The sequence below is a fragment of the Rhinolophus ferrumequinum genome, chromosome 6 (assembly GCF_004115265.2).
Source record: "Rhinolophus ferrumequinum isolate MPI-CBG mRhiFer1 chromosome 6, mRhiFer1_v1.p, whole genome shotgun sequence".
Classification (NCBI taxonomy): Eukaryota; Metazoa; Chordata; class Mammalia; order Chiroptera; family Rhinolophidae; genus Rhinolophus; species Rhinolophus ferrumequinum.
The window spans coordinates 99,379,501-99,441,216 of NC_046289.1; the positions used below are offsets into that span (position 1 = coordinate 99,379,501).

Sequence of the window (61,716 nt, forward strand, 5' to 3'; positions counted from 1 at the left end):
CCAGCAAGCTCAGCATCGACGAGGAGGTGTACTTCGAGAACCTCATGCAGCTGGTGGAGGTGCGCGGGGCCTGCCGCTCCGGCTGGGAGACGGGGAGCCCTCGTCCTCCAGGGGGGCCTGCTATGTGCCGGGGTGGTCTCTGGCCCCACAGTGCCCTCACAGAGAGGGGGGCACTACCTACTTCAGGAAAGGAAGGATCAGAGCCATTAAGGCACCTCACCTGAGGCCACGCAGCTATAAATTTAGGTGCCAGGACTTGAATTTGAGTCTGTCTTATCTGAGAACTAGCTTCCCTCAAGCCACTCACAGAATTGCATGCCCAAGTGTGTGTATATAAGCATGTCCTCGTGAGCTGCACCTTGATGGCCAGGGTCCCCGGATGCCTGCTCCCGCATGGACATACTTCATGTCCCTGCAGCTCTTGAGGCCAGCTCTGTAGGCCTGGCCAGGCCACACCTGGCATCCAGTAGCCCCAGGCAGCCTCCCACGTGCCTTCCACACCCACTCTCAGCTCCCTCCCCCTGCAGCCCAGCTTGGCCTCTGGCAGGGGGTGGTCCTGGGCACCGCTGGTGTCTGGCCTGAGTCAGGGCTTTCCCTCTGCCTGGGAATGCTGGTAGCAACAATGGCGAGTCTGTCCAGCACCTAGGTGTGGGGTGCCGTGGGCAGTGGGCCAGGTGTGTGAGGCTCTGACCTCCCTAACCCCAGCCCTGCCAGAAATAGGGATCACCCCCACCCAAGGAACTCAGGGCTGGGTGGGAAGAGCCTCTGCCACCCTCTGGTGGTCAGACCTAGGCAGTGCGTGTGAGCAGCTGGTGAGCCTGCCCTGTCCCCTGCAGCACTACACCTCGGATGCAGATGGCCTCTGCACTCGGCTCATCAAGCCGAAGGTCATGGAGGGCACAGTGGCAGCCCAGGATGAGTTCTTCCGCAGTGAGTGGCACCCCATCCCCAGTCTTCACTTGCCTGCCTGCCTCCTGCTACCCAGGCTTCTTGGCATTGCCCCATACCAGAGGCTCTGGAGACCTCCAAGGGTCTGCACACATGACAGGCCAGTCGGCCGAGGTCAGCCCTGCTGTGACTCTGCTCCAGCCTCAGCGCCCCTCACTGCACCCTTCCCGTCCCCCAGGTGGCTGGGCACTGAATATGAAGGACCTGAAGCTGCTGCAGACTATTGGGAAAGGGGAGTTTGGAGGTGAGCAGAGGGGCTGGGAGCCCTTCGAGGGTCCCAGGAACTGTGGGGAGTCCGGGAACAACCCCCAACTCTTCCTTTCCAGATGTGATGCTGGGCGACTACCGAGGGAACAAAGTCGCTGTCAAGTGCATTAAGAACGACGCCACTGCCCAGGCCTTCCTGGCGGAAGCATCGGTCATGACGTGAGTTGGGCAGGGCTGGGTGGGGAGGTCCCCTGGTGCAGGGAGGGGATGAAGAGCCTGGGCAGCCTCTGACCATCCCGTCCTGCCCCAGGCAACTTCGGCATAGCAACCTGGTACAGCTATTGGGCGTGATTGTGGAGGAGAAGGGCGGGCTCTACATCGTAACCGAGTACATGGCCAAGGTGTGTGCCTGCCCCGTGACCCATGCCCTCTGCTGGAGTAAAACACGACTGCCCCAGGCCCCCCACCACGCCCTTGGACCCTGCTCTCAGCCCCCTCCCTCCAACTGATGTTTGAAGTCTCCAGGGCTCAGCTTTTGTCCTCGCTCATCACTTATTCACTATGACCGTGGACAAGTTGTGTCGCCTCTAAGCCTCAGTTTCTTCATCTGTGAAATGGAGATACTAACAAAGTTTACCTTGGAGATTGATGAGAATTAAGAGATAATGGCTGAGCACGGTGTCCAGCATGAGACTCTGATATTCGTGCCAGCTCCTCCCGTGCTCTGCCCCTTTCCTCACACCTCCCAGGGTGTCACCCTTTCCCCAGCCCCAGGCCCGCTGCTCCTGAGGGCTGGAGGGTAAGTCTGACCTGTGGGCCGGTGGGTCTGTCTCCTGCCCCAGGGGAGCCTGGTGGACTATCTGCGGTCACGGGGTCGGTCGGTGCTGGGCGGAGACTGTCTCCTCAAGTTCTCACTGTGAGTGAAGCAGCCCCTGGGGGAGGGGCCCACCCTGCTATGGGAACCCCGTCTGAGGGGATATGTGCCTGGCTCCCCCCCCAGAGACGTCTGCGAGGCGATGGAATATCTGGAGGGCAACAACTTTGTCCACCGGGACCTGGCTGCCCGCAACGTGCTGGTGTCTGAGGACAATGTGGCCAAGGTCAGCGACTTCGGCCTCACCAAGGAGGCTTCCAGCACCCAGGACACGGGCAAGCTGCCTGTCAAGTGGACAGCACCCGAGGCCCTGAGAGAGAAGGTGGGTGGGCCTCCCCCGGCCTGCGCAGTGGTGGACAGGGGTCCCAGGTCACCTCACCCCCAAATGCCCAGGATCTGACACTGCTTTGCCCATCCACCTGGCAGAAATTCTCCACCAAGTCTGACGTGTGGAGTTTCGGAATCCTCCTCTGGGAAATCTACTCCTTTGGGCGAGTGCCTTATCCAAGAATTGTGAGTGTGGCTGCTGGGGCGTGGCTGGGGATGAGGGAGGGGTTGGCAGGGTATGGGGGCCTCCTGGGCCTGGGTCTGAGGCAGAGCTGAAGGGGACCCCGGAAGACGGATGCTGAGTAGGGGTCCGCTCCAGGGATTGGGCCCTGCACAGACTCATACCCCGCCTGCTCGCAGCCCCTGAAGGATGTCGTCCCTCGGGTGGAGAAGGGCTACAAGATGGATGCCCCCGACGGCTGCCCGCCTGCAGTCTACGAGGTCATGAAGAACTGCTGGCAGCTGGACGCCGCCGCGCGGCCCTCCTTCCTGCAGCTCCGCGAGCAGCTTGAGCACATCAAAAGCCATGAGCTGCACCTGTGACGGCAGGCCTTGCCCAGGCCCCGGGCCTGTGGGGACTGAACCTGGACAGACTGGCCCTCATGCCCCACTTGCTGGGCCCAAGCCTGACTGAGCCCAGTGGGCCTCTTTCCTGTGTCCCAGTCTGCTCCCCTCTGGCCCCCAGGGACTCTGCCTAGGCCTGGCACCTTCTCTCATGGACCCCCCTGTGGGGCGTGGGGAGCCCCTCCGCGGAGGGAAGAGGCCGAGGAGCGGGAGGCAGGCGCCCCACCACGGCCAGGTTTCTCCTGGCCTCCCATCTCTCACCTTCCTAGAGTTTTATTCCTTTCCTTTTTTTGAGATTTTTTTCTGTGTGTTTATTTTTTATTGTTTTTCAAGATAAGGAGAAAGAAAGTACCCAGCAAATGGGCATTTTACAAGAAGTACGAATCTTATTTTTCCTGTCCTGCCCTGGAGGGTTGGGGAGACCAGGCCCCTCTCCAGGGACCATGGCCCAGCCTTGTTCCCCATTCCGTGTTCCGTGTCGCCTCGGTCGCCCCGTGTTTGCGCTTGACCATGTTGCACTGTTTGCATGCGCCCGAGGCGGACGTGTCAGGGGCTTGGAGCTCGTGTGCTGCCGCCTGCCTTCCAGATGGAATCGTAATAAACCACTCCATAGGACACCGCTGCCCGGCCTCGGCGCTTACTCCGCCGAGCCTGCCTGTCCCCCGCCCCCATCCCTGTGCCATCCTGTCCATCCCCTGTCTCTGTGAGTGGGCCTGCGCTTGCCCTGTGAGTGGAGTGGGTGGGGAGCACGGCCGGGAGAGGTGGCCGCCGCTTTGTGTCAGCTGCACGAGCGAGTGTCCTGTGTCTGCCGTGGGGGGTTCTCACCACCTGCCGTCCCCCACTGCCCTGCTGCAGCCCAGGCTTGGCCCTGGGACCATGTGGGCTCTGGGGCCCCATCCACAGGGTACTGCCTGGGGGCGCCGCTGCCTCTCCTGCTGTGTTGTTCCAGCCATCCGTACAAGGAGGGGAGGAAACCCGGCCTGACAGGATGGAGATGGGGGTCCCCCTGGTAGTAGGCAACATAAGGATCTCATGCCTCAGAGAGGATGTGGACCCGGGAGGGAGAGGAGGAGGAGGCTCTGAGCTGCTGCTGCTCACGGTTCACGGGCGATGGGCAACGTAGGAACTACCCCAGCCCCACCTCCACCACACGCCCAGCCCTGTGCCTGAGGGCGTAAGCGGAGGAGGCTCTAGGAGGGCACAGATGGGGAATGAGGACCAGCCGTGGCATTGTCTCCCGCTCAGGTTCCCCAGGGCAGTGCTCAGTGCAGCTGGGGGTTCCCTTGTCCAGTTGGGACTCTGTCCCCTCCTGCCCTAGCCCGCAGGGCCTGAACCCCAGGGCTGAAATCCTGGCTTTGCAGTGTGCCTGGAGCGTGCACTGCGGCCCAGCGCCATCTCCCACTCCACCCCACCCCCAGCCCAGTGCGGCAGCCTCCTTACCTCCCCCAATCTGTCCTCTGCACACTGCCAGGTGCGTTTTTCTAAAATTAGGCCATGCGTTCAACAACAAAATATTTGAATACCTGAAGTATGCTAGGAGTGGTGTTCAATAGTGAGCAATGGACCCTGTGGAGATCACAGGAAGACAATCACAGACAGTTAATTACAAACTGATAAGTGCTATGGAAGAAACATGCCATGGGAATCAGATCTTTATAGATCAGGGAGGGCTTCCAGGAAGAGGCAGCATGTAAGCTGAGATTGGCAGGAGAGGGGGTGGGGGGTTAGGTAGCAGCATTCCTGGAACAGATGCTGAGATTGGAGGCAGGCAGCTTGTTCCAGGGTCTCCCAAGAAGACGGGGAGCGAGCAATAGGTTCTGAGCAGGAGGGTGACATGTCAGATAATGTATTTTTGAAATGATCGCCCTAGCTGCTGGTGGAGAAAGTCTGAAGGAAGCACAGTGAGGACTGATCCATGGGACAGGATGATGGGAGTGGACAGACTCCAGAGGGAGGTAAGATTTGGTAATAAGTCAGGACAAGGTGAAGGAGAGAGGAGCCATAGCAACGCCTGACTCCAGCAGGATGGATGTGGGAGAGCAGGGAACCAGGAGACGTGTTGAGGAAACAAGTTCTGTGCAGGGCATGATGAGTTTTGAGTGTGCCTTTGAACCTACCAAGAGGTGTTAAATTGCTGGACCCCAGAGGCTGGAGAGGGAAGTGGGAGTTACCAGCATCTGGCTTGAACCTGAAGCGTGCAAGGAGGAGGTCACTTTGGGAGGACATGCATAAGAGAAGGGGGCCCAAGACCGAGCCTGGGGGCACCCTCAACACTCAAAGGTCAAGAGGAGGCTGACCTGAGGAGGCCAGGTGTGGAAGGCCAGGTGTGGAAGAGACAGGAGAGTCCCTGTCACGGGCCGAGGGAAGAGTCCAAGACGAGCCCGCAGGTCCCCGTGTCCCAGAAGACACGCGAAGGAGGCCGAGTGCCCATCAGTGCTGGCCATGAGGAGGTCACTGGTGACGTCAGCAGGACCTGGGTTTGGTGGGGACAGATTCTAGATGATAATGGAGGGCCATGCAGGAAGTTCCACACTGAGAAATTTAGCTGTAACGGAGAGGACGACAGGGAGAGAATTAAGAGGGCAGAAGCTTGAGCAAATTTGACTGCCTAAGGGAAGGACTGAGAGGGAGGCAGAAAATAGGGGAGCAGAGGGCAGGGGAGTGATAGAAGGTGGAGCCTTCCTTAGAGTAAGGGGGTGAGCTGGAATGGGTCTGCGATGGGAGAGGGACTGTCCTGGAGAGTCAGACAGCGGTGCCTGGTGAATGTCCAGAGTTGGCGGAGGCCGCAGTGGCTGGGAGCTCTGACTTGACTGTCGCTGACCCAGCGGTCTGGTCTTCACTAAAGGCCGCAGCCTGGGCTCTTACTAGCTGGTCCGTGCCGGCTCGGTTCAGAGACAGGCAACGGTCTGGTGGCCATGGGCCATGGAGGGGCCAGGTAGGCACCATAACGGAACTGGAGCAGGTGCGACAATCTGGAACAAGGACCAGGGTCCTGCTGACAGGGCCCTACGGGAATGCAGGCCTGGGGCCTGGACGTGACTGTTCTTCCCATCCGGTGGCATGTTAGCTTCCTTTTCATTACTCCCTTTACTCTCACTTGGATTTATACTTTGTTTGTTTGTCTTCCCCTCTTTCTTTTCTCATCTTTCCCTTCTGTTCTGTGCTCGCCACTGGCTCATCACAGATGAACAAGACATAGGACTCACGGACTCAAGGAGCTCGTGGACTGATGGGATCCCACTCAGAACTCAACTTGGTGCCCAGAATCTGGTGGGCATCTCCCATCGCCCACACAGAACCAGTGAGAGGGCAGGGCAGCTTCTCAGATGCTTGTAGGACGGGCAGTGGCAGAGAGCAAGGTGTTCTGGCAAAGGAAGGGCACTGCCTGGCAAAGGTGGTGAGGTGCATAAGTGGCTAGGGCAGAGGTGCCAGTGGCGTGGTTTGGGAGCAAGTAAGGCTGGAGAGAAAGCAGGGCCCAGACCTACCTGGCTTTGCAGGCCCCAGAAAGAGTTTCACTTTATGCAAAGATGACCAGGAGCGATTGAAGGGTTTAGGACAGAGAAATGACGTGGTCAGATCTGCATTTTAGAAAGATCCTTCTGACTACAATCTGGCCTGGGAGGTGAGGAGGTATCCCAAAGTGGAAACGGGGAGACGGTGGGGAGACTGTAGTGGCCAGGCAGGTGATTGACAGTGGCCTGGGCTGGTGAAGCCAAAGCCGGTAGGAGGTAGAGAGGAAGGTAAACAGCTGATGTCTTACTGAGCTGAGCACTCATTGTCCGCCGGGCCTTGTTCTAAGCACAATAGGTGTGTTACCTCATTAACCCTCCAAACAACTCTTGGGGATATACACTATTATTATCTCCATTTTACAGGTGAGGAAACTGAGGCTTGGAGAGAATGGGTACCACGATATGAGAGGGCAAGAGCAGATTGAAGAGCTTGCTGATGGCCGATGAGAGGATGAGCAGAAGGGACCTGGGGGATTCCAGTCTCTGGCTCAATAAAATGGGGGTAGCATGCATGAGACCCCAACCCTGGAAGAGGATCGGCCAGGCGTTGGAGAAGAGGAGTTTGGTTTGGACATGTCACCTGGGGGCCTGTGTTCCCTGCGGAGTTGGATGTTCATTCGAGCCTGCGGCTCTGGGGAGACGATGGGCTGGAAGCAGAGCTTTGGGGCTCATGGCCACAGCAGAGGTGCTTGAAGCCACAGGCATGGATGAGCTCGGCCAGGGAGTACGTGGTGAGTGGGGGAGATGCAGCGTATGGAGCCCCGTGTAAGGGCTGGGGAGAGAGAGCAATGTCAAAGGAGCAGCAAGCAGTTCAGGGGGCAGGAAGAAGCAGGTGAGCCCTGGGAGGGTGCCTCAGCATGGGGCAGTGGGGGCAGGGGACGTCCATGGCGTTTCACATTGCAGAGACTGGGTTAAGAAGTGTCCACTTGGGTGGCCGGTTAACTCAGCTGGTTAGAGCGCGGTGCTAATAACACCAAGGTTGCTGGTTCGATCCCCGCATGGGCCACTGTGAGCTGCGCCCTCCTTGAAAAAAAAAAAAGAAGAAGAATCCACTCAGCACAGAGAACGGGTCATAGTCAGGCCTTGCACATGCTGGCAGGGCCAGGAGCCGGGAAGGTCAAGGGGCAGGGCTGGGATGGGGCCCCCCTTTCCACAACGCAGCTGGGAAAGTGCCGGGAAAGTGGGTGGAGGTGGCTGAGGGCTCAGTGTGGAGAAATGAGCGTTTTCTTTCAGCATGCCCTAGAAGTTTCCATTTACAGCCTTGATTTAATTAACTTGCAGAGCTTCCGTAACTGAATCCTACTGGGAACTTACAAAGATTAGCAAACTTCATCCATCTAGAATCCTTGGCAGATGAGCCAGCCACTCTGGAAAACCAACATTTGGATGAAAATATTTGAAATATAAGATGACTTATTTATTTATTTTTTTTAAGATTTTATTGGGGAAGGGGAACAGGACTTTATTGGGGAACAGTGTGTACTTCCAGGCCTTTTTTCAAGTCAAGTTGTTGTCCTTTCGATCTTAGTTGTGGAGGGTGCTGTTCAGCTTCAAGTTGTTGTCCTTTCAGTCTTAGTTGTGGAGGACGCAGCTCAGCTCCAGGTCCAGTTGCCGTTGTTAGTTGCAGGGGGCGCTGCCCACCATCCCTTGTGGGACTTGAGGAATTGAACGGACAACTTTGTGGTTGAGAGCCCACTGGCCCATGTGGGAATCAAACCGGCAGCCTTCGGAGTTAGGAGCATGGAGCTCTAACCGCCTGAGCCACCGGGCTGGCCCCCCCCCCTTTTTTTTTTTTTTTAAAGAGTTTATTGGGGAAGGGGTACAGGACTTTATTGGGGAACAGTGTGTACTTCCAGGCCTTTTTTCAAGTCAAGTTGTTGTCCTTTCAGTCTTAGTTGTGGAGGGCGCAGCTCAGCTCCAGGTCCAGTTGCCGTTTCTAGTTGCAGGGGGTGCAGCCCATCATCCCTTGTGGGACTCGAGGAGTTGAACTGGCAACCTTGTGGTTGAGAGCCCACTGGCCCATGTGGGAATCGAACCGGCAGTCTTTGGCGTTAGGAGCACGGAGCTCCAACCACCTGAGCCACCGGGCCGGCCCCAAGATGACTTATTTTTTTTAAATGTGCTTGTTTTGGAAATTATGAAGCATATAAAAGTAGAGAGAAGAATATAATGAACGCCCATGTCCCTACCATCCTACTTGAACAGTTATCAACTCAAGGCCAGGGCTGTGCTGCCAAGTCTGGGGGTTTGGAACAGATGCGAGACATTATAGCAATTACTCCAGAGCTTTAACACGTTTCTCCAAAAGACACAAGACTTGTTAGAAATATAATCACAATACATTATTACACTAAAAATTTTAATAATAATTCCTTAATTTAATGAGACATCCATTGTTTAAATTTCCCCAATTGTTTCACTTTTTCCCACAGTTGGTTAAAATTAAGCTCCAAACAAGGCTCACACACTGCATTTGTTTGCTCTCTTTCCATTTTCCATGTAGTTTATTTGTTGAGGAAACCAGGCTGCTTGCAGGCATGCGCCTTTGGGAACATGGCAGAGAGCTGAGCATTACAGGGGAGAGAGCAGGACCGGGAGGACGGCGCGGGGGTGGCCCTACTGCCAGGACACTGTTCTGCAGGACAAAGGCAGGGTGTGGAGGCCTGTCCCGAGCCCAGAGGAGAGGCCAGGGTGATTGAAGGATAGCCTGTCCCTGTGATCCCTGAGGCTGCTTAGCTGCTGGAGCTGAGGGAAGGTGGAATGGTGGCCTGAACTCAGGAGGAGTGTGGGGAGAGCTCAGGTGGGACAAGTGTCAGGGGTCATGGATTCAGCTGGTCAGGCTAGAGGCAAGGGAGGGGCGTGGCCTGAGGTCAGTCCTGGAAGGAACAGGATGTCTGTGTGAGGAAGGAGGGAGAAGTCAGAGCCAGAAACCAACTCCTAGCCGGTCCCCCGCTCCTCCCCACCTGGCCCTTCCCCGGAGCCCCTCCCTGGCCACCCAGCTAGGATCCACCCTGGGCAGGGACATTAGATCCTTTCACAATGCCTGTGGTTTGTGGCCCTACTCCCTTGCTCTGCCTTCTCCTCCTGCTCCTGGCCCCCGACAGCCCTGACGGGGGCCGTCTTCCTCAGCGAAGATTTGAGTACAAGCTCAGCTTCAAAGGACCAAGGCTGGCATTGCCTGGGGCTGGAATGCCCTTCTGGAGCCATCATGGAGGTGAGGGGTAGGATGGGGACCGCGCATGCCCAGGGTTCCTCAGAGTGCTGGAGCAGCTGACCACTCAGGGTGGCTGTGACTTGGTGGGGGGTGGGCCTTCCAGTTCCAGCCTCTGCCGAAGATGGGTCCAGGCCTGGGGCAGGCAGTGCCGGGGGCCCAGGATCCCTCTGAGGCTCGTCTCCTGTTCCACACACCACACCCAGCCCTATCCACCAGCTGCGGTTTCTCCTCTCTGCCTTAAGGCTTCTCTCTTCTCTTCTGCCTCTCCTCAGAGGATGCTTTCACCCCCCATCCCTGCCTCTTGGACCTGTGAACACACACACACACACGGGCTCACATGCTGAGTGCCAGACACACGCACAGGGCAACCTGGGCCATCATGTCAGGCTGTGGCTATCCACGAGAAGGGGCAGGGGCGAGGGCTGCCTGGAGGGGTACCCTAGCCATGCCCTGTATGTGTGCTGGGTAGAAGAGGCACGAGAGCGTCGTAGCCCACACGTCTGTGTTCAGGGCCTTCCAAACCGGGACCTCCAAAGAGTCTGTCTTCTACCTAATCTTTTTCAAAAAGGACAGTTGAGGACTTACGAGGACCTATGCAATAGAGCAGAGCTTAAATGAAGAGTAAGCAAGAAGAATGAGGCTTGGGGTCGGGGCACGAAAGGAGTCCAGGAATGGGGCTTGTTGCCAAAACATACGCTGTGAGGCCTGCCCACCCTTCAGAGTTGGGCCATGGATCGGGTTCAGAGCCTCCTAGCAGCAAAGCCAAGATAGAAAGCAGATCCATCGTGTATTTCTGTGTCCATGAGATGGAAGTTCTGAGAAACGGAACTACTGAGACCAGAACAAATATCCCTTTAAGATGACAGGCTTTATCACGGGTCCTGGCCCAGTCCTCAGAGGCACAGGAAGTAAACAAAGGAGGGGCTGTTTCTCACAGCAGCATGCCAGGCTGCGCGTCAGCACTGGGGTGGCAGGGCCTGTACCATACTCACTGTTCTGGGCCAAATTGGGGGTGTCACAGACCATGTGGGGCAGCAGAGGCAGAGGCTCTGGATCACCCAGTGATATGTTCATTGTTCGTTCATTCTTTCATTCATTCATTCATCCATCCATCCATCCTTTTATTAGACTCCCTTCCCCGTCCCCCTTGTGGCCATCCCAGAGACACAGGGCTTAAGGCACCCACAGTCTGGGGCGAGATCCCATGAACAAGCCACATAAGGCTGAAGGCACCAGTGTAGTAGACAGTGGGTGACCCTTGCCTCCTGCCAGTCACTTCAGAGGCACTGGCGACTTCCAAGGGCCCCCAGGACTTCTGGCCTTCCAGTCTCCTAGCCTGGACCACGCCAGCCCTGACCTTTGCTGAGTAAACAGGCTGGAATAGCAGTACATGGAAAGTCCTGGCAGGGACAAGGGACTAGGCCCTGGGCCAGGTTCCAGGCTGGCAGGTTAAAGGGGTAGGGAGCCAGCTGGGGTGGGGTCTCTGATCTCCCTCCCTCTGGTTCCTGCCAAGCCTGCCTCAGTTTCTCTCCTCTCTCCTCTTCATCCCCCCACCTCCACCAGTGGTAATACACACACACACATGCACACACATGCACACACACACACGCACGCACGCACGCACACGTGCTCCATCCTTCACCCTTTCCTCCCAGTCCTGCAGGCTAGTTCCACCTTCGCTTTCACACTTTCCTCACTTTGGAGTGCCCTCTAGCCCCCGGACCAGGAAGCCTCCAGCCTCATTTTGGAACACTGGAGCCCTCCAGTGGTTATTCTCTCTAATGCGCTCCTGTGTGCTGTGTCTCAGGCATGTCCTTTTCCCTCAGGGCCTCAGTTTCCTTGTCTCAGAAAGAAAGGATTGGTCTCAAGCTCTCTCCTGGTGAAAGAAGCTTGTACTTTGGAGTTAGATAGAGCTGAGTTCCAATCCCCTTAGTTCCTTAACTTTTCTGAGCCTCCGTTTCCTCCTCTGTCAGTGGGGGTCTGGTACAAAGCAGTCTTCACAGACTTGTGAGGCCCCAGTGGGGGTGCGGGCAGGCTGCTCTTGTGTGGGTCTGGCATTTGTTGCCCTCCCCTGGCAAAGGCGCCCAGTTTTGGCGGTTCCAGTGCCCACTTCTTCAGTGGATTCCTGCATCTGACCAGCTGGCCTGGTATTTAATGGCAGGCCTTAATATTACCTGCTTCCTCCTCCCACGGCCAAGCCAGGCCAATGAGGGAGAATGATGGGGCAAAGGGGAAGGTGGGGTGCAGGCCCTGAGCTGCCTGGTCCACAGACGCCATCCTGGGCCTGGAGGAAGTGCGGTTGGCCCCATCCATGCCGAACCGAAGTGGCGCCGTGTGGAGCAGGGCCCCTGTCCTCTTCTCTGGCTGGGAGGTGGAGATGAAGATGAGGGTGACTGGTCTGGGGCGCCGGGGAGCCCAGGGCGTGGTGAGTGGCCTCTGCCAAGGCCTGGCACAGGGGGTGCAGCAGGGTGGTGAGCCCGGGTCCCAGTGTCCTGCAGAGGAGCTGAGTAGCTGAGGCCCCGCAGGCTGTGTGGTACACCCAGGGCAGGGGTGAAGTCGGCTCTGTCCTGGGGGGTCTGGCCTCGGGGGACGGCGTTGGGATCCTCTTTGACTCCTCAGCCCAAGATGCCCAGGTGAGCAGTGGTCTCCTCCCCACACCGTCACCCTCAGCCTCCTTCCCGCCTGCACCCTCACGCCTCTCCCTGCCCACGCTCAGGCTGCCTGTCCCCTCCCATGTAGAGCAGCCCTGCCATCCGTGTGCTGGCCAGTGACGGGCACACCCACTCCGAGCTGCTTCGGTAAGGCCCGTCAGACCGACACCTACCCCCATGCCTGCACTGTACCACACTACCCACTCGCATGCCCGCCCGCGCCGCTGACAGGAAGCCCACCCCTCTTAGGGCTGCGCCCTCCCTGCCGCCCTGGGCTCCCTCCCACTCAGTCCCGGCTGCACCTCCTCTGGGCCCAGGACCAGAGCTTGCTTGCTCTTCCTGGGAACTGCCCCACTGACTCCCCCATTCATTCAGCCCAAGAGCCTCAAATTAGTGGGCGTAATCAAGTGACGCAGGTGGAGCCCATGCTGGGTGTTTGCACACACATCATCTCATCTGTTCCCCAACACTCTTGAGAAATGGGGATTATTAGTCTCCAATGCCAGGGGAAGACATGGAGGCCCAGAGAGGTGAAGTGACTTGCCTGAGGTTACACAGCTGTGTACAGAGCTGAAATCTGAGGCCAGAATTGCCTGTGAAGGGGCCATGTCCTTCCCTGTGCCAGCTGCCTGCCTGCCAGCGCCCTTCGCTTTCTCCCAGATGACGTGGCTTCCCGCCCTCTGCAGCCTGGCTGCCTCCTCAGTAGCTAGCCAGTCCATCAGTGTCTCAGCAAACAACTTAGCTCGTAACAATGAGCATAATTGCTAACAGTACGGGGTGGAGCTTGCCGTGTGCGTGGCAGCACCAAGCGCTTAGATTCATGGTCTCAGTTACTCTCATAACAACGTTATGACGTGCTTTCAATTATTGTCCTCACGTTAAAGATGGGGGTGGAAGTTTGGAAGCTGAGGTAACGCCCAAGGTCACAGCTAGGAGGCACATGCAGGTGGCTGCTGGGAGCTGCCTTCTCCATGCTCGGTGCCATCTCCCTCTGAGTTGAATGGGGCAGTGGCAGGCGCTGTGGCAGGCAGTGTGAGGAGTGTCTGTGTCCATGTGCCCAGAGAAACTAAGGAACTTTCGGCTCAGCACCTTTCTCCTAACACCCCAGAGCCTGCTGCTCTGTCCTGCTAGGACGCATCTCGTGCTGTCGGCCTGAGTCTGTCCTATTGCAGTCCAAGCTTGGCAGCGGGACAGGAAAGAGAGGCCTTACTCAGAGGCGCAGGGGAACTTGGAGTTTAAGGGCACAGGAACGAGGGTGGGGCAGTGGGAGAAGGTGGTAGGCCTGAGGATTGAGGGCTGGAATCCTACCGCAGGTCCAGGCTCTGTCCCCCTAGGGAAGAAGAGGCACGGAGAGGCCCTTGGCTCCTTCTGTAAACCCCAAGTCCCCGACTCCTCCAGGCACGGCCTGTTCTCCTGCCCCTCTCTCTTTTGCTAAGCTAGACACAGGGACATGTCCCACAGCAGTCACCCAGTTGGGGGATATGGCGCTGCAGGTCTGGGCAGAACGGCTTCTGGGACTGCCCCACTGGCCAGGCCTTGGGTCCTGTGTGGCCTGGCTGGATTCCAAGTCCCCACAGGGAGGGAGCCAGTCGGGTGCTGGGCTCTTGCTACCGGGACTTCCGGAACCGGCCCTATCCCTTCAGAGTGCGGATCACCTACTGGGGACAGAGGCTGCACGTGAGTGAGCACTCCTGCTTTTGTGGGTCCTCCTGGGGTGGTGTGCAGATTGCAGGCTCGAGCTGAGAAAAGCTGTGTGATCTGTGGCCCACGACCCCAACAGACTCCGGCCTGTGCCAGCACACAGGGTCCCTGGCACACATGGGGAACATATACACTGGTCCTCCTCCCTACAGACTCTTGACTGGCCCAGAGCACATACGTGTGAGGCGAGCATGACACCAGGTGTGCCATGCTCTCCATGACATTCTGCCACCAAGCCCTGTGACTGCCTGACCCCCTTTAGGGCCAGGGCAGCCAGAGAGTCAAAACCCCTGCTGGGCACAGGGGAGAAGGGGGGCTCCATCTGCAAGGGGCTCGCTCCCCTGTGCCCTTCAGGTGTCCTTGAACAGCGGCCTCACGCCCAACGACCCAGATGAGGTGTGCGTCGAGGTGGGGCCCCTGCTTTTGGCCCCTGGAGGTTTCTTTGGGGTCACAGCAGCCACCAGCACGCTGGCAGGTAAGGGCCTTCGGACAGGTAAGAGCAGAGGAATGGTGCCTAATGAATCATCCTGGGCACACTTTCTAAGGATCACTGGGTTTGGGGACAGCCACTTCCTCACCATGTGACCTGGGCAAGTCACGAGTTTTCTCCTATCTGCCTTGCAGAGTTGTTGAAAGTCTCAACTACGGTAAAACACAAGAAGTTTTGGGCCCATAAGTGCCCCTGGCTGGGAGCTGTGGGACAAGTGGCAGAGGGGCAGCCATGCAGGACATTTAGGGAAACGGGGCAAAGCAGAGTCCATGGAGGGACCCACGGCTGGAAAGTGAGGTGCAATCAGAGAGAAGGCATCCATGAATACCGAGACTTTGGTCTTTAGACTGGGCGCTGGGGAGCCATGGAAGGTTTCTGAGGAGGAGAGTGACATGGTCAGAGCCATGCTGAGGAGATGGCCACCACAGAGTGGCTTTTGCCAGTAGCAGCCATGCTCGGCCGGCCTGAGCCTGGTGGTGACACTCAGTCTGCTTCCATGGCTCTAGCTCAGGACTGTCCAATTTTCATACTCACTGGGGGCGCACCTCTGGCTGGATGGGGGGGTCACAGCCCACCCCTCTGCTTGTCTGGCCCTCACACCTTTCCTATGAAATAAACAAGATAAGCATCAGAGTTGCCCAAGGTCACCCAGCTCTTTCCTGCCTGGAATAGATTGGAGCCTGGGGGTGGGTGAGGGCTGAGTGAGTGAGCCGGCTGCTGGGGTGGCAGGTCCTACCTTCCCTCTCTAACCCCCTTTCCAGATGACCATGATGTCCTGTCCTTCCTGACATACAGTCTGAGGGAGCCGGGTCCAGAGGTGATGTCAGCCCTGGGCCCGCCTTAGGGGGAAGGCTGGGGAGAGGCCCCACTCCCCCAGCCCAGGGACCCCTCCCCCAGATGCTTCTGCTCATGTCATGGTGCCTTCAGACCTGCCATTCCAGCCATTATCTCTACCTTCTCTCTGAGCTCTGCTCAGGCCAGGCCTTGTGCTGGGCCGTGCTGGGGGCAAAGGGGACCCAGAGCCAGGGCTTGTCCTCGAGGACCTCCCGGGCTGGCTGGGGACCGTGGGCATACAGACAAGGGGTCCTAACCAGTCAGGACAGCAGACAAGCTGGAAGGAACAGAGGCGGTTAGCTGAGAGTACGAGGGTGTGGACAAAGGCCTGAGGCCTGAGAGAGCTGCTGGGGTCTAGGCCCCAGTGGGACGGAAGGGTGTGGGGACTGGCAGTGGAGCAAGGCTCAGAGGCCCAGAAACACAGGGTCTGGCGGCTGAGCTGAGGGGGAACCAGGGCTCTTCTTTGGCTGGGGTGAACGTTTGGCCAGGGAGAGGCACTGGGCTTGTGGGGGGGCCCTGTGTGACCCTCTCACCCCTGGATCTCTCACAGGTTTCAGGCCCTAGTTTTTGTCTTCCTCCTCCAGGCTGCCCCACAGCCCTTCCTGGAGAAGGAGCAGCTCCGCCTGGCGAGCCAGCTGGAAGGAATGCGGGCAAAGCTGGGTCTGGGCACCCAGGAGGACATGATTCCAAAGCTGAGCTCCAAAGACCAGGAAGAGGGTAGGGGCCCAGGGAGCAGGCAGGTGGGGCAGGGGCCCACTGGAGTATCACAGGACCCTCTTCCCTTCGATTCAGGCATTCTTTAACCGATGGGGAGGTAGAAGCCATATCTAAGCCCCTGCTCTGTCCTCTCCCCACCCCGCCACCTAAACACGTCTTTCCAGGGGACACTCTTAGAGGCAGAAGCCATGGCTTTCTGGACCCCTCTCCAAGAAGCCCCCAATAGACAGGATCTGTTGCCCCACCTCCGCTGGCTGGTTGGCCCAGCTTTGCCCCAACCCCTAGGGGAAAGGATCCCTGATCTGGAGGAGACACTGGGCAGACACAGCCAGATCCTGCAGGCGCTCCAAGGTCTCTCCGAGCAGCTGGCCCAGGCTGAGAGGCAATGGAAGAAGCAGCTGGGGTCCCCAGGCAAGGCTGGGCCTGAGGGTACCTGGGTGAGTGGCCTCTCAAACATCCATGCAGGCCTGGAGAGGCTGAGCTCCCTAGGCATGGGGTCCCATGGCACCAGTGGGCTCCCTGTGCTCAGAAAGGGGAGCAAGCACTATACTTGGGAACTACTGTCCCCCAAGGTCTGGAGGGAAAGGAAGGCAGGGGTGAAATGCTGCAGGTCACAGGATGTGTTGGACCTGCCGGACAGGAAGGTGTTCAGGAAGCTAGGTCTGCCCAAGGAGCCACCCCGCTGTGCTGGGAGAGGAGACGCCAGGTATTTGGACATGGGTCTGTAGACAAGTGACAAAAATAGACTGGGTGCATGTAGCTCCACATGTGACTTGATTTCCATACGGCTTGTTAATGCTCAGATGCACCAGAATCGTCATTTCCTCTCCACTGCCATCCTGGCTTCTTCCCAGGGAGTCGGGCCCCACAGCACGCCCAGCCTGGGGCCTGAGAGTCGAATTCAGTCACCATGTTAGATGCCGGGCAGAGGAGGCCAGCGGCTCTTGTGCACTTCGCTGGGCTCTGGCAGCTCGACGTTTGAATCTTGTTTCCTAAGGTCAGAGCAGCTGAGGCTGGGCTGCTGCAGTGGGGAGGAGAGCAGGCACGTCACACTCCAAGGCGAGGCCCCTCTGACCCTCCTTCCAGGCCCAGGACTCCTCCTGCCACATTCTATTCACCCCAGAGAGGGACGGCCCCCTCTCCAGGTCTCAGCAAGACTGGGGCCCACTCACTGGGAGATGATGGGCACTGTGCCCTGGGGAAGGGGGGCGGAGGGGACTGGACCGCGTCCGTGCCTCCTTCAGGAGCAGAAACACTTCTAGAAAGTGAGGGCCTCTGAGAAAGCCCAGGAATGGCCACTGTGGTGGGGAAACCTCCCTCAAGGAGAGGGGTTTGAGAGGAGGGGGAATCCAGAAGCTGAGATGGACAGGGGTCAGATAAGCGCCATGTCCATAATGAGGAAGGCCAGGCCATCTGGTAAGTAAGGCTTCTAGAAGGAAGAGGGCTGCAGTTCCCTGGGAAGGAGGTCTCTGAGAAGACAGGCCAAAGCCTAGGCCCTAGAGAAGACGCTGGCTTGGGGGTGGCCAGTTAGCTCAGCTGGTTAGAGCGCGGTGCTGATAACACCAAGGTTGCCGGTTCGATCCCCACATGAGCCACTGTGAGCTGTGCCCTCCTCAAAAAGAAAAAAGAGTCCGGCTTTCTTGCAGGACTCTGCCAAGGTGAGCAGCCTGCTCTGTGCACAGCAGACTCTGCTCCAGGACCTGAAAGAGATGAGGTAGGGCACAGGGTGAGACGGGGTCATGGAAGGGAGGGGAAGAAAAGGCCCTCCTCCACCAACTTGCTTCTCTGCCTGGAGTTCCTCTGTTAGACCTCGATTACTTTCATCCTTTCCTGAGCACCCAGCACAAAGCCTGGCACATGGGGGTGGTTAGGTTTATTGAGTTGACCTGAATTTAATTGTTTAAATTCAATTAAGGTTAACGTTTTGAAAGTCCTAGTTTAAAAGCAACTGTCCCTGGAGGGCCCCCACCCAACATTCCCACCCCAGGGAGGGTTAGTAAATCTGAGCCTTTCTCAGGAACAGCTCCTAGAAGGAGAGGACATTTTGAGGGGGTTCTTGGAGGGAGCACAGCCAAGATCAGGCCTAGCGGTGGTAGGGGGTCCCTGACTTCCTTTTGCCCCCAGCATAGAGCCCTGGGGGCGGGGGGTCATCTCGATGGGGGGAAGTAGGAGGCCTCAGGCTAGATGTTGTGGCTGGGGGTGGGAAGGTGGGATGAGGGGGGAGAGCTAAATCCCCTGAAGGCTGGGGATGGAAGGCAGAGCCCAGGGAGCCTGGGGCTTTAGGGACACCCCTCTCTGAGCTAAAGCTGTCTCAGAGTCAAGAAAGAAGGTCTGGGGTAAGAATAGCCCCCAAGAGGTTCTCCATGGATGGTGACTGTTGTCCACCCAGGTGCTACCGCCGGGGATGGTGAGAAACAGTTAAAGGGTTTGAGAACGATCAGAAGGGCTGATGAGTCCTCTCCCTTGGTTTCCGTTCCCCACTAGGGATACGGCTGCTCACATGGCCTCAAGAGCCCACGTCCTCTACCTGCCTGTGGGCATCGAGCACCATTTCTCAGAGCTGGCCCAGATCCTGAGCCTCCTGCAGAAGGACCTGCGAGGCCTGGGGGTGAGGTGGAAGGACGGCGCACCATGGGGCTCAGCCCCCTTCTCCCAACACTTCTGCAGCCCCAGGCCCTCCCGCCTTGGGACCCCTGACAGGAACACCTGTCTGTACCTGTGTGTATGCACACGTGCATACAGGGACACAGCTCTCATCTTCTCTCTGCTCTCCAGAGAGTCCCGCAGACTCCCAGTGCCAGCAGGGCCCTGGAGACCACTTGGTCACTCCCTGAATGACTAGAAGAGAAACGGGAATGGGCTGTGACCAAGATCTCTCAGGGCAGCCTGCTCTCCCCACACCCCTGCCCCGTCTTGTTCTTCCCTTGCCTTCACCATTTTGTTCTTTCCCTTGCCTTCACTGTTTTTTGTTCTGTTTCTCCTTCTCGCCTCAAGAACCTTCAGCCCCCTGGTGATCCCGGGCCCCAGGCCTTCCCAGCTATTCCCCCAGATGGAGCCGTGGGTGCTGGGAGGGGCTCTCCAAGTCCCCTGGATGAGAACCAGGGTGCCCCAAGCCTGGGAGAGGGAAACAGAGCCCACAGTGGCCCAGATTCCAGGTCCCCTCCCCCCTTCTGGGCAAGAAGCTGATCCAGGAACTTAGAACTTTCCCTTTTAGAAAGTGGCAGCCAAGGACACCCGCCCACCTGGCCAGCCCCCAGGGGCCTTCTCATGTCTGCAGCCCTACATCTTCCTGGTCTTCCTTTTCATCCAGACTGTGGGCTTCTTCTGCTATATGCACTTCAGGTGGGCCTTCCCACAGGCAGGACGTTCTACACCTACCTGGCTCGGTTCTGGGACATAGCCATTTGATTTGAGAGAGAGGGCACTGAGGCCCAGGACCTGCCTGGTCCCCCAGCTGGCAATGAGCAGTGCCCAGAGTAGGACCCATCTTTTTTAATAGGCAACTCAGCCGTTGGTCCTAGCTGAGTCTTGCCTTCACAGAACTCACTCTCGAGTGTGAGAAACTGACAAGTACCTAATAGTCACACCCTATATGGTCAGTGCCAGGGTGGCAGGAAGCTCAGGGTCTATAAGAATACAGGAAAAAGCACTGGCCCCAGCTTGGGCAGGTCATGGAATCGACCTGGAAGGGACATTTGATAGGGGTCATCAAGGCATCTAGTTTTCCAACCTGACAAGATAAGCAAAGGCATAAATGCAGAGGGAAGAGCATGAGAAAAGGCATGGAAGCATGAAAGAAACACAATGTGTTGAAGAAAAAGTGGCAAGTTCAATACTGTCAGAGCAAAGGGTGGGACCACTTTGTGAAAATGGGCAAAGAGAATCACAGAGGTTGGGAAGAGGTCACTTTCTGCTCGGTGGGTGTTTGTTGAATGAGTGACACACTTAGAGATCTAGGGTGTGCTAAAGAGCTCAGAAATGGGGGCTGACAGTTCTTGTGATGGAATTTCAAGACAAGGAGAAGCAATGTGGGCCCGGTGGTCCTGGAGGAGCAGCGAAGTGTGTTGAGCTTTGAAAGCAGAGTAGGAAAGGGACGACCTCCAGTGAGAACAGCAAAGGTACGAGGTGGAATGATGACAGGCGCATGTTTAAACATAGGAGTACAATGGTGGCCGTAAGGCTGGAGCCACCTGGATTAGACCTTGAATGCCAGGGGGAAAGTGTGGTGCTGATGGGGCAGGCCAAGGGAGCCGTAGAAGACCCCAGAGCAAGGGAGGCTGTGCAGTGCGTGGAGGAAGTGTAGGGAGCCTGGTCTCAAAATCCCAGAGAAGCAGAGGCCCACATAACCGTCTTCTCCTCTCCCTGGCAGCAAGCAAGAGCTGGACAAGAGCCTTCAGGACTATTTGCGCACAGGCAGCCTTCCCCTGAGCCCTGCGCCATGCACCCCTAGGGCCCTGCGGGGTCTGAGGAGGCAGCCCCTCTCCCCTAGCATGCATGCATGACCTACCTCGAAGCCCTGAAGGAGTGTCTACTTTTCGTCATTGGGAAGTGGATGGTGTCTGGGGGGTGGAGGGCTAGGCCAGTATCCTCTCCCTCTGGGTGCCCAGCTCCTACCTCAGCTTTGGGGGAGCTCCAACCTTATTAAAGTGATTTCCCTCTCCGCATGCTTTGATATGCTTATTTACCTTCCAAGATTGCCTGGATCTCTTTGCAGGTTTTTACCTCTTCTGGACAGGTTGCTGGGAGTGGGCTTCAAGCATGCAAGGAGGCCAAAGGGTGGCGTGACCGCCAAAAGATGCAATATGTCACAGATCTTGAGCCCTGGACTATGGAGGGAGAAGGAGTCCCACTGTATAATTCTGTTCCAAAATTCACCAGAACAAGGAGGGGTGTCTCCAGGTACCCTGTCCTGCTCAGCCCAGCCAGCATCACCATTAACCACTCTCTCCCCACTCCCTTCAGCTGCAGGGCAGGCAGGATTGAGAACTCGGAGGCAACCCAGGGAGCCATAATTGGGATTCCGCCCCTCCCCCGCTGTGGTCTCCCTCCCTTTTCTAGCATCAAGCTCTTTTCACAGCTGCTGGGACAGCAGGTTGGAGAGAAGGATGGGGTAGGGCCTAGGGCTGGGTCTTTGCCCCTCGCTGCTACTCTCAACTGCTAGCTGAAATCCTGGCTTCCAGGGTGCGTATCAGCGCAGCCCATTCCACTCCGGAGCGACCCCACCCCCTCAGGCCCTAAGCCGCTGTCAGCAGTGCCCGGCAGAGCTTGGCGTTGAAGGAGGCACGTGGGGGAGGCGGGAGTGCGGAGCCGGCACGTGGTACAGCCTCCTCAGCCCCGTGAATGCCCCCCGCCCCCGATGAGGAGGGATTTAGGAGGTGGGGCGGGCCCGGGCAGGGGCGGACAGCGGGCGCCGCAGAGCGTGGGGAGCTGGCCCGCGGCGGGAGCTGTCCGCGACTCCTAGTGCTGAAGTAGGCGCGGACGTGCCTAGTGCCCGGCGCGTAGTAATCGGCTCCCGGTGCCCGGGCCAGTGAAGACCATGGCGTTCATGGTGAAGACCATGGTGGGCAGCCAGCTGAAGAACCTCACTGGGAGCCTGGGGGGCGGCGAGGACAAGGGGAACGGGGACAAGTCGGCGGCTGAAGCGCAGGGCATGAGCCGAGAGGAGTACGAGGAATATCAGAAGCAACTGGTGGAAGAGAAGTGAGTGGGAACCCTTCCCGGCTCCAACGACCCCTTCCCCCACCCCAACCCCCTCTCCCCTCCCCCCCTCCGCCGCCTGGCCCACCCCTCGGGCAGCCTCAGACCTCAAGCCTCTCCCCTACTTTTCTAGACTCTGTAAGAGACTGGAATGTGCCCTCTAGGCTGCCCCCAGTGCCACTCCACCTCAAACCCAGGACGCCCGGCCAGCTTCGCTTTGGGGCCCAGAGGAAGTGGGGGCAGGGGCTATAGGGACGTGGGACGGGGTGGGGGCACATGCATTTCTGACTGAAACAAGTAATCCTTTAATCCGATCTGGTCCCAGCGTCTGGAGCTCCTCTGAGCCTGAGGCTCTGAGAAAAGCTGGTACAGCTGAGGGGGCTCAAAGTCACGGAGACAGACCCTGAGATCAATGCACTGGTAGCTATTGAAGCCACTTGTGTGCTGACAATGCTGGGACAGATGGGCACCTGGAGTGGAGTTAGGAGCTGGACGCCAGAGCTGCTTGGGTCAGATCTTGGCTTTGCTTCTTTTCAACTTGATGAATTAGGCAAGTTTCTTAAGCTTTCCTGTGCCTCGGTTTCCTCATCTGTCCAAATGGGGATGTAATCATAAAACATGCTTTATATGTTTATGTAGATTAAATTAATGCATATAAACTGCTTAGCACAGTGCCTGACACAGAGTAAATCATTAAATGTTAGCTATTATTATTTCACTTTATCCTGATAACAGTTTTGTGAATTGCAAAATCTTATATCCATTTTACAAAAGAGGAAAATGGTATGTGACTTACCCAAAGACATACCAAAAGTGGTAGTCTGTTTCAAATACATCCCCCACTCAACACAACCTGTCAGGAGGGAAAAGACAGACCGAGTTTGAAGCCAAGAGGGACATATATTAGGGTCCGCAGGGGGAGCGACAGTATGACCCACCCCTACCCCCCCCCCCCCCGGCCCCGCCCCCCATAGCTCCACCCAGAGAGGCAGGTGCGGAGATGAGAAAGGGCCCTGTGATGAGGGAGAGGCCACAGGCTAACCCACCAGGTCGGAGCACCCTCCTGACACAGGCTGGCGGGGCGGGAGCAGTGCAGTCACTGTCCTGACAAGGAGACCCTCCTGCCCATCCCTTCAGTCCTGGCAATGACTCTGCACCCGGTGCCCCCGCAGGATGGAGCGGGACGCACAGTTCACACAGAGAAAGGCAGAGCGCGCCACGCTGCGGAGCCACTTCCGAGACAAATACCAGCTGCCCAAGGTAAGCTTAGGAGTCGGGGCTGCAAGGCGCATCTGGGACCCTGAGCTCCCAGCTCTGGACTCCTTTGCGTGACTTTCAGCTCCTAAGATTCTTGGAGAGCTTGGTTAGATCCTTCGTTCTCTCACTCCTTCATTCATTCACGGTTAACTGGAGCCGGCCCAGGACCACCGCTTGGCATTGAGGGGTAGCCCAGTCCTCCGTTTCTGGAGCCAGTCCGGGCCCCTCTGTCCTCCAACCCATACTCCACAACAGGAGTCAGGCCTGGCAGATGAAGAGTTGGAAGGCAGCAGATTTTACCTCGGGGGTGAGTGCGCTTGGGGCTTCTGAACACCCCTGGAGGGTAGGGTGGGGGAGAAGGCAGCACCCTCTGTGTGCCAGGTGCACTTGATCTTCGCACCCTTACCTAACCCCTCAGTAATTCTGCCAGCTAGTTTTCACCCACATCTACAGATAAGGAAGCTGAGGGGCTTGGCTAAGGTCCTCCAGCTGGTGAGTGATAGAGCTCAAGCTGTGACTGCTGAGCCTGTGCTTCTCCAGGACCCTGACCGCCTTCAGGGAGTGGGTCTGTCTGCAGAGAGCCAAGTGCCCCCTCGGTTGTCCAGGCAGCCAGGAAGATGTCTTCTCCCTGCACTGTAGCCCCTGGCGGTCTGGACATGTACTCCGTCTTTTGCCTGAGGAGAGACCTGAGGCCAAGCCACTCCCAGCGCCCAGACTATGCTCACCTCTGAGGAGAAACAGAAATACAACACTATCGCTGTTGCACAGCAGCCTTGATCTTCCACTTGAATTCACAGACCAGACATGTGAACCTCACATTCACTCATTCAACCAACGTTGCTGGGACCTGTGGCTGCCTCTGACTCCCCACAGGGAACCAACCCGTCCTTTGGAAGTCTCTCAAAGGGAGAACTGGTCCAGACAGCCTGCTTTTCTGGGAAGTGGCTGAGTTAAACCCAGCTAGGAATAGAGTCATTCCTCAGATGCTTTCATTAAGCACATAAGAGACTCCTGCCATCGCGGAACTCTGATTCCAGTAGGAGACGGAAGACGTGGCTGTAACTGAGAAGGACAGAAAGTGGAAAGCCCCAGGGCCCCCAAAGGGATACAGAAGTGCGAGGCCCATTAGGAGGTGCCTTGCAGAGAGAGCACAGATATTGGAATCAGTGACAGAGGTTTACATGTAGCTCTCCCACTTCCTAGTTGTATGGCCTCGGGCAAGTTACTTAAATTATCTGAGTCTCAATTTCCTTATTTGTAAAATGGAGAAAACAACCTCCCAGGATCATTATGAGAATTGAAACACCCAGCTCAGTGTCAGCCCTGTAACAGGGCTGTGAGGGACGGTGCCCATCACTATTATTGGCACCGTCCTTCAGCGTGTCAACCATAGTCTTCTTACCAAATAGTTACCTACTTATGTATGTCTCACTGGTGGTAACAGTTTGACACCCACTAAGATCTCACCTTCTGCATCTCAGAGTGAAGTAAGGTGGTATAAAAGTGCAAGGTCTCCACGTCCAAGTGTCAAACGCGTGGTCCTGGGATGAGGGGGTGGGGGCTGAGCTCACTGGAACAAGGCGGGGCCTGGAGCCGGGTGCAGGCCTCCTCCCGGCCCCTTCCGCTCAGAATTCCCACAGCCCTCCAACCCCACCCCACCCCTCCCTTCCTGCCTTCAGAACGAGACTGACGAGAGCCAGATCCAGATGGCAGGTGGAGACATGGAACTGCCCCAGGGGCTGGCGAAGATGATTGAGGAGGACGCAGAGGAGGAGGAACAGGCCTCAGTCCTCGGGCAGCTGGCGAGCCTCCCTGGCTTAGACCTTGGCTCACTGAAGGACAAGGCCCAGGCCACCCTGGGGGAGCTCAAGCAATCCGCTGAGAAGTGCCACATCATGTGACTACTCCCCCTGGGGTTGCCCTTTGGGGTGACCAGAGGGCTGGGCCCACACTAGCGACCCTTACCCCACCAAGGCTTTGTTTCCCCAGCCTGCCTCTGGTCTCTCCCTCTCCACTGGGAGCGATGTCCCCACTCCACCTCTCAGGACTCACCCTCCCTGCTCAGCCTGGGGAAGCCTCCCAAAATTGTAGGAATAGGCCCGACCTTCTCTAGCCACGGCCCCTCATTCCTGCACACAGAGCACCCATAGAGAAACACACAGAGGGACAGAGACCTCGGCATGTGCAGAGGCATACGCCCCAGACGCATCCTGGCACACACAGACACACATGCACAGGCCAGCCCCCCGGTGCCCAGCCCCTCTAGACACCAACACTCAGATATGCTTAGAGGAGGCTTCAGGCAGACACCCCCAGCAGACAGGAGGCCTGACTTTGAGTCTCCATGTTTATTTTCATTGAAACACACTGCTCCTCATCTACAAAATGGGGGTGGATGGGGTGATTTCTGAGACTCATTCTAGCTTAGCCTCCCTGGCCCCCTGGAGTCAATCCCACCCCTTCTCTGGGCAGGGCAGCAGCTGCAGCCATAGCCTCAAGCAGAAGCCACTGTGGGCTCTGGTTCTTGGGAGCTGAGCAATGCTGTGCAAGGGACCAAGTGCCAAAGATGAAGCTGGAACAGTAGCCAGACAGCTCCCGGCGTCCTCTGGGCCCAGGGCCCAGCCAATTTCTGTTTTGTTCCTGTAGAACTCTCTCTGGATTCCATAGCTGGATCTCCTCATTCAGCTCAGTGAAAAATAAAAATTCCAAATGACCTGTCTGTCCCCCGACTTCTTACTGCTCTTCAGGAGTCTTATTCTCAGCTCCCCAACCCTGCCCTTGGGGGGTGTCCTCTACCTCCTCACACGCTGCTTCATAGGAGCACCAGCCCCTAGAAGATGGTCCAGATCTATCCTCTCAGGGCCCTGGACAAGCACCAGGTCCAGCCTGGGGCCGGATGAAACACATCTGGGCTTTGAGGAGGATGGACGGGCAGGGCCTCTGGGGCGTGAGCTGAGACCACAGGCGGGGCTACCACTCAACCACAGCTGTCTCTCGTACCTGTGCCAACGTCCCCTCCTCACCTTGGAGATGGAAGGTGTGACAAAAAGAAGACAGGCAGTTGTGTTCTAGCCCTGGCACTGCTGTGTGACTTTGAGCAGATCCCTTTCTTCCTGTGAGCCTGTTTTCACCCCTGTGAAATAAAGAGGCCCTCCCCGTCAAAACACAGTGATGCATGTTTCAAAGGTGACCATTTACTTGTAAAGCCCTTGGCCCAGGATAGGCCATATCAATAAATGGTAACTCATTCTTTAAAAAAACTGAAGGACCCGAATCTCATCCTGCTCACCTGTGGGCGTCCAGGGAACCACCAGGAGCCTTCACAAGCAGGTTTCCCAGGGTCTGAGCAGGAACCAGGTGCTACAGGCCAGCGCCACACCCCACCCAGCACCGCCTTGTTGGGAAGCCAGCCAAGATTTACAGGTGGAAAGGCCATCTGAGGGTTTGGTTTCAAGGGCAAAGTTTCCATTAGGCTCTTTTATAAAATAAGAACAAATGTGCAATAGGTGATGTGTGAAGGGTCAGGCAGAAGAGAGAAGAGAAAGAGAGGATGAGGAATTAGGAGGGCGAGGGCAGGGCAGGACACAGGCCCAGGATGGGGGCAGTGCTGCCCGCTGTCACACTGGGCCCTTCTTGGGTGTCCCCTCGGCTGTCCCCAGGCGCTCACTGGACAAAAACCCCTCCTGACCTTTGTGGAGCTGAGGAGACCCCAACTGGGGCCCAGGCTGTGGGGAGAGGCGGGGGGGGGGGCATGGGCCTCCTCAGAACCTCAGCAGCAAGGCCCATGTCAGCACTCCACCCTCCAGGGGCCTCCTGCTAATGGGATCGGACAGACCCCCTCACCCTCAGCGGTTTGCAGAAGAGGCAGGGAGATAGGGCTGCAGGGAGTCGGGTGAGCACTCACTGAACCCTCACAAAACAGGAATGGCTGGGCCTGGGCTTAGGGTGGGGAGGGGGCTGAGGCCCACACTAGTTTCCTCCTCACAGCCTGGGAACCCCAAGAAGCCCTGACCTGTCTGCATATCCCTGGAATAGGGGGAGGAGGCTCCGGGGCTCAGGCAGAAATGGGTGAGGAATGCAGGCTGAGGGGTCCCCGGTTCTGCCCGGCTCGCCTGCTTCCCGTCTTCCTTCCCCTGCTCTCTGATTCCTCTGTCAGCCTATGTCCCCCCAGCTGTGTCGCACACCCGCTGCCTCATGCCTGGCTCATACCTGTCCTGCACCCAGGCCCTCAGCTGGGGAGACCTGGCCGAGCTGGAGCCCCCACTCCCACGCCCGCAGGCCTGTCGGGTGATGACTGCTCTCTTCCCGTCCTGTTCCTACTCCCACTCGTTCAGATCATTACTTGCTCCATGACTGGTCCACCCACCTGGTATGATGTGAGGGCCACAAAGAAAGCCACCTGCCACCAGAACTTCCCTTTCCATGGTGATTAAAACCCACCATGAAGGCCCCATAACTTAGAGCAAGGCGCTCGTCTCCCAGGCTCTCTCCTTCTTTTGTCCTTCTCACCCTTGCAGGCAGACTGAGGATACAGGAAATGTTGAAAGGTGGTGAGACAGCCCCTCTGAATCCCCCCCCAACACTACTCTTTCAGGAAGAGAGGGACAGCAAAGCTGACCGCCTGCCCCCCTCACCCCCACCCAGGGCTCTCCCGTAATAATGGGCATTTCAGGGAGATTGGCGGTGGGGCCCTGGCCCCTCCACGGCGCGTCTCCTTCCACCCATCCAGACAGCTCAGCCTGGTTCCCAGAGGGAGAGGGGTGCAGATCTCGTGATTCTCCTGAGCCCCGTTGGTCCTAGGGAGGAGTTGGGGAGGGTGGCGACAGGATTTGGAGTTGGGAACTGCCCCGCCTCCCAGTGGCCAGATGGTCCCTCCTCAGACACTGGAGGCCCCCCAGAGAGCTGGGGCATCTGGGAGAACGTCTGCTGAGCCAGAGGCTGCTGGAAGGTGGGGAGCCATATGTGAGGGGACTGGAAGGGAGCCACAAAGCCTGCTGCCCTGCCTCTAGCCCAGTGCCCACCAGGCATGCCTGTTCCCAGAATCCGGGAGAGGCTCCAGGAGAGCAAGGAGGCCAGGGGGTGCTGGGTCAGGGGAACAGCGACATTGAGGCTGCCTCAGCCTTTATTCAGCAGTGACTGTGCTTGCATGTGTTGAGCATGAATGCAAGTCTGTGAACTTGGACATGGCTTTTGTGTATGTGTGTGAGGCTGAGGTCTGTGGCCTGTGAGTGTCTGTGTGTCTGTCTGTGGCCTGTGAGTGTGTGTGTCTGTCTGAGGTCTGTGGCCTGTGTCTGTGTGTCTGTGGCCTGTGTCTGTGTGTCTGTCTGTGGCCTGTGTGTGTCTGTCTGAGGTCTGTGGCCTGTGTCTCTGTGTCTGTCTGTGGCCTGTGTCTGTGTGTCTGTGGCCTGTGTCTGTCTGTGTCTGAGGTCTGTGGCCTGTCTGTGTGTCTGTCTGAGGTCTGTGGCCTTTGAGTGTCTGTATGTCTGTGTCTGAGGTCTGTGGCCTGTGTCTGTCTGAGGTCCGTGGCCTGTGTCTGTGTGTCTGTCTGAGGTCTGTGGCCTGTGTGTCTGTCTGAGGTCTGTGGCCTGTGTCTGTGTGTCTGTGTTTGAGGTCTGTGGCCTGTGTCTGTGTGTCTGAGGTCTGTGGCCTGTGTCTGTCTGAGGTCTGTGGCCTGTGTCTGTGTGTCTGTCTGAGGGATCTGTGCTCTGTGTCTGTCTGTGTCTGTCTTGTCTGAGGTCTGTGGCCTGTGTCTGTGTCTGTCTGAGGTCTGCAGCCTGTGTCTGTGTGTCTGTCTGAGGTCTGTGGCCTGTGTCTGTCTGTCTGTGTCTGTCTGAGGTCTGTAGCCTGTCTGTGTGTCTGTCTGAGGTCTGCGGCCTGTGTCTGTGTGTCTGTCTGAGGTCTGTGGCCCGTCTGTGTGTCTGTCTGTCTGAGGTCTGTGGCCTGTGTCTGTGTGTTTGTGCATCTGTGGGATTTCGCGTGGATATGTGTAGGTGTTACTCTGAGGAAAGTGGTCACTGGCATGTCTCCCTTGTGCCCCAGCCTCAGGGTTGCACCATCTCCCTTTCAGGGAGGGCTGGGACAGCAGCGACCTCTGGGGACAAGAGCCCTCCTAGATGACCTGCAAGAACTGAGGTTCAATGACCTTTCACATCTCCCCAGTTAGCAAAAGAAGGGGCAGGCTGGACACAGGGACCCCTGGATCTCACAGGCTACTCCAGAAGGCCTACCTACTGCCCCCCAAGGCTGGCCCCTTGGGAGACAGGGGTTCCTAGGCCTGGGTGCTTCCCCAGCTTGGCCCAGGCCAGCTCCGAGCGTGGGGCTGCGTGGAGGTAGGACAGGGTGAGGCATCCAGATGCGGGAGGCTGTCTGCCCACTCTGGGCACTTCCACAGTGTTAAAGGGAAAAAGTACAAACAACTCCCACCGCTAAAAGGAAAACAATTAGTTTTTAAAAAGCAGATTAGCATATTTCCCATAGGTTTCTGCCATTCAAAGGGAGCCCTACAGAGCAAACTCTCCCTCCTCCTGTGGCCCTAGTCCTCCGGCTGGGCTGCCTCCCTCCTTGGCATGCGGCGCAGACACCGGACCAGCCTGGAGACCATCCAGACACTCTGCCCAGGCAGAGCCCAATCCCCCGCACCGTCCCGCTCCTCTCCACATCCACGTGTGTAAGGATTTCAGGCCGTTGTTCCCAGGCAGCCAATGCGGGGTCTGTGAGCCAACCCCTGTACCCCATCACCATAGCCAGTTTCTCACCCCCATCTTTCCCTATTTCCTCTCTCCTTCCTATCCAATCTTCTCCATTCTTCCCCACAACTGGCTCCATTCATGTGCCTCCTTCCTTTCCCTCTACTTGAGGCTTTTTTGTTCAGCCCCTTCCAGAGATAACCTGAGTACGTTTCTCTCCCTACATCTGAAAATAACATTTTATTGAATTCTTACTGTGTGCCAGGTTCATGTACATCCTTAGAGTCCCAAAGGGCACTTCACTTCATTGTCTTACTAAGGAGCGGGCCAGTCAGTGGGTCTCTTGGCAAGTGGCACAGCCAATTTAGCCCCGCCTCCTGCCCTCTGAACCACTGCTCTTCCCTGTTCCTGGATGGCCAGGCCAAGGATTTCAGGGAAGAGCTCCCTCCCTCCCTCCCTGTGCAGGAAGCCCTTTAATATAGGCTGGAGGGCCGCCCTGCTGGTATCTGCTTACCTCTACAGAACTGCTGCCTTGGTGGCTCCCTGGGGGAAGGGACCCCTCCCTTCAAACCCCAAAGATGCTCCCAAGTGCTGTTCAGACCAAGACTCTGGGGAGAGAGGTGAGGGACTGCTGGAAACGACCCCAGGTTTGGGGGCTCCTGGGAGGCTGGATACGAGCACGACACCGTGGAGGACGGATGCCCTTTTCCCTGTCCAGATCCCTGCTCACTCACAGGCCCAAGGGAAGAGGTAAAGGGAGCATGCAGTGCAGAGCACAGGACCTACAGGACCAAACTCCTGCAGTGGAGGCGCCCTTCTCCAGGTGCAGAGAGGAATGGCCTTGCCCACCCCCTCTAGTCCCCTCAGGTGGTGGGAAGGAACGGCAGCAGGTCAGCCTGACTCTCCTGGGTCCCCTGGGGGCTCAGAGCAGGAGGCAGATGTGGCTCCCTCCCCCCAGCCCTCAGGTCACCCAGGGTTTCCTGGGGCCCCTATAGCACTAGCCTGGGAACAGGGGCGGCCCACCTTGACCTGCTCCCTTCTTTTCTTCCAGGGAAGAAAGCAAGCACAAATTCAGAAAATAATTTAATAGGGAAACAATGACGGACACTCCACATGGGCCTCTGGTAGGGCAGACAGATGACTCTCCCAAGGAGGCGCTGAAGGGCGGAGGATTTAGAAATCACCAACACCCTTTGAGTTGTGGAAAGAATGCCCCAAACAACTCCAGATGTGTACAATCTTCTCCAGGTAAAAGTCACTTTATCCTCCTAAAAGCCCACATTGGGGGCTGAAGAGTTATTAGCAACCCCGCTGGACAGATGGGGAAACTCAGGCTCAGAAAGGGGAAGGCGCTTGCCCGGGGCACACACTGGGGGAGCAGCCAGGTCGCAGGTTTCCTGGGCTGCCAGGCCCCTGAAGCCTGAGGGCTTAGCAGCCCCCTTGCTGCTCTCTCCCAGGCCAGGACCAGCTCTTCAGCAAGTAGGGGGTGTTCCCCAAAAAGGGACGGAGCAGGAGGAATGAGCACTGAGCACTTCTCCCCTCCGCTGGTGCCTCCTGGGCCAGAGCAGGAACCAGGCATGGGTTTCTTCAATTTGCCACGCCACAACAAAGTATATTACTTTCATGTTTGAAGGATTATCTCAAAATACTGAGAGGGTGGGCAAGAATCAGCTCCCAGGAAGACTGGGGAGTTCTGAGTGCAGACCGTGGGGTAGGTGTCCCTGAGTAGACTTGGAGTGCTCAGCCCAGCACAAGAATGGATGTGAGTTGCAATCAGGGCTCCCAGCAAGGACAGGGGTAGGCACTGGGCACCGCTGCCCTCGCCCTCTTCTCAGAGCAGAAACAGAAATCTTCATGCTCCCAAACTGACGGGCTCAGGGCCCAGCAAGCACCAACTAACCAAGGTCACATGAAAGAAACACTTCTCCCAGCGCCCGCCCCACCACCACCACCGGCCCCCAGCCAGGCCTAATGCTCCCAGCTCGTGCGCACATACACCCACCACCCACCCCCAGGCTGTCAGACCGTTTGGGGCTGGAGAGTATCCTGAGGGGTCGGGGATCTCCGAACTGCCCACCCAGGAGGGCTGCTCCACCAGGTTGCAGAGGGCACAGGATCCTGGGCAGCAGCATGGGGAGTGCATCCTCCACCTGCGGGTGTCCTGTGGGGTCACTGCAGGGTGCAAGCTGTGGAGGGGTCGTGGGGGAGGGTCAGTGTCAGTCATCTCGCTACAGGGACAGAAACCAGGGCTGCCCCCAGCCCTCACCCCTCCTTGGGTGGAGGGTAGGACACCAGGGTGGAACTCACAGCTCCGAACAGACTCCGACAGCCCCTCCTTATCCAAGGTCTCGGGTTCCCAGGGAGACTCCCTCCGCTATGGAAGATAAAGGAGCACGAGGGGTGAGAGGCAGCCAGGGCAAGTACAGGAGCCGCACCAACCTCCACTGAGCAACCAAGCTTGAGGGACGGACACAGCAGGGGAGGCCTCTGGATGGAGACCAGAGAGGAGACACGCCCGCCCGGGGTGTGGGGTCAGAAGGAGAGGAGCAGAGCCCACAGCCTCGCCCTGACGGGCCCCGGGTCAAGGCCCACCTTGACCTGCTCCTTCAGGTACTCAGCTCGTGCCATGAGGTTCTGAACCTGCCAAGGGAAGACACGCCTGTGGGTGTGGGGAGAGGGGCCCTCAGAGTGAGCTCCTTGCTCCTATGCTCTCCAGAACCCTCTGCCCTGTCAGAACAACGCCCGAGTCCTTTATCTGCTTCTTCCTCCAGGAAGCCTTCCTGACCACACAACCCCGCCAGCTTCCTGCTGCTGGATGCCCAGGTCTGCCTGTCCCCCTGCCCTGACCTGAGCACCTGAGCCCCAGTGGAGTGCATGCCACCGACTTCTCCAGTCCGGGAGGTTGGACTCCCTGAGAGAACTGGAGGAGGTTCCTTCCCCCACATGGAAGCAGGCTCAAAGGGGAAGACGAAGCATCCCAACCCTCCCAACCCCTGCGGGCACCTCACTGTGAAGCAGCTCCCGCCTCCGGCCTGGGGCCTCCGCTGCAAAGAGAGGGAGGGCATGTGTGAGGGCAGGGCAGCAGGGGCTGGGAGAGTGTGGCAGCAGGGGCCTCACCTGCTAGCAGCAGCAGCAGCTCCCCCAGGCTCTGCTGGTACAGGTCCAGGGCGTCCTGCTCCCCACCAGCTTCCTCCTCCTGCACCAGGGGGACCAGGTCACTGAGGGTCATGACCTAGAGCCTCCCTGCCCCACCTGGACCCCTCCCACTGGGGACAAACCTTGGCCATGGCAGCCGAAGCCACTTCCAGGGCAGCTAGGAGGCGCGGTTTGTCCCGGGCCATCTCTGGGTTGAGGGGCAAAGGCTCAGTGTGAGGGGAACAGCCAGTTTTTCCGCCCCAGGGAGCCGACCCCAATGTGCCTCCCCCCACAGGCTGGACGGAAGCTGCTGGGGGCCTGGTGGTCAGTCAGGAGCTGGGCCTACCTCTGAGAAGGTCTCGCGCAGAGGCCCCTTGCCTCAGCAGGGCCCGATTAGAGGAGGACACGATGGCCTTGAGCTCCTCAGCCCGGGACACATACTGCCCCACCTGCAGGAGCACGAGGGGCTGAGGGGGGCAGTTCCGCCCTGCCCCCAAGCCAGCACCCACCACCAGGTTCTCCCCCCAGGTCCTCAGGGACTGTCCCAAGCTGTACCGCCAGGGGTCACCTGAGGCCGGCCCAACCCCTTCCCAGGAGTCTCTGTCCTAAGAAAGCCAGTCCCTGCAGCCCCCGAGCCCCTTGCCCGTTTCCTCCATAGGACTCACCCACCCACCTTTGCCTTAATTGCCTCCTTCCGCTGGGCGTCCACTTCGTCTGCAGAAAGTGGGAGTTCATAGAAGGAGTCTGAGGCAGGGGAACCTGACCCACACTAAACCCTCCAAAATCCCCCAAAGCACTAAGTTCCAGATATACCCTCTACCTCGTCGCCCACAAAATTCTGGATGGGGAGCTGCTTCTGGAATCCATCCAGTGCAGCTACGGCTGAGCCACCCCTGCTGCACGCGGACTCCAGGCACTCACAGTGCAGAGCCGGCACGAAGAAGTCCAGAGCCTTGCAGTAGAGAGATAAAGCGGCCACGGCATCCCCCTCCTGGTCCTTCTTCACAGCCTGCACGACCAGGGCAGTCTGGGGGATGGGCAGGTCAGGAGTCATGCCCACCACGGAGGGCAAAGAGCAGGTCCCCTGAGCCATGCACTGCCCCGTGGGGCAAGCCACCTATTCACCACCAAAAGGGGTAGACGAGACCCCCAATCTGCCCTCACCCCAGCCAGTCCCCATTGGCCTGCTCACTGCTCGTGCCATGCTCTCCCCACTGGGCATGTGCTCCAGGTCCACCCAGGAATGGGTGAAGAAGTCCTGGAAGGAGATGCGACGACTGGGGTCCCGCTCCAGGAGCCGCTGCAGCAGGTCCCGGCAGTCTCGGGAGAGCGGGGGCCGCAGGGGGAGCTGCAGGGAGAGTGTGGGGGGCAGGTCACACTGGGCTCTAACACCTCGGCCCCCACACTATCCGGGGATGCCCCAGAGGTACATGCTTGACGGTGGAGAATCTGAGAGCCAGGAGTAACACTGACAAGTCAAGGTGAAAGGCCAAGCCTCGCCCCAGGTTCCTGCCCGTGCCCTCACTGGAACCCCAAGGTGTCGTAGAACCCTGGTTTGGGTTCTTCGCCCCTCCCTGGATTATGCTCCTGGGATTGCTGGGCCTGGGTCTGCACAACGACCTATGGGCTGATCTGGGTCCCTGGAATTGAATGGAGCTTCAAGCATGCCTGAAGGGGGCAGTGAGGTCTCTAACCCCAGGGCCCCTTACTTCCTCTGTCCCCCAAAGAGTTGCTGAGGCCCTGCAGGACCCACCTCAATAACCCAGTTACTCCGGATCTTTTCTTCCAGCTCCGTAAACGACCTGGAGGCAAAGGGGGGCTGCCCGAAGAGGGCTTCTGTGGAGGGAGGCAGAGCGCAGGCTGGGAGGGGACAGGGTCCAGCCTGGCCTGGCCCACTCCTGGGAGGGCCTAACACCCCTCAGAGCAGGGGCCCCAGGGCAGTAGAGTCAGCCTTCTCGCTAGAGCCCTTCAGGAGTGGCCAGAGAGGCCTTGCCTCAGGACCCCAGTGCAGGACTCAGGGTGGGGGCAGGGGACAGAGCTCTCACCGTACAGGATGACCCCCACAGACCAGAGGTCCACACGGGCGTCGTACTGCCGCTGACACACCATCTCAGGGGCCATGTAAAGAGGGGAGCCACGGAGCACATGCTTCTCGTCCCACGGGGACATGTGCTGTGCGAAGCCGAAGTCTACAGGCAAGAGGCCAGGCAGCAGAGTTCAAATTCCAGCTGCTTCTGCTCTTGGCTTTTGAAGCCTCACACTGAGCCCCAGCACAGGGCTCCTCCCCCGTCCAGACTCGCCAGGATCGACCCTCCTTCCCGGCCTCTTCTCATTATTAACTAGGAACACCTGTACATCTTCCTCCGGGAGCATAAATCCTACCCGTCCTACGCAGCACCCCTGCACGCACCTTTTCCAGGACGCCTGCCCTGCTCACACCAGCTATGAGGACAATGGCCCACCTGGGGTTAGGACCCTCACTGTCCCATCAGCTCAGGCTGGCCTCCAGCCTCAGTCAATTCTCCAAATCCTATCAGGGACCACAACCACCCTTCCCCAGTGCACCCCCTAACACTGCCGCAGATTGAGTCACAGTTTGAGCCCCAATCCTGGTGCAGACCCCGTCTTGACCCTGGTCACACACCGAGTCTTGACCCTGACCCCCAACCACTGCACTGCTGGAGTCCAGGGTGGGTGGCCCAGGACAGGTCCTGCTGATGGTGATGAGGCTGGTCCCTGGATCTCCCAACCTACTGCCGTCTGATGACTCACGAGAGGGTTTCAGGAAACCAGGCCCTCTCTCCAAACCTCACCCCTGCTGTTCCACACTCATACCTGCCAGTTTAAGATGGGGCTTCTCCAAGGAGCTCAGCAAAATGTTCTGTGGCTTTAGATCCAGGTGAGATATGTTCCGTTCATGCAGAAACTGCAGGGCACTAGCTGGGGAGTAGGACACGTGGAGAGAAACAGGTCAGGGGAGCCCATCTCCCACCTACCTTTCGCCTCCCCAAACTCACATCTGCTTCTTCAAGCCTGCACAACCCCAGTCCTGGCCTGGCTAGTCTGCTGACTGTTTTGTGTGTAAGTACCAGGTTCCTTCCATTTCTAAGAATTTGCGCCCCACTCCCGCTTCAAGGGCCCTCGTTCCTCCTTTGCCCCCCCAAATCTCCCCTCCTCCGGGAAGCCTCCCTGGATGCCCCAGCCCTTTAGGCGTCTGCTCTTTCTCTTAGAAAAGCACTTGGGCACTAGCACTGGAATGTTCTACGAGGTCCTTCTATTCTGATCCACATGTGGAAAACCCGGTCTCTTCACTGATGGGGCTCCTTCCTCTGTCTCTTTCAGAGCCCCCTTAAGCCAGGGATGGGCACGTGGCAAACTCCAAACTGGGAAAGGAGGCAACTGCTAAGAGAGCGGGGGCTCTAAGCCTGGGGCAGGGGTGCAGTGGGAGGGCAGAGACCATGGGAAGGATGAGGCTGGGGTCAGAGGCTTTTACCCAATTGCTGCATGAAGACCCGAGCCACCTTCTCTGGCAGAATCCGGCGGGTGTGGATGAAGTGAGACAGGTCACCTCCTGCACAGAACTCCATGATGAGGTAGATGTTGTCACTGTCCCACTGTGGATAGAGGCAGAGGGACAACTTGAAGACAGTGTCCCTTCTCCAGCCCCCTTTGGGGGGTGTCCCCACCCCAGGCCCACACCTGGAAGTCTTTCAGCTGCACGATGTGGGGGTGTCGAATACCCTTGAGGATCTCAATCTCTGTCAGGAGGTTTTCCACAGATGCCTTGTTCAGACTCTTCTTGGCCACACACTTTATAGCTACCACCTCTCGAGTGTCCTTCTGCGGGGACAGGAGATTTGAGGGCTCTGCCTCGAGGGAGCCAGAGCCCCTGCCTGGCCAGAAAGGGGTTCCCTCTGCCCCTTTCCCCTCACCGGGTCTGCTCGGTCACACCAGCATCCAGGCTTCCCCCCTTCCCCTCTCTGGCCAGTGAGGCCCCTGACTCTGGAATCCTGGCCTCCTCACCCAGCCTGGTGTTCTCCAGCCCTCTGCTCCATGAGCCCTTTCATTGCCTTCTGGGTGCCCCCGCTAAGGCATGCCATTCAGTGTTCTAGAACCGCCCCCTCTGCTCCCTAAGTGGTCCAGCCTTCCAGAAGCCTGTCTCAGACTCCTCCGGGCCCACCAAGTCTCCTCCCCGTTTTGAGCCTCGTCTCCAGCCACCGACATGAGGCTCCACCCAGGTGTTCACCTGCCTCTACAGACAAAACTGGGGTGTGTGAACTTGTGTTTGTTTTTAAGACCTAAAGGTGGCAGTCAGCTCCCACCTCGTCCAGCCAAGGTCAGATCGGGGCATGGCAGGCCGCGGGCACCAAACTGCTCTCACGCTGTCTCTCACCTCCCAGTTTCCCGCCCCAGCTCGCTCGGGGTCTGGCGGACACCGGGCCAGGCCCTCCGAAGTTCTCGTGCCCTGCTTCCGGCCTCGTCCCGCACCCACCTTGGCGTAGGCCTTGTACACGGTGGCGTACGTGCCACTGCCTAGGCGCTCGGTGAGGATGTAGCCGTCCAGCCGCGGGGGACCCCAGCCGGGACCTGCCATCCCGGCCGCCCCGCCTCCAGCCACCAGGCGCTTCCTTCTTTTAGGAGCTAGTTCCGGTCAGGAGTCCGACGAAAAGAACGCGCAGCGGCAGGCGGGACTCCACGCTGCCCCCGGAGCTGCTCGGCGGAAGTGCAGCGCGGGGGGCGGAGCCCGGCTCCCCGCGCCCCGCCCCACAGGTGCTGCAAGTGCTGCTCTAGGATCGTCCACCGCCCCCACCCGCACTGGAAATCACAAGGTCTGATCCTCCAGTACCCGCAAGATCCATCTCGGGAAACTGAGGCCGAACATACTAAAAATAGAGGCGAGGTCACCCGCGAATCCCATCCAGGCTCGGATAGCATCCTAGAGATCCCCCACGTGAGAAACAAGAAGGGAGGAGGCCGACCAAACAGGTGTGTGCGGTTGGGGGCGATTCAAAGAGACCCCTCCCCCCAAGGCCAGCAGCTCTTAAAGTGGAAGTACTGGGACAAGAAAGTACTACATAAGCGGCCAATAATCATCTCAGGAACGGGCTCGTCCCTAGGGGTGAGAGGCTTGTCCTGTCACAGACCAGCCAGGGGGCAGGTGGCCAGATGCAGCGTCTTGCCTGTCCTCTCTCACCTATCGCTGGAGCCCTCAGCCATTACCCCTGTGGGCCACCCCATCCTCCCAAGTCCCGCAGACATGAGGACCAGTGTTGTCTGAAAATGTCTTTTTATTTAAGCACAAAATTGAGACATAACATATACATTTGTACATGGAGAAAACATTCCAGAAAGAAGTCTGTAAAACCTTGGTCACTGCCTATCATTCAGTGGTTCTGGGACAGATGGGCTGGCAGCCTGAGGGCGGCCACTGGCTTGGCCGGTTTTTTTGACACGTCCCCTCAGTCCCCACCCCCACTCCTATAGCCTCTGGAAGACAGGGTGCAGGTGTTAGCCATGGACTCCTAGTTGCCCATCACAGTGACGCACCTCTTGGGACATCCCTAGGACCAGTGGCAGGTGGCCTAGACTCCACGAGGGGTATGGGGGCCCCTGGAGGATTAGTCCGGAACCCTCAAAAAGGGGGCTTATGAGTCCAGCTCGGAGGATGCCGTTCCGGCCTGATAGGCCTGCCCTCCGAAGTGTTATACAAAGCAGATATTGCTGAGATGAGGTGCAGAGTGGGTAGAATCTGAGGCCAAGGTAGAGGACAGCCGTCCCCCAGGGGGCGAGGAAACCAAACAGGGCCAAACACCTCACACCAGAACAGTCAGAGCGCCCTCCTAGAAGACTGCTAAAGCCTGGGCACGACAACTCAAGGCTGTCTTCTGTTCTTCCCCACCCCCAAATCCCAACCAACCCCACTGCACATTCAGTAAGTCTAAAGAGGGAAGGGCTCAGGGAGAGCCCCAGAGGGCACAGGGTGCTGCCCACAGCAGGAGGGTGCAAGGGGCTGAAAGGGCTATCATCTGTTTGTGAAAAACACAGGCAGGAAAGAGGCTGGGGAAGCAGGCGAGACGCTCTGGAAGCACAGAGACCTGTCCAGAGTGATCTGGGGAAGAGAGCTGTCTGCCAGCCCGGATGCAGCTCATCGAAAGGGGAGCCATTGGGAGGTTACCCAGGAGGGGCAAGAAGAGAGGACAGGGCTGTGGAAGCCACACGCTGGGTCTGTGGAGCGGGGTTCAGGCCAGGCTGCTGGGGGAGGCGTGAGGCCCAGGACGCCGACAGAAATACAATGCTAGCTGGGGTGGGCACAGGTCGGCCGGTGAGCCAAGTGCGTTCGTGCATGCGTGAGTGTAGGGAAAAGAGAACTTCAGTGCCACTGCTTCCAGAGAGACCAAAGAATCCTACCAAACCACCACCAGAGAAGGAAAGACCTTTTTTCCTTTGTGTAAAAAAGTCCCTGTGCCTGCCCCTCTCCTTCCCTTGGGTGAAAAGGAGAGCTGGTTGCTGAGAGAAGAGGAAGAGCCACAGCACGCCCGTCCTGGTCCGTGCTGGGCACACGTACTGCATAAGGCACCCATGGGAAGTATGGGTCAGAAGGCAGGCTAGAGGCAAGGCCGGAGCAGAGGGAGGACAGTCAGCACTAATTCCCCTGGAAGGCTCCTTGGGCAGCAGACGAGGCAGCGCTGCGGAAGGTCCTGCTGCTGAAGATGCCCTGGGAAAACTCCTGCTGGGCCTGCTGGAAGCTGGCCCCCGTCCGGCGGTACAGGGAGTGCACCTGGGGTGAGACTCTGTGTGAGAGCGGCCCCAGCCCACCGAGCTTCCCACCCAGCGCCGGGGAGAAAGCTGCTGGCCTCTGGGGACCCAAGGGGCCCCACTGTGGAGTGATGAACACCCCCACAGTGAAGGCAGGGGAGAGGAGCCTGCTTCCTCTGTTTGCTGGTGGGCCAGCACTCACCACTCACCCGCTTCAGGAGGAAGAGGGAGAGCGCAGTGCAGAGGGTGAAAAAGCCAGCCGCCACCATCATGATGATCGACACAGCCAAGTTCTGCCCCAGGGTGGACAGGGCTGCAATCCAACCACTGCAAAGGGAGCAGGACAGGGCACGTGGGGGAGGGCCCCAGGGGTTCCCAGGGAGCTTCCTCCAGGTGGCCGCTGTGTGCGACCACCACCCACGCATCCCCCTGCAGCACCCGGCTCTGTGGTCCAGAAGCCTTTGGCCTGTGAGAGGACGAGGGGCCCCCCACTGCCCCTGGGGAATCTGTGGGCCACGTGACATCTGAAGGGAGGATGTGCCCTGCCAGTCAGGAGTAGCACTGGGTACGGCCTTTTCCTGCTGCTGGAAGGCCTGCTGCCCACTCCTTGAGGGCCCCCCAAACCTCTGGAAAGGAGAACTACTGGCCAACCCACTGCATTCATCCTGTCACCTCAGCGCCTCCCACTGGGGCCAGGGACAGCCCCTCAGTCAGTCATGTCTCTTTCCTTTCCTCATTTATACCAGGGAATATCCTCATACTTCAGGAGTTAAACACTTCCTACTGTGTTTCCCCCAAAATAAGACCTAGCTAGACCATCATCTCTAATGCGTCTTTTGGAGCAAAAATTAATATAGACCTGGTATTATATTATAAGACCAGTTCTTATATAAGACCTGGTATTATATTATATTATACCCGATCTTATATTAAAATAAGACCGGGTCTTATATTAATTTTTGCTCCAAAAGACGCAGTAGCGCTGATGGTCCGGCTCGGTCTTATTTTGGGGGAAACACGGCGCAAAGTTACAGATATCAAAACAGTGTGGTCCTGGCGTAGGCCAGCTATATGTAGATCAGTGGCACAGAACTAAGAGTTCAGAAACAAACCCATACATCTGTCGTCAACTGCTGTTCACAAGGGTCAAGACCATTGAATGGGAAAGATGGTCTCCGAAACATGGTGCTGGGACAATGGGATACCCACACGCAGAACAGTTAAGCTGGAGCCTTACTTCAACCATACACAAAAATTAACTCAAAACAGATCAACAACTTAGTAACAACTCACACTATAAAACTTAGGAAAAAAACAGAGCTAACTCTTCATGACCTTGGATTTGGCAATGGTTCTTAAATATGACACCCAAAGCACAAGCAACAAAAAAAAAGATAAATGGGACTTCATCAAAATTAAAAACTTTTGTACATCAAAGGATACTATCAAGATTGAAAGAATAACACACAGAATTTAAAAAAAAAACTGTAAATTACATATCTGATAAAAAGCTAGTATCCGGAATATATAAAGAACTCAACAACAAAAAGAGAATCCAATTACTGAATTAGCAAAGACCTTTAACAGATATTTCTCCAAATAAGATATATAAATGACCAACACACACATAAAAAAGATGAACAATCAGGAAATGCCAGTCAAAACCCATGAGACATAACACCTGTAGGTTGACAATAAGAGAAAAAAGAAGAAAATAACAAATGTTGGCAAGGACGTAGAGAAACTCTCATACATTGCTATTGTGCATGTAAGGTGGCCACTACGGGAAACAACTGGCAGTTCCTCAGTAAATTAGACACAGAACTGCCATGTGACCCAGCAATTCCACTCCTAGATACAAAAACCCAAAAGAACTGAAAACAGTTACTAAAATCTTGTAAACAGATGTTTGTAGCAGCACTATTCACAACAGCAAAAAGGTAAAACAACCCAAATCCCTACGAGCTGCTGGGTGGATGAACAAGACGCAGTTTACCCAAACAATGGAACATTCTGCCGTAAAAAAGAATGAGGTACTGATCCATGCTACAACATGGACCGTGCAAACACCATGCTGTGTGAACGAAGCCAGACACAACAAGCCGCATGCCATATGATTCCATTTATATGAAATGGCCACAACGGGCAAATCTGGAGAGACCGAAAGCAGTTTAATAGTTGCCAAGGGCTCAGAGAAGGAGGGGATGCAGAGGGACTAATGGGTGTGGAGTTTCCCTTTGGGGTGGTGAAAATGTCCTGGAACAAGACAGAGGTGGTGACTGCACAGCACTGTGAAGGTACTAAATGCACTGAACTGTATACTTTAAAATGGTTTTTGGGGTGGCCGCTTAGCTCAGTTGGTTAGAGCATGGTGCTGGTAAGCACCAAGGTTGCCGGTTCGATCCCCGCATGGGCCACGTTGAGCTGTGCCCTCCTTAAAAAAAACAAAAAACACACACACAAAAAAATAAAATAAAATGGTTTAAGTGGTAAATAAAATGATAAATTTTATGTTATGTATATTTTATAATCAATAACAAAAGGGGGGGCGATTATATCCACCCCGCCGTGGGTGTTAGGAAGTGAGATGAGAAAGGCATTGGGAGGCTGGAGGCTGCAAAGGCTGTGAGGGGCGGAGCCAGGACCGGAAAGCAAGCCTCAGGACTCCCTGAGTCCAAGGTGCAAACAGCAGTTATTAATCACAGCTTTTCTACCAGGACCTCACTGAGGGTACAGAGTAATGAAATTGGGTCTTCAGACAAAGAGAAAGGAGGCCAGATTAGAGACAACACAGGAGAAGTAAGACAGGTGGAGGGAGGGCAGCATGCCCTGCTCGGAGTTCCAGGTGAATCAGCCCCCTCCCCACGGCTCAGGACCTGCCAGCTCCACTGGAGAAAGGGGACCAAAACAGTGCACCCCTTCCAGCCTCAGGCTTTTAGCCAAATGTAATGTTTCCTGGGCACTGAGGCAGAAAGGAAAACAGCCATCAGCTTTTCTTTTTGAGACTAATTCTGAGCGGAGGCCTACAACACCTAGGAAACTCAAGCCAACCATATGCTCAGAGAGCAGGCAGAGGAGCCCACCCAGAAGAGGTTACAGAACCTCTGGAAAAAGTCACAGCTCAGGATCTGCAAAGACAAGGCTTCCATCAGCAGTCACTCAAACCCAAGGGCTTGTCTGGGACGTGTGGAAAGGACACCAGCCTCTAGGAGGGCGTGGCAGAAGAAAAGGAAGAGGTTGCAATCCAGCCCAGGCAGCCTGAGGACTCAGGTCAAGTTCACCCACACCACCCCAGAAAGTGGTGGGCAGGCAAGACAGTGAGTGGCTGGCCACCAGTGAAGAACTGGAGAGGGGCCTGCAGGCAGCTCCACGCTGGCCCATCCACCGCTCTCCCCACCGTGGTGCGAGCGGGGTCATCGGTGGGGGCTCCCTGGGGCTGTGAAACAGGGTGAGAGGGGCTGACGCTCGCCTCCAAAGCACAGTTCCCTCCGTACTGCCCCAGGCCTCACCTGTCCCCCAGGTTAGGGATGCCGATCAACTGGATGATATAGATCCCTATTTGACAAAAAAATACAAAGAAGAACACGAAGAAGCTGAAAGAGTTGTCGGACCTGTGGAGAGAGGGGAAATCAGAAGTCACAGGAGGGCTCAGGACTGAGTCCTCAGCATTCCTCACTTGACCTGCCATTTGTCCTCCCTAGGAGCCAGGACAGAGGAGGGAGAGAAGACAGCTCCAGGGGCCCAGCCACACTGTGTCTACAGACACAAACAGCCCTGACTGTAACCGAAAAGGGCCTGCCTTTCGCTGCCTTCCCATCGAGGGGTCAGTGCTCGACCCTTCCTCAAGGAGCTAACAAAGTTGCTTCCCCAAAGGGCCTATATAAAGAGCTTAACAGTCCATCTCCTGGAGTGTTTGCATTTCCTAACAGGGAAATAAATCTAAGCCAAAAGAATAAACCTCTAACAATAAAACTGTACACCTGGGTGGCAGAAAGGGTGTTTGGGGAGAAAACCCTAGACAGCACTAGTGCCTGGAGTACCTCCGTCTCCATGACCTTGAGGGCTGGAGTCAGAGTTCAGGTCCTGCCTGCTCAGTGCATGGGATGGGGGTCAGCCACCGCCCTGCCGCCTATTCCCGGGGCCTGCTGGACTCCTAGCCCGGAAAGCATCAGCTCTGAGGCACAATCCCAAAAGCCCTAGGCGTCTGTGAAGTGGATCCATTAATGTCCACAGTATATTCTAGGGCAATCGGTCAAATGTTGGCACTCAGAGATGCTCCAGAGCAACTAGGGAGGGCGGGGAGGGGTGTAGGTGAGCACAGAGAATGAGTCACTGAGAGGATACCTGAGTCTGGCTCTAGCAGAGACACACCCTAGAGCCTCAGAAGGGAGCTGGCAAGTCCCCTCCCTCTTCCCAGGGGCTGAAATCCTGCACCAGACAGACCGGGCGCAGTGGGAGGACTAGTAAGGCTCCTGCTCTGCTCCCTAGGTCTCCTGGCCTGGTCCAAGGACAGTGCCCAGAGCAGACCTCAGCTACAACAAAGGGGAATGACTCCGATTCCTGCCTGCTCGGGCTGTGGGTGAGGCTGAAGGAAATTTCCCATCATTCTCTTCTGCTCTGGCTGGGATGGGGCCCTGGGGCTCATGGGAGGTCAGCCATACACTACCCCCTCGCCCCAGCCCCACTCACCTGAAGGCCTTATAGATGGGTCGGTACCAACAAAGGAAGGCACAAGGGGTGAAGATCACAAACCACAGGATCGAGAGGCCGAAGTCCACTCCCTTGCTGCTGTCGACCAGGAACCAGGCCAGGCAGGCAAGCAGGTTCAGGAACAGAGTCACTGAGTGCACTGCGGAGGGGCAGAGACATGGGCTGCAGCCAAGGGGGCTCAAGGGCCCCCGACATGGCCACCAGCTGGAGAGGAGGTGAGGTCCATGCGAAGGGCACCTGCAGCAGGAGTGGAGGAGGGGAGGCCTCCCAGGGGTAGCTCCCATTCCTGCTTTTCTGGGACCAAACCAGCTCCTAAGAAGGGGACAGCCCAGGATTCGACGGGTGGCGGTGGAGGGGGTGTGGAACCAAGGGCTGATCTGTGGGGAATGAAGTCTTTTCCTGGGGTGACCCGCAGGGGCGTGACAAGGAGTCTCTGCCTCACTCCTAGGAGCCCAGGGGCCTGAGAGGACGCCTCTGTGCAACAGGCTCGCACCCCCCGGCTAATCCCATCCACTTGATGCGTCGCCTGGACTAGCCCTTGAGGGAAGGTTCCCAGGACAGGGAGCGGATGGGAGGACCACTTCTCCCACAGCCCGGCCAGCCCTGAGGAAGGCTGCAGTCTGCCAGGGAGGAGCAGCCAGAGATTAGATGGGGTTCTCGGCACACACGCCACCTCCTCCGCGAGCTCCGAGGGGCAGGAGCCGACTCACACATCCAAAGATAGTAGAGCATCTTGCATATCCGCTGGTAGTCGGCCGGGATCTCTGTGGAGAAGTCCTGATAGAAGCAGGGCTTGACAGGGCACCAAAAGGGGAGGGGCGGCCAGTTGTTCTCTCTCACTGTGCGGAAAGACAGGACGAGACGAGGCCCACTTCAGCAGCAGCCGGCAGGGGGCACACACCGGCCTGGCGATGGGCTCCCAGGGCTCCTGGAGGGGCACCAGCAAGCAGGGTGCAGGGTCTCCATGGGTACGAGTGGGATGGGACACACGCCCACAAGCTCACTCCAAGATAATGGACCCCAAATGCACTGGGAAACAGAGCTAAACAGCCTAAGTGATTATTTTTATCAACAACAGCCCATAAGCAAGGAACCGAGGGCCAGTTCCCCTGCTGGATCAAAGAGTTTTAGGGCCGGGAAGGAGCGCAGAAATAAGCCACACCTACGAGCATCACAGTGCAGGCCTGCACTCCCACCCTGCCGCACTGGCCAGGCCCAGCACCATTCTGAGATGACCGAGAGCTCCGCAAAGGTGAGGCTGCCCCAGGAATAAGCAGGCGAGGGCACTGTCCACCCAGGCCTGGCGGCCCAGGGCCCGCCGGCCTCCCTTACCATGTAGGCTGGCCACAGTGTTCTGTAGCTCCCGCTCCTTGCGTTCCAGCTCGGCTGCCTTCCTGTCCAGTTCTTCCTGCTGCCGGAGCAGGCTTGCCTGGGCCGCAGAGGCCACAGCCTGGAGCAAGAAGGGGACGTGGGAGCAACCGGACCCGAGAGACAGAGGGCTAGTGAGGGACGTGCCCCACACAGGGAGAGCCAAGCGGGCAGTCCCAGCCCCTGTGTTGTAGGCGCCTGAGACCACCACAGAGAGGCCTGTCCCCTACTGGCCCTCACCACCTCTGGCCCTCGCCATTACCCGGGCTCTCCTCTCCCCTTATACTGGAGTCCAGGCCAAGTTCAGGTATAGTGACTTCGAGGTGATATCAATGAGTAAGAGGTCTCAGAAGAGACTGCCCCGTAGCCAGGGACCCAGGGACCAAAGCCTCATTTGAGAAACATGGCAGAGGTATGTGTAAAGCGGAACAGTGCCAGCGTGCTAGCAGCGAGAGGGGAAAGCGAGGCACTGGGGAATCTCTAGTTAAGCCCCTCCCCCTGCTCTGCTGCCAGGAGATGCCCCAGGGTCCCCCTGCACTGTGACCGGCTGCAGCCCAGGAGGGCCCCTTAGGCTTGGGCCTGCTCTGCCTGGCTTCCATGGCGTGCAGAGTCCAAGCACTATTCCCTCCCCAGGCAGAGCAGGGCCTCCGACTGAGGCAGTCAGGGGCCTGTATGTGAGGCTGAGCAGAGCTGGGCCCGGAGTTCCAGCCCACGGCTCTGCTCCTCCTGGGAAGGGCAGCTGGGGGGCCCAGTTCTAAAGTCCTTTTCAGGGAGCCAGTATCAAACTGGTCATCTCACAGAATGACAAGCCCGGCACATGTGTACATACATATGTGTGTTTCCTCTCTCTCCTCTCTCATTCTCTCTCTCTCCAAAAGGAGTGCTCAAAAAGCTAAGGCGGGGAGGCCGCATGGCTCAGCTGGTTAGAGCGCGAGCTCTTAACAAGGTTCAATTCCCGCATGAGATGGTGGGCTGCGCCCCCTGCAAGTAAGATTGAAAACGGCAACTGGACTTGGAGCTTCACTTCACTCTCCACAACTAGATTGAAGACGAGCTGCCGGAGGGGTGGCCGCATGGCTCAGTTGGTTAGAGTGCGAGCTCTCAACAACAAGGTTGCCGGTTCAATTCCCACATGGGATGGTGGGCTGCGCCCTCCACAACCAAATTGAAGAATGACGACTTGGAGCTGATGGGCCCTGGAGAAACACACTGTTCCCCAATAGTCCCCAATAAAAATAAAAAATAAAAAGTTAAGGCTGCCCTCAAGAGGAAAATTCTGGGCACTGGGGTAGCAGCAGGACCAGAATTGACCACACTGAGGGTGTTCAGTCTCTTCTCCCCAAGTCTGACTTTAGTTGAGCAAGACCCAAGACCCTAGAACCCATCACCACACCACCAGTTGGACAAAAAAGACGCCCCTGGCTCTAGGCCTTGTCTTACAAGATTCTGGGGCCATGGATGGGGCCCAGGTGCCCAGGCAGGGCAGCACTTCCAGATTGAACCAGCCAGACGACGGGAGGAGCCGGGGGCCCCCGGGGCCCAGAGCCCAGCTTGGGCAGGCTCGGGCGCCATGCTCACTGCACTGCCTACCTTTGGAAGCTTTCGCATGTAGCTGTCTCTGAGAATACTATCTCCTCCTAGCAGCATCTGCCTCTCTGAGAGCTCGCTCACTGCCAGGAATCTGGCAGGCAGGAACTTGCTGGCCTGTCTAAGCAGGAGCTGCAACATACAACTCACTGTGGGTCATGCTCACCAGGGCGGCAAGGGGCATAGGGCAGGGCAGTGAGGCAGCAGGTGGAGAGCTGGGCACCAAGCAGACAAGAGTCAGTGTTTGGTGACAGAACAAAGGAAAACAGGAAGGAAGGCAGGAATAAATGAGTTTAAAAAAACCAGAAAGATCCTGGGCCCTGAGTAAGAGAACAAACCAAAAGCCCAGGGAGGATCTGGAATGGCATGGCCAGGGCACGGTTCTGTCTGAAGACACCTGGGAGCCAGCCTGGTGAGTAGGGCTTGTTGTTTTGTGCTGGCAGTGGGGTGCGGGGTGAGGGTATGCGCAAGCAGACCCTCAACGTGCGAGTGACGACCCCAAAGAGATTATCAAGAAGGCCCTTGAAGGGGAGCCAGGGGTGAAGGCCCTTTGCCCACCCTCCATTCTCAGGACTCAGATATTGGTCTGGGTGCTTTCATTTCTGGGAAGCAGAGGCAAAAGGGACCTCTGTCAACAGTACCTGGGGTGTTGGCTGGGTTGGTTCCACTGAGGGCTGGAGAACTGCTGGCTGGGAGGGCCCCGGGAGCTGGGTGACAGGAACCGTTGTGGCTGCATTTGCCTGCGTGGGACGGATCAAAGGAGCGAGGTGAGTGGACTGCACTCATTAGCCACACGGGGGCAAACCCACAGCAGGGTGAGTGACGTGCCTGCCTGTGAGGGGCACTCCCTCTGGGCCTCCCGCTGCAGCTTCGCAGCCGAAAGCCTGTGGCTTGGTGGTGTGAGGCCCGACCCAGCACCCCTGGCCTTACTGGCCCCAGAGCGCCTGGCACTGCCCTACCTGCCCTCTTCAGGGAGGGGCCCAGATCGTGGACCCCAAGGGGAGAATTCCTGACTTCCTCATCTTTCCCCACCCTGCAAGTTCACGTTAAGATTGTCTCCTGGCTACCGTTTGCTGCTGTGGGCTACCGTGGGCTGTCGTGGGCTACCGTGTGCTGCCATGAGTGGCCGGCCATTGATCGATAACCGGCAACCGACTGCCTCAGCTGGGGGAGCGCAAGGCTCATAATACCACATGGGCCAGGGAGCTGTGTCCTACACAACTAGGCTGACACAACAGCTTGAACCCGAGTGGGGGGTGTGGAAATGGGGGGAAAGATTGTCTGCTGGAGGACTAAAGCTTTTCAGAGCACTTTGTTTCTGCCAAGGCTCCTTGTCCCAGAGACCCCAGCGCCACCCAGAGAACCCGGAGAAAGGGGGCATGCTCACGAACCTCTGAGAAGGGGTTGAATTCAGCCAGGCCACCTTGTGGGGCATTGGTCAGCTGGGTCACAGAGGGATCCTGAGAAGGTGAAAAAGAGCCATTAGGCGTAAGGAGAAGAGAGAACGTTGGTGAGAGGGAGAGACGTCACGAGCTCAGGGCCAACAGGCAAACCCAGCGACACGGGGCTGAAGCGAGGCTGCTGAGAGCCCCTCCCAGGGTGCCGAGCGGCCGCTCCTGAAGGCTCCTGCAACCCCTGTCGCCTTTCTCGAAAGGGGCTGGGTTTCAGCCCAGATGACCGCCCATGAGATACAATGCAAGCTTTACACTCTGAGGCCTGGGAAGTGACACCACACGTGCTGCTGTCAGTGCCCTTTATAGGTTCACTCGGTTTATAGCATTTACTTCCAGGTAGTGGGGGTTGGGGCGGGGGCAGGGTGGTGAATGGGGTGGCGACTTTTCCCTTTATAACCTTTCTGTACAGTTTTATTTATTATTTTACAGAAAGCCTTTATTCCTCTTAGTTTTTAAAGGACAGCTCAAGGTTCTGGAACAAAAACATGCTGCCGGCTGCCTGTGCTGATTTGATTAAATCAGGCAGACTTGCTAGAAATAAAGAGATGTGAAGGGTGCAGATAAAAAGCCAGAAAAATGATTTTGGTTGTTTTTATCTGGATTCTTTTGAAAAAATGGAAAAATGTCCTCAGAACACAGCCTCTTCCTAAGTGTTGAATCTCTCCTTTCCCATCCCCAGCCAGGGCCTGCACAGGGCTCCCTGCCACCCCCTTCACCCTGACGGTTCCGGGTGCAGAGCTCTATCACCTCACCTGCCCCATACATAACAGGTATGGGGCTCAGGTCCAGCTCCGGGCCCAGCTCAACAGTGATGCTTGGGCTCGGGGGCAAACAGCTGTTGTGAGGGCGGGCAGACAGCCACTGCACTCCGCCAAGGCCCGCCTCACCCTCCCACCCCCGTGTCTCACTACTCACCCAGGAGCTCCTATCCTTCTGGCCTAGCTCATCTCCACCAGGAAGCCTCCGTAGGCTGCATTCTTAAACACAGCGTTAACATTAGACAGGCCCCCAGAGAACCCCCTCAATTTTTTTACTGAGAGGGTTCTGTGGGGGTATGCAATACTTGTCCTGGGTCTCAAGATAGGAGCTGGCTCCCTATTCTAAACATTTCTAGGGCTCAGGGTCAGGTTGAGTATGTTCTCTAACCTTTTCACACGTAGCAACTCTTCATTTTCCCAGCTGGGCCACCAGTTCCTAGAGGGTAAGACTGTCTGACCGGCCCTAGGGCCTAGCTCAGAGCTGGGCACACCCCACCAACTCACTCCTTGTCTCTGGTTGGGACTCACCCTCTGTATCCCCACCCACTCTCCTCTGCAAAGAAGCAGTGTAGCTATGTCCTTTTTGCTGGACACCATCCCTGCCTGGTGGCTCCTGCAACTTGGACAAAGTGACGAGGTAGGTTTGGGAGAATACTTGGAGATGGCGGAACTGGCCTTGAGGTTATGTTTTGAGGGAACGACTAGCAGATTTCTCCTGGAATGAGTGGGCTAGCTTCCTGCAAGAAAGATTTGGGCTCAGTATCTGTTCCCCTTTTAGACTGAGCAGACACGAAGCCACAGCAGAGTGAGGGAGCTGAAGTCACTGACATGAGACCCACCATCCGAGGAACTGGTTACTCCAGCCGGACTCGCCACAGCACACAGGACGGAAGGCAGCTCTGGTGGCAGTTTCAGGAGCTGGCATACACATGCCTAATAGGCACCTCCAGGCCCATGAAGAGGTGTCACTTCCTTTACCAAGGTCAGCTAGAAGGGGACTCTGCGGGCAGGGGGTCGAATATCCTGTCCACACCAATCCCTCCTCCTTTTTCCAAAATCTTGAAGACACAGGCTCACCATAAACAAATCCCACCTTTACAAACAGGCTGTAAACTCTGCATCCAGGTGCTTCTGTGCCTGGTTCATACTCTGGCTTCCCTGTGCTCAGTGAAGAGCTTGTATAGAGCCGCAGCTCAGGCTATATCCAAGAATAAATGCTGCATGCTGTAGGTCTCCTCTGCTTTCTCTAGAAGGCACTGCCCAAATGCCAGGGTGCAGAGAGTAGGGCACTGGCATCGCAGCGGCAGCCCAAGGGTCCAGAGCACCTTGCTTGGGAAGAGGAGCCTGGAACACTCTGGGAGACACGGGGACTTCCCACCTGAGGAGATCTGGGCTCTTTCCGAAAGATGTGGGTGGTTTCAAGAGAAGCTGAGGCCTGGGAGAGGGAGGGAGGGAGGAAGAGAAGGAAGGAGGAGGAGGACTGAGGAAGGGAGCTGACATTTACTGAGTGTCTGCAGTGTGCCAGGCTCCCCACACCAGGAAGCTACTATGAACTTCTAGTCACCCCAGAACTGGCCACTGTGCCCAGCCATTGGAAAAGAAGGATCTAGCAGCCTTTCTCAAGCTGGTTCCTTGAGAGGATAGAGCCTCACTGCTCTAAGGCATCCTGTCTGCAGTGACCGGACTTCTCGCCGTGCATCTAACACTGTCCTTATGGTCCCTACTTGGGAGAATGGAGAAACAGTCATCAAATCAGTTTGTGTGTCCTGCGGCTCAGCCGGGACCCTCCTCCCATTCCACCACCCTGACAGGGGGAGTATTTGTAGTTTGCAGCTGGAGAAAGCACTGGTCTGGAGAGGAAGCAGCTCATCCAGGATCTCAGGGGTACTGGCTGAGCCCGAGTCTGAATCCAACTCTGTCTCTGAAGACACAAGTGGCAAACCTGAGTGAGAGGGCAAAGCCCAGGTCTGCCTGGGTCAGCAGTGCCCCCCACAGCCAGAGACAGCACCCACAGATGGAAGGTGCTCCATCATGTGTGGCTGAATGGACGAACTCCACTCCGGAAGGACCTGACAAGGGCCCCAGGAGTGGCTGGGACAACTGCTTCTGCTCACTTCTTTACCCTTGGGCCTCAGAGAAGTCCTGGGGAACACCCTCGGCAGGACTCCTGCAGTCTGCCAACTGGGGCTCACACCGGCTGGCCTGAATGAGGACCCTCAGTCACAGATACAAGTCAACAGCAGCAATCCTTCCCACTCCCCAAGCATCAGCTGACTCATAAGTGGGTCAAGCAGTTATTTAAAAGGATGGTAAGAGCTAAGTTTCACTTACAAAGAAGTAACCTAAAACCCCCTCGGTGCCAAAGGCCTCAGACTGACTAAGGCCTTGTACTGAATTTATAACAAAAAGCTGCTGCACTCAGTTCTTTTCATTCCGTGAACAGTCACAGTGTGATGGACACACCAAGTTGAACAGGGCGCAGCTCCTGCCCTTCCAGAGTCCACGAGCGATGGGGAGCTGAGACCTGCGCAACCAGAACAGAGGCAGGGCAGGGCGGAGTGAGAACAGGCGGGGAGGAGAGGAAGGTCCGCAGGGCTTCAAGAGGAGGGGAGGAAGGCCCACCACAGCCCAGGGGCAGGAGAACACTTCCTCTTCACAGGGTGTGAGGGGCCCGCAGAGTTGGGCCAGATCTCTGCAAGGGAGGGGGCCTTCACAAACACACTTGTTTTCACTGGTTTGGCAATCTCTTCCCCTGTGTCTCACAGGTCCTCGCTGTGCTCGAGCTCTGTGACTTTTCCTTGCTTTCCCACCCTACACTCCACCCAAGCTCCCAGTGTGGGGTTTATTTCAGGCTCCAAATAAACACATTAAATAAGTACCTCGTGGACTAAAAAAACTCTCTGGGAGGCATAGAGTGACCAATACTTTGGAACCACTGTGAAGTCCTATTTGCTTTGGAGGCTGTGTGTCATAGAAGAAGGACAAGCATCCCCAGACAGGCTGGCTGGGTCCCAAGCACACAGAGTCACAGCTAAACTTGGTAGTCTCTGACCCAGAACCTGAGAATCCGTCCTCAGGAAATATGACAAAAACATGTAAAAAGCTGTATCTGCAAGATATTCATTGCACCAATATTTGCAACAGGAGAAAAAGCAGGAGATGACTTAAATACCCACTGACAGTAAGAACAGTATGTTTTGTTGTTTCCTCGATGGCCTCAACAGCCATTTAAAAATCACAGCTATGAACACAGGGCAGCAACACAGAAAAGGCTTTGTTACATTAATACATTTTTTTTTTTTTTTTTTTTTTGTCAAAAGCACTCACATGAAAAGAGACTGGCAGGAAAACACATCAAAATAACAATGCTTACAAAAACTGGTATAAACATGACTGATTTATTTAGTTTTCCAAATTTTCTATAATGTGATTGTGTTATTTTTTATGCTATTTTTACTTTAAAAACACGCATACTTTTAAAAAAGAGCTTGAGTCCCCACCAATGAGCAAGGGCCCTCTCGGGGGCCCTCCCTGCATGGCGGTGATGTACAGAACCACCCAGAAAGCAGCCTCAGCCACCTGGCCTGGCCTCCGAGCCCTGCACCACCTGCTGCGAGCACTCCTGTCCACACAGTCCATCTGCAGTCACACGGAGCCGCCTGCCACCTTCCTATACAACCCATTCCACACCAAGTACAGGGGGAGAGCACCAGGGACAAGCATTGGTTCTTGGCCTCCAGAAGCAAACAGCGCAGAGCAGGAAACAGAGGCCGGGGCAGCGGAGACAGCACGTGGTCAGTGCTGTAAAGGTGGGGACACACACAGAGGGACGCAGGGACGAGGCTCTCTGGGGAATCAGGGAAGGCTTCACTGTGGTGGCATCTGAGTGGACCTTAAGAGGCTGAAGGACTTCGCACGCACTAAAGTAGGAGGCAAAAACAGTGTTTGCAAACACATGGCATCTTTAACAGCTTGCGTGGGAAGGAGGTGGCAGAAGAAGGTAACTGGGGTCAAATATATGGTGATGGAAGGAGAACTGACTCTGGGTGGTGAACACACAATATGACATCAACCAGGGGTGCCAAAAAAATGTATACAAGTGGACACTTTGGTCACAGTTGCTCAAGCAGTAGTTCGCCAGAAGTGTCTGGACGCTGATGGTAACCACTTTGAGTATGTCTTGTAATTGCAGAAGTCAAACGTGACTTGTAAGCATCTTTTGTTATCATTATATATTATTACAATTTTAATAGTTTTTTTTCCTTTCTTAAAGTGTGTATACATTTTTTTGGTACCCTCTGTGTAGATGATGTATTACAGAATAGTACACTTGAAATCTGTGTCAGTTTACTAAGCACTATCACTCCAATAAATTTTACATAAATAAAAACAGCTTGCATGTGCCCAGGGAATGGGAGAAGATTCTGGGGGCTGGGCAGTGGGCTGTGGAGCCAGGAGCAGCAGGGAACCAGCCTGAAGCGTCAGGCCAGAATGCAGGAGTTGGGACTTGGCCTGTGGGCCATGGATGGAGAACCCGAGATTGTGAGCAGGGAGGGAGTGCCGTGACCGACTCCTCCAGCAGCGAGAGCGCGCTGCATGCAGAGAAGGATGCTGGGAAGACTGGCGGGGACGCGACAGCCCACAGGGTGGCAGTGAGGACTGAACTACGGCAGGGCAGCTAGGGATGGACAAAGGGGACGGACTCCAGGGACCCAGCTCAGGTAGATGCCACAGGCTCGGCCACTCTGCATTGGTCGGGATATGGCGCTACTGCAGGGCAAGAAGCGGGGGCAGGGAAGGGAAAGGAAGTTGAGTGACAGCTTGCTAGCTTGGGTGATGGGGGAACAGGGCCACCAATGAGCAAGAGAAGTAATGATGGGAGAAGAAGAACAGGTTTTTCAGGAGTGGGTGTGTGGGAGCAGGGAGAGGACCCGAGAAGGTATTGGGTCGGACTGGAGATACCTATGGAACATACCTAGTTGCAATGATAGGAAATGGCCAGGTGACAGCTGAATACTGGTTTGAAGCTCAGGAGAGAGGTGAGAGCTAGAGTTCTAGACCTGGGATCGTTGTTATGTGGATGCTATTCTGAAGCCATGTCAGTGGAAGAAATTACTCAGAGACGTATACAGTGAGCACAAAGCCAAGGACAGAACTCCAGGACACCCCTAAATACATGAGACAGAAAGTGGAAAAAGGAGGAGGAGATGAGAGTTACCCGAGTTAGAGGCCAAGGATGGAGACAATTTTAAGAAAGGATGGCTAAACGTGTGTGTGTCTCCCATGCAGTGGACGAACCGCAGGCCCACAGCTCTGGGCGAGTGAGGAGGTGTGGGGGCCGTGGGGGTGATGCACGCGAGTGGCCTTTGGTTCTTGGTGCTCCTTGACCTGAAATACTGTTTCCATCCGCCAGGCTTTGTGCTCTCAGCCCGAGCCTTTTCTACCACAGGAGTCTGCCCTTCCTCTTCCGATCCCTTTGGCAAGTTTGCCTGCCCTATCATACCCCTGGTGCTGTCACGGTCAGTGAGCTCCTGCTCTCCTGCCAGATCAGAAGCTCTGGCAGGCCATGTGCCCATTTACCTTGGTGTCCGGCACGGGCCCTCAGGGCAGCAGGGGCTCAGGGACGAGCAGAAATGTGTCAACACCTCAAAGGAGCACGGCCGGACAGGTCCCCGTTTGCTAATGTGCACACAGCACTCGTCTCCGAACAAGTGGCAGCTACCCCTTGTTTGTCCTGCGCAAACGTTACCTTTTCTCTGCACATAGAATTAGTCTTAACACAAGCGCAGAATCAAAGTTCAGCTGTCTCTGGCCAAGCGCTAACACCCAGCCTGGCTCCGAGCACCGACCAGACAGGCAGGGAGACAGCGCACCCGGGCAGCTGTCTACAGTTGGCTACACAATATGAGCCTTGCCATTTTCAAAATTCTTGAGACAGTGCTCCTGTTCCACAGGAAAGCTCTACCAGGTCCACTGGTGGTTTGGAGAATTCCCAAAGTTACAGTGAAACTGGATGGAGCCCATCCTCTCTGGGAAGTGGCAAAGCCCTCAATGTCTGTGCACAGAACCTCACGTACCTTCATTCACACCCAAGTCTCATTTCTGCCACCACTTTCTCCTCCCACAGGAGAGAAATGTTTTTAAATCCTTGGGAAGCAGCCACACCACTGAGATTATCTTTTAACTGCAGGGAGGCAACGTGTGAAAGCGATATTGTGTGATCTGGCAACCCACAAAGACGGAAAGGCTTTCTCTGTTCAGCACCACCAGCCAGTCCAGCCCCCTCCTGGAGATCAACGTGGGCAGCGGGCACCGGGGGTAATCTGGCAGCAATGCCGAGGGGGAAAGCAGCCCTGGGGTTTGCCTGGTGACCTGCTTGCTAGCGGGTGGCTGAAAAATCAAATGCCTGCCTTTAGCCCTCCACCTCTTCGTTACAGGACCGTACAGGGAGACTTGGGAGCAGACACACTGGAATCAGTCCAAAGCAGGACCCGCATACCCAGAGGGCACCAGGCAGATGCACCATCATTAACACAGGGATCAGGGAGTGCCAGCGGGGGTTGTGAAATCAGTCGGCAACACTTGGCTTGCAGTTTCCTGCTTCCTCCTACATATTTGGTAAAACTTCTGCTGCACTCCTGACAACTTTCCTTTCAGGGCTCTCACTTTGCAGGAAGTTTTCTAGTAATCCCAGTTATACCTATAGGCAAGGAACAGGTAAGAAGTCCACACCCACAGTGCGGGCTGGGGGTGGGTAAAGAACACAGGTAAGGAAGTCAACTTAAAGTGGCACGAGAGATTCGCGGGACATTGAGAGTTACCGGAAAAAGGATTCCATGGTTGAATAACTTTGAGAAATGCCGGGTCAAATAAAGTTGAGTACACGTCTTTACTGTAGGATTCCTCAGAGCCTTTAACAAACTAACAAGCCTTGTCAATCTTCAGGTAAAATGGAATAAGCAGAGATTTCCCAACTTACTTGAGCGCAGAACCCTGGGCATCTTTCAGGACTGGTATCCCTCAGAAGATACGCTGCTTCAAAGTACGGTCTTAAAAAGCCCAATACAGTCTGTATTATTCCAGCTCCACATACTGGGGGAAATAGCTTCGCTAATCCTAATTGTTACTTTCACCCCTACCGACACTCTCATTTCAATGGTGACCGTGGTGATGATGTCACAGCCTGTCCTTCGCTGGCCTAAATAACTCCAAGGCAGTGTAAGACCAATATCTGAACTTCAAAAACCTTTAAAACAACACTGTCCTGGCAATGAGACCCAGGTCTGGGGCCCTTACTGCTGCAAATTAGCTGGTGACTCTGGCATGTCCCAACTTCACTGGGTTCTTGGTTTTCTCATCTCTAGAACCTGAAGGGGTCGCGATGGATAACCTGAGGATGTTCCCAGCTCTGACAGTCCACCCTGGACTCTGACCAGCTAGCAGATTTTCATAACCCATCACCAAGTAACGGAAAAAGGGACTCTGCTCTGAAGGCTGGCTAAGTGTGACAGTTTCTGAGCCTATCACCTCTCTCCTGAGCTCTGTGCCAACACCCTGGGTAAATGAAGCTGGGCTCACACCCAGCCACCCTCCCAATGTTCCAGCCCTGGCAGTCAGGGAAGCAGACACTACCATCACAAGGAGAGGGGAGGGCAGCTCTCCAGGAGAAGGAGCTTGGGGCCTGACTTCCAAAGCTCCTTCTCCCCACACAACTGTGTGCCAAGAGGAAAAGCCCAGCCCAGGGTAAGGAGGCGGAGAATAGCAGCCAGCCAGCTCTCTTCTCCCCACACAGGATCCCCTACCAGATGTTGCTCTTCACAGGACCACAGCTGCTTCCTGTCCTGCCATATCTGGGGTCTGCCTGATGGACGGTTGAATGCAGAAGTTACTGCTACCACAGTTTGCACAATCATTTCTGGGTTTGGAGATGTGGTTTAAGACTTTCAAGCTGCTATTAATACAGGACCAACACAGGCCAATTATTTTGCCCACTGCTAGCACTGGGAACAAACTCTGCATCTTTGGACAGCTGACTGCCTCTGTCAGATCGCAGTAGACATTTTATTTCTGATTCTGACAGGATCAAAAAAAAAAGCAAATGATTACACAGCACACACACCAAAAGGCTACTAGATCCTTAATACAGCTCAAACTCCAATATTATATAGCAGTTTCGTAATTAAAGCAAAACAATTACCAGAAGACGCTGGCAGAAAAAAAATGCAAATATTCTTTCTTTACTCAACTAACAGAGATGACTGTGTTACATAAGAGACAAGGTCCTTGCACAGATTCTGGCAAGAAGCATTAAGCGACAAGAGGAATGTCCGGAATTCTGTGACGTTACAAAGAACAAGCTACCAAAATCTGCCTTGAGGGCTGCCATTGGCTAAGTCACCTTGAGAACAAGAAAGAAGCATAAAATTTTCACTCTCCTGACAGTGTATAATAATTTTGTTCTAGTCTCCTTTGTCTTGGCTTTGACCCTTGAAGGGATTCAAGGGGGGAAAAAGCTCATGCTGTGAGTTGCAGGAAGGACCCCTCCAAGGACTTCCCTTCCACCTGCAGGAAACTTTGAAGTTGCCAATGACCCGAGTATAAGCAGGATAAGTTAATGCGCCACCGGGTGACATCCTGACAAAGCAGAAACCTCAGGGCTCATAAATCACAGTCAGCACAAGCAAGCTTTCCTAGAACTGGTTGTGAGCAGACACAAAACAAGATGTCAGAGGGGTAGTAGCATGGGAGAGGCTATAAATGTCTAACTATTACATTGTTTTGTACACTGTCACTTTGTGAGGCATATAAATGTCTATTACATTGTTTTGTACATCTGACACTAATAAAAAAATTTTTTTAATTGAAAATAAGAATGCTATAACAGAAAGCTTCTCAAAAATAAGTAAATAAAATAAAATAAAATAAAGAGGCATAGGAACTTGACGCTAACAGGAGTCCCAGCCCTCATCATGGAAAAAGAATACCCCTGTGCTCTTAGTTCAAAGGCAGAAAGGTTTTGGCTTTAAATAGGAAGACTTGTTTCTTCCTCCATCGTTTGTTGAAAAGGTCAGGCCAGCTCATAGGTCAGCGCATTTCAACTACCCTGCCACCGCACCCGGGTCCCTCAGACCAACATTCCCGCGCTTCAAGACCCTCAGAGCCCCCTCACTTCTCCTCTCTCCCTGACCTGGGCTCTTCTGTTCAGCCCAAACCAGTTCAAACCAGGCCCAATGGCCAAGGTTTGAAATTCGTATCAAGGCCCTATTTCAGCTTCTCACTCTCTCCCAGCCTTCCTTTCCTGACAAATCTCAGGGGGCTCTCCTATATCTTACACGCTAGTTTGGCTGTCGGGGGTGGGGGGTGGCGGGGCGGGGTAGTCTTGAGATTTTCCACATTTCTCCATCCCACTAGAGGCTTCCACCTCATTATGCTGCCGTCGTCACTCTCTCTCCTAACGTGACTCAAGTCAAGACTGCGGCATGTGGTAGCACATTATCCCCTCAGGTGAAGTCACTTCTCTCCCTGACGCTAAGGGGGTCTCCAGTCTGCTCCAGTCCCCTTCTTCAGCAGTGTCCCGTCAGAAGGGCTTCGCCTGGAGAACTAGAGGGCCCCGCTTCTTCCCAGGCTACAGCGCCCCGCCCCTCCAGTTCCACCTGTTGCTAGTCCCGCCCTCCATACGCTACAATAGGCCAGCCCTCAGAGCCCGCTCTCCCATTGGGCAGTCAGCCCGTCTCTCCTACGCCACGTCTCCCGGCTCTGGCGAAAGAGGCCCGGGTGGCGGTCTTTGGCCCTAGAGAGAGAGCTGTGAGTTGGAGCCTCTACCTGGAAGGGGTTTATGTCCACTGGGTCCGCGAAGGGGTTTGTCTCGAAGGCCGACATGGCGGTCGGGGGCCGACGAGCTAGCTCCGCGAGCGCTTCTGCCTTCGGGCACCTAGACCCAGCGGCGCTCTTCGTGTAGACACTCCACTTCCGGGAGTGCGGCAGACGTTCTGGCGCAGGCGCAGCGTCCTCCCGAGCGGCACGGTCCTGTGCGTCACAGAGGTCCGCTCCGCCCTCATGCCCAGCCCACTACTGGGCCTGCGGTGTGCACGCCGCTTCCCTCTGCTGCTTGCCTGTGCCCATTCTTCGTGGGTCCCGGCGGCACAGAGGGGCCAGGGAGCCAGAGGCGGGGCCGAAACCGTTCTCTACTGTCTCTCGGTCTGATAGCGTCCAAAGAAACTCCCCAAAGTAAACTTCCCGAGTTAACTGCCCAAAGTGGAGCCGGAAACTTAACCCTTTCATTTCCCTGGAGGGCAAGTTTGGGAAGCCCGCACTGGTTCAGGCAGGGGACAGGAGTGTGAGCCTACTTATACGCGGAGGGTTCTGACGGTAGGGGCCGAGCAGAGGGGTTCTTTTCTGAAAACCTGACCGTGTAGCTGTCTCCCACATTAGCTGAGAGCTGCTGCGTTTTTGGGCCTTGCCCCCTGATGCCCAGACAGGTTTAGGGCTTAGGCTGGGATTTGAACCTGGGCGTCAAGCATTTGTTAAGTGAATGAGAGAGTTCAGCAATAGAGCCATGCGCCATGGGGGAGATGCCTCATGGCTCTCCCCACAGGCTTATTTATCATATCTCTCTGGCTTTGTTAGTCTCTGCTGCCACTGAATGCAGCCAGCCACTGTCATTCTTTACCCTGGACTAGTACAGGCCTGCTAATTGGTCTATTGTTCACGTAACCAGAGACCTATTTAACGGGGACAAAATTATTAGGGACTTTTCTGTTTAAAATCATTCAATTATTTTCCATAAAGGCCCAAATTCTTAGTTCGGTCTCTAGGTGCGGCAGTATTCCCCCCCCACCCCCCACCCCCCCCACCCCCCCACCCCCGCCTATTTATCCTTCCCACCCCTTTATTGTGCCCACCCCATGCATTCCAGCCCTCCTAGTGACTTTTCAGTTCCTCACACTTCCTTGTTCCCTTCAGCCTCAGGACCTTTGCACCTGATAGTCCCTTGTCTGGCGTGCTCTTAGCCCACGCTCTCATCATCTCTCATCATCGCCTAGTTAACTCCTACTTATCCTTCAAATCCAAGCTCAGATGTTCCTTCCTCAGGAGTAGCCTCTTTTCACTCTGTAGGTTAGAGCAGCTCCCTACCCCACAACATAAACTCCTCATTACCCTCTACTTTTTCTTTATCACATAGACATGACTCCCGTAACTCCTGCCTGGAGGGTGGAAGGTGGGGCTGAGTGTTCCAAGCTTCTCGTCAAGGCTTGGTGTTACTGGTGACAGCCCCATCCTGAAGCTATCCAGGAGCCCACCAAGAGTTGCCTCATTAGGACAGAAAGTGTGGTTGATCACCCATGAAATTCCAAGGGATTTAGGAGCTCTGTGTCAGAAATGGGTCAAAGACCAAATATTAGAACAAAAGATGCCCCTGGTAGCTTCACTGTTTAGGAAATTACAAAGGTTTTAGGACTTCTGGCCAGGAGCTGGTTATGATATCACAGCATCACAGGCAGCAGACAGAGATCTTTGCTGTCTGAAGCCTGAGACAACAGTCCACACAACACGCCATCCTGTCCCTCCTTGTCTGCCCAGGCTGGTGAGACGCTGGGTGGTGCACAAAGAATGGAACTCGATATCATCAGTGTAGAGCTTGTCTACCCATCTGTCTCTGAAGACCCCTGGGATCTGTCCACTTCCCTGTGAAAAAAACATAATGCAGTTAGTCACTCATTCACTTATTCAACAAGGGAAGAACTCTATGCACGCTGGAACTCTATGCTCTTGGACCACTTACTTCATCTCTCCGCGGCCCGTTTTTCTCATCTCTAAAATGGGGCTCATGACAGTATTTATCGCATAGGGTTGTCTTAACAATGAAGTGAGAGAATTCTTGACAGGGGTTTAGCACAGGATTTAGTACATAACAATACATGTTAGCTACTATATAGCTTGAGCCCTCGGCTGGGCACTGGCAGAAATGTGACACTGAATTATACACATGGTCTAGCCGAGGAGAGAGAGGAAAGCAGATCATCACTGGGTAATAAAGTGTGATCAGTTCTACTAGAGACAGACAAGCAAGAGGTGAGGGTGAAAGGTTCTAGGTTCTCTAAACACCCTGGTTTCCCCTACAGATACATTTTTCTGGCGTGGGATAGGGGCTCTGCCCCAACAATCTAGGTTCTTCCTTCCCTCAAAGATACTATGAGGAAGTGACTAAGTGGCTTCAGTGTGGTGATAGTGGAAGGTGCTCCAAGAACCCCTGTGCCTAAACTAATTCC

At 56.1% G+C, this 61,716-nt stretch overlaps 5 protein-coding genes across 10 annotated transcripts in view; 3 read left to right on the top strand and 2 right to left on the bottom strand.

Annotated features, from left to right (window-relative positions):
* The window catches only part of CSK (C-terminal Src kinase), an 18,154-nt gene extending 14,599 nt beyond the window's left edge, over positions 1–3,555 (top strand). For all 3 annotated transcript variants that reach the window (XM_033109128.1, XM_033109127.1, XM_033109129.1), the window contains exons 5-13: positions 1–59; positions 837–930; positions 1,127–1,192; positions 1,275–1,374; positions 1,466–1,556; positions 1,998–2,071; positions 2,156–2,351; positions 2,456–2,542; positions 2,717–3,555. The exon at positions 1–59 is cut by the window's left edge and continues 161 nt beyond it. In XM_033109128.1, the coding sequence (XP_032965019.1) occupies positions 1–59; positions 837–930; positions 1,127–1,192; positions 1,275–1,374; positions 1,466–1,556; positions 1,998–2,071; positions 2,156–2,351; positions 2,456–2,542; positions 2,717–2,899 (950 nt within the window). In that variant the 3' untranslated portion in view covers positions 2,900–3,555. The remainder of the gene's footprint in view (positions 60–836; positions 931–1,126; positions 1,193–1,274; positions 1,375–1,465; positions 1,557–1,997; positions 2,072–2,155; positions 2,352–2,455; positions 2,543–2,716) is intronic.
* Positions 3,556–9,353: 5,798 nt separating this feature from the next.
* LMAN1L (lectin, mannose binding 1 like) lies at positions 9,354–20,643 on the top strand. Of its 3 annotated transcripts, none has more exons than XM_033107129.1 (13): positions 9,354–9,646; positions 11,917–12,071; positions 12,172–12,279; positions 12,386–12,444; positions 13,875–13,974; positions 14,353–14,473; positions 15,250–15,305; positions 15,907–16,039; positions 16,325–16,476; positions 17,686–17,753; positions 18,524–18,647; positions 19,254–19,381; positions 20,409–20,643. In XM_033107129.1, the coding sequence occupies exons 1-13, from the start codon at positions 9,472–9,474 to the stop codon at positions 20,539–20,541; spliced, it is 1,512 nt and encodes a 503-aa protein (XP_032963020.1). In that variant the 5' UTR covers positions 9,354–9,471; the 3' UTR covers positions 20,542–20,643. The 3 variants fall into 3 exon arrangements, with proteins under 3 accessions (XP_032963020.1, XP_032963021.1, XP_032963022.1); XM_033107130.1 differs by having other exon boundaries at positions 13,941–13,974; XM_033107131.1 differs by lacking the exon at positions 17,686–17,753 and having other exon boundaries at positions 20,409–20,589.
* Positions 20,644–21,471: 828 nt separating this feature from the next.
* Positions 21,472–26,120, top strand: CPLX3 (complexin 3). Its single transcript, XM_033108741.1, has 3 exons — positions 21,472–21,739; positions 22,909–22,996; positions 24,673–26,120. Exons 1-3 carry the CDS (start codon positions 21,576–21,578, stop codon positions 24,892–24,894), a joined length of 474 nt encoding a protein of 157 aa, XP_032964632.1. The 5' UTR covers positions 21,472–21,575; the 3' UTR covers positions 24,895–26,120.
* A 4,629-nt stretch (positions 26,121–30,749) lies between these two features.
* On the bottom strand, positions 30,750–37,520 carry ULK3 (unc-51 like kinase 3). The gene is made up of 16 exons (XM_033109414.1): positions 37,307–37,520; positions 36,514–36,654; positions 36,308–36,428; positions 35,650–35,754; positions 34,860–35,003; positions 34,568–34,650; positions 34,007–34,162; positions 33,736–33,841; positions 33,488–33,528; positions 33,161–33,263; positions 32,958–33,022; positions 32,797–32,875; positions 32,683–32,723; positions 32,272–32,319; positions 31,987–32,053; positions 30,750–31,865 (listed from the first exon to the last, which is right to left on the bottom strand). The coding sequence occupies exons 1-16, from the start codon at positions 37,406–37,408 to the stop codon at positions 31,849–31,851; spliced, it is 1,419 nt and encodes a 472-aa protein (XP_032965305.1). The 5' UTR covers positions 37,409–37,520; the 3' UTR covers positions 30,750–31,848.
* Positions 37,521–38,082: 562 nt separating this feature from the next.
* On the bottom strand, positions 38,083–59,449 carry SCAMP2 (secretory carrier membrane protein 2). 2 transcript variants are annotated; one of them, XM_033108411.1, is made up of 10 exons: positions 59,270–59,449; positions 48,627–48,695; positions 47,877–47,975; positions 47,239–47,367; positions 45,613–45,730; positions 44,991–45,119; positions 44,260–44,419; positions 43,080–43,181; positions 39,780–39,897; positions 38,083–39,592 (listed from the first exon to the last, which is right to left on the bottom strand). In XM_033108411.1, the coding sequence occupies exons 1-10, from the start codon at positions 59,324–59,326 to the stop codon at positions 39,458–39,460; spliced, it is 1,116 nt and encodes a 371-aa protein (XP_032964302.1). In that variant the 5' UTR covers positions 59,327–59,449; the 3' UTR covers positions 38,083–39,457. The 2 variants fall into 2 exon arrangements, with proteins under 2 accessions (XP_032964302.1, XP_032964301.1); XM_033108410.1 differs by lacking the exon at positions 47,239–47,367 and having other exon boundaries at positions 39,232–39,592; positions 59,270–59,448.
* Positions 59,450–61,716: the final 2,267 nt, after the last annotated feature.

Excerpts from the sequence above, each read along its gene's own strand:
- LMAN1L (XM_033107129.1), top strand. The coding sequence starts at position 9,472 with ATGCCTGTGGTTTGTGGCCCTACTCCCTTGCTCTGCCTTCTCCTCCTG. Across the intron at positions 13,975-14,352 it reads ACTGGGGACAGAGGCTGCAC|GTGTCCTTGAACAGCGGCCT; the intron begins GTGAGTGAGCAC and ends TGTGCCCTTCAG. Across the intron at positions 15,306-15,906 it reads TGAGGGAGCCGGGTCCAGAG|GCTGCCCCACAGCCCTTCCT; the intron begins GTGATGTCAGCC and ends TTCCTCCTCCAG.
- CPLX3 (XM_033108741.1), top strand. The coding sequence starts at position 21,576 with ATGGCGTTCATGGTGAAGACCATGGTGGGCAGCCAGCTGAAGAACCTC. Across the intron at positions 21,740-22,908 it reads AAGCAACTGGTGGAAGAGAA|GATGGAGCGGGACGCACAGT; the intron begins GTGAGTGGGAAC and ends GTGCCCCCGCAG. Across the intron at positions 22,997-24,672 it reads ACAAATACCAGCTGCCCAAG|AACGAGACTGACGAGAGCCA; the intron begins GTAAGCTTAGGA and ends TCCTGCCTTCAG.
- ULK3 (XM_033109414.1), bottom strand. The coding sequence starts at position 37,408 with ATGGCAGGTCCCGGCTGGGGTCCCCCGCGGCTGGACGGCTACATCCTC. Across the intron at positions 33,529-33,735 it reads CTTCGTGCCGGCTCTGCACT|ACGAAGTGGACGCCCAGCGG; the intron begins GTGAGTGCCTGG and ends CACTTTCTGCAG. Across the intron at positions 32,054-32,271 it reads ACCTGAAGGAGCAGGTCAAG|CGGAGGGAGTCTCCCTGGGA; the intron begins GTGGGCCTTGAC and ends TATCTTCCATAG.
- SCAMP2 (XM_033108411.1), bottom strand. The coding sequence starts at position 59,326 with ATGTCGGCCTTCGAGACAAACCCCTTCGCGGACCCAGTGGACATAAAC. Across the intron at positions 47,368-47,876 it reads CAACCCAGCCAACACCCCAG|CTCCTGCTTAGACAGGCCAG; the intron begins GTACTGTTGACA and ends TGTATGTTGCAG. Across the intron at positions 39,898-43,079 it reads ATCCCTAACCTGGGGGACAG|TGGTTGGATTGCAGCCCTGT; the intron begins GTGAGGCCTGGG and ends CTCCCTTTGCAG.